Source organism: Anopheles nili, chromosome 3 (assembly GCF_943737925.1).
Source record: "Anopheles nili chromosome 3, idAnoNiliSN_F5_01, whole genome shotgun sequence".
Taxonomy (NCBI): domain Eukaryota; kingdom Metazoa; phylum Arthropoda; class Insecta; order Diptera; family Culicidae; genus Anopheles; species Anopheles nili.
This window is the reverse complement of record NC_071292.1, coordinates 28381628-28450755: the sequence shown is the minus strand read 5'-3', so window position 1 is coordinate 28450755 and position 69128 is coordinate 28381628. Positions and strand designations below refer to the sequence as shown.

Here is a 69128-nt window from a genome sequence, read left to right as displayed (position 1 = left end):
CTGGGTCGGCTAAAGACCGTCACTCCAATCGTGGGCTACATGGTCAGTAACAACCCACGTGTGCATCGAACGACAGCGATGGCGCTGCAAAAGCTGTCGGAAGACCCACAGAATTGCATCACAATGCACCAGGTAAGCAGGAACAAAACCGAGGGAAAACGAAGAGAAAGTTCTCACGCTGGTGCTGTCCATTGGGTTCTTTTGCAGAGTGGCGTCGTACCGTTCCTGCTGGAAACGGTTGGTTCGAAAGACCGCGAGCTTCAGGAAGCTTCCGCCGGGTGCTTACAGAACATCCGCAAGCTTGCGTTGCGAGCGGAAGAGCTCGAGCTTTGCGGCGAATGAAGCGCTTTTTTTTCGGGAGAAAATTTCCCACCGGAAGCTCATTTTCCGGGTTCAAACCGCACGTGTTTTCAAAATGTTTGGTATTTTCTTTTCATTTCGGCATAGTTTCAACGACACAAGTGAATGAAGTTCAACACGACGTTTGTTTTGGTATCGACTTTATTTCTCCTCATCATACGGATACATTCGTTTTGGGCGGGAGTTTTTCTCTCCTTCACACCGTTCGTGTTGCGGCTGGTTTGGCATTACGTTAAAAAAATAGTCCTTTAGCTACTACCCTAGCGTCCGAAAAATACCTAGAATACCTGTCTTTGGTGGCGCTGCGCGAAGGCATCAGTTCAGCGGGTGTGCACGGTTGTCGTCACTAACGCGAAAGTACAAAAGTAAACGGAATCACAATGGCGCGTCCGTGCCTTAAAGCATACGCGGGATCGTTCAGGATCGTCGCAGGACCTCCGATGTTCGATGCTCAGTAGCTGGCGTTGCTGCCTCGCATCGAGATGCTCATGCGGCGTTCGACACGGCCCACGTGCGGCATCAGCGAACCCGGGGGTGCGAATCGCCATCGTCGCGGTCTAGAGAGCAGCGTGCCATCGGTTGAGGCCCGTCCGCGGAATGGTTCATCGATGTCGGACTTTTGTGACGAGCAGCAGCTCGATTCGGACTCATCCGTCTCGTCTGGTTCCTCCTCCGTCCACGGATGCCGACCTGCGAAAGTGGTGACGGACGGACGTCAGTTTGTGTTATTTATTGCGCCTCTCGTGACGATGGCGAGTTGATTTGCCGGCAAGCGGACTCGAGCTAATCGGACGGATTTCGAGACGGCTGCTTGGGTTGTAAATTAGAGCAACATGACATTGATTTCTTGGAGTGCGTGCATGGGAAGCAAATTAATACACCAATCTTGTCGGCGCCGCCCGTTCCGGTATCTGATTTGTGTGGGCGCTTTGTTAATGATCTGATGACGTTTTGGAAGTGGAAAAAAGAGATTTTCCTCTGTCGCACGATTTCGTGTATCGGTTGTAATAAATGTAAGTAATAGAAACTATTGAAAAGATGTTTCGTGGAAAAATCGGAAATCATGGATAAAAACGTGGGCATCGTGATAAATCAACGTGATAAATTATGACCAAACGGATGGGATTTTTCCCGCCACTTAACAAGCTGTACTAAAGGTGTTAATGCTTGATCATGTAATATTACGAGTGCGATTTCAAACCATGACCGCGTATTGAAGCCGAAAAATGTTTTCAGAATCTGCATTCCCTGAAAGTCTTGGGTGCTTGGAAGTTTGTCACGAATCGCACGTAACAGGACGATATTGACCCATCGCACAGTCACACGGTTTCGTCATTCGAGGAGCGAAAACTCGTAGTAAAATTAACTGGAAAACGTTTGAACAGCGGTCTTCTAGGAAAGCAAATATCCCAGGAACTCAGCCCTGGGAAAACATACAACACTACCCAGTGCGCTGAAGGAGATTAATGCCAGCTTGGTGTCGGCTTATGACTTTGTGCAAACCCACCAAGTTGCTACAAATTTTCCGCGGACTCTCCAAGCTGCGACTCTCCGAAAGCATTAGTTTGTGGTTGGATGGAAGCAAAATAAGCACCATTCGTCCAATGAACGCCGCTAATGATTAGCTCAATTTGGTGTGCGATACTTCGAATCGCCGTCTTACTTCAAGTGGTCGTTCGTCGTCGAGTAAGAAGGCACTCGACGGGTTTTGCAACATCACGGAAATGAAGCTGAGACTTTTCCATTTCCCAACCACACGATCCCTTGAGGCAACATTTCGAAAGTGCGCCATTAAACGCAAAACAACACCACCCGCAAAAGCCGCGACGAAACAATCACGTAGCAATCGAATTCTCCACCACAAATTACAAGCACAAACTTTAAAGTTTCTCGCCAAGAAATTAGGAAACGGATACCAGAGTGGGTGGATATAATTGCTCAACCACCCGGAAAGTGGGTCACTTTACGTTGGAGAAACCTCAAGAGCACGTCTTCGGTCACAAGCCACAGTTTAGCTCGCTAACCGCAGCAAGCTCCTGTCGCGTAGGACCTTTCTCAGGACACGCTCATTTATTATTCCACGAAAACGCACCACCCATTCTGGAAGCTGAGGCGGATACGCCGTTCCGCACACCGGCGTGCGACCTTTCGACCTTTTTTTTTGCAGTGCGGCTTACCGAGTATAACGATGGACTGGCGCTTCTCGTGGCTGAGATCACAGTTGCAGAACGGGTGCACGCTGTCCGGGCTGAGGATGAGCTCGACTTCCGAGTGAAGATCGTGCACGTCGCTGGTGGAACGTTTGAGCTTTGGGTAGCGCGAAAGGACACGCCAGAAGCGGCACGCGTCCCGAAACACGCCATTCACCTGTTCGATGCTTTCACGCACCGATACCTCGTGGAAGCAGGCGCAGGAGATCTCTTTTGCGCGCCGTTGGCCATCCTCGGTGCTGACCATTCGGTCGCCTGTTTGGTCGATCTTGTTGCCCACCAGGATGACTGGCACGTCCAGCAGGGGGTCCTGTGAAATGTAGAATGTAAGAATTAACAGAGCGGCATTAATTTCTCATGCACTGGTAAAATTTTGCTGTGGAAAACCGGTGCTGGAAATGTGTAATTAATAGCAAAAATTCGTGGAATTTATCATTCTTCAACTGCAATACATATTTGAGGGAAATTTCCCACACGAATAATGAACATTACTTCCTTTCATTCTGGTCCGTTGCGTTACTGTGAGATATTCTTATGAGTATTCCGAAGAACCAAGTTAACAGTAATGAAATGTCGAAAGCTTTTTTGGCAGGATGTGGAAATGAATTACAAATGAGAGAGAAAGTTAGACAGAAGAAGGTACTTAAAAATGGAATTGAATTTTCAGCGTACGACACTGCATTATTTAACAATAACTCCTCGAATTTATGCGCTTTTGTTCAGCGGTCTCAATTTACTCGTAAGCTGTTTCAGTTCAACTTGCAATACACAACCGGTGATAAGGTTATTTTGTCGTTTTGTAAAACATTCCACAGAATGATTTTTTTTCACCTAGCGGCATTGCGATAGCGCTGAAAGTTCTGGTGAAAACAACGAACCAAGATTCCATCGAAAAACATAACACCATATTGTGCCAGCGCGAAACGTTGTCTGAGCCGAGATCTTGCTATTTGCTTCGAGCTTCAACAGATCAGGTGCATATGATCCCCGGAGGGCACCAGCCCGTTGTGGGAATAATCCACTCGATTGCGTATCCTCCATCCAAACGTAAACTCCCTCGTTCACTCTCTCTGATACTGTTCACCATTGCCTCCGGTCCAATGGCTAACGAAAAAACGGTGTGCGCTTGCCGTGGGTTCGCTCGTGTGTTTATTTCGCATAATAATTGGAAAATCTGCAGCACGTGCCGGTGCTGGTTTCGAAATCAATAAATTAAATGCCGTTTCCCTTCTCGGTGTGCGCCGTGTCCCAGATGACAGCGGTGCGCCAATAACAAATTACGTTCAGCAGGCAGCATCCGGATGCATCGAATGGTATTGGCCCAACACGTTGTTCGACGACTCCGGAACGTATGCAACAGACAACATTCTTGCGAGCTGCCACACGCCAAGCGGGCTTCGGTTTAATTGACTGCCGGAATGCCATCGATCTGGTTTTGTTCCCGGCTGGGGCTTGGCTGGGGCGAGAAGATAAATCGCGTTTGCCTCTGTCATGGTGACATCCTTGCGAGGAATCCTTGCGCCACTGCGAATCGGCTTCGGTTTGTCTCGCTTCGAGCGGTGGAGAGATTTGCGAAAGCCAACCCAGAGAAACACCTTTAGCCGTGCCGACTCTCGGTGGTCTGTTATTTTCACTTTCAATATTCCGTTTGTTTCGAGCGCCGTCCAAAAATGGACGGTATTATGCCGGCATTGCAGATATTTCCGTCCCGAAACGCGCACACCGAAATTGCCAATCAAAATCAAATAAAGCAAACATTTGAAGAACGCAACCGGTACCGGTACCGGTTGTACTATCGAGGGTCAGGCTGGACTGGGCTGGAAAAAAGAACGAGTGGCATTTGACCTGCAAAAGCGGAGCCACCGTGAATGAGCACATTTTCACCCGAACGGAACGGAAGCGTACGAAACGCAGAAAATTAATCGAAACCTTTCGCTGGTGGGTTTTTGGGGTTATTTTGAAGGAGAACGGACCCACGGAAAGTGGGAAAACGAACCTGTCAGTGAAACAAAAACGATTCCTCCAAAGAAGTCGATGAAAGCAACAAACACGGAAAAAAAACCAGGCAAAACCGATAATGAAAGCGAATGTCCAGCATAATTGGTCCTAAACAGTGGGCGGCTTCGAAAGATCAAAGAGCTGAAGCGTACGTACCTTGTTATAGGAACCCAGCCGACGGCGCCGTTTGTTGTAGTTGATGAGGAACTTGAGCCGGTTGCACTCGTCGAAGCTGCACTTGTCCGCGACCGAGTACATGAGGATGAACGCCTCCGCCCAGCGGATGTTGGCCTCCAGCGTCAAGCAGTCTGCCTCCTGTCCGAGAGAGAATGAAATAATGAGAAAAAGATCATCGTTAGATTTAGGTTTCTGCGATTCGAAATCCCCTAGACAGGATGCTTACGTTTGGCTGACCAGCGGCGTCCAGTATCTCGAACAGGACGAACTCGTTGTCGATCAGGGTGTTGAAGGTGTACACTTTCTCCAGGTTCGGATCGTACTCGCCGATAAAGCGCTTCGTAATAAACCGAACCACCATCGCTGGGGGAGCGAAAAAAAAGGAATGCGTCAGCAATGGAGAAACGGAAGCGGAGCGTAAAATATTGCCAGAAATTAAATTTCAATTCCTTCCAGTCTGAAACTAATGCGCAATTGTGCCATTTCCTGCTGCGGGAACAATCCGAAACCGGGGGAGAGGGTCGCTTGAAACAAAACAAAAAGGTCCAAAAAGGTTGCTTTCGAACGGATCGTTCTCGAGAAGCGCGGATGCGAGCTGCCCGTACACAGGAACACGGTCCAGCTTTTACTACCGAGAGGGGGAATTTTTGCGAATGACCTGCGCGAGAAAAAGCAACCAGAAAACGCGCGGACGCACGGGAAAGCGCTCTTGATAGGTATTGCGTCGCAATCGAGGTCGGAATGCGGAACGATCGCATGGTAGGCACGTTAATCAGCCGGCATTTTCCGGTCCCTTTTCAGCAAAACTTTGCAAAAATTCAGTATTTAATTCATGATTTTCTCTTCCACTGAAAAGCTTTCCATTCGTTTTGTCAAGCCACAGTGGGGCTAATCCGGGAGACGATGGTAAAGGCCATTGGCATTTTCCTGCTCCAATGGTTCGGCTTCGGAAAACCGTTAATCTGTGCGCATGAATCGGAATGAACCGACACGTGAAGCTAATAGGCAAATTTACGGTAAGAAAAAGTAAAAAAAAAACCAGCTCCATTCGAGGAACTTTTTGTGTTCTTTTCTTCTACGAACGCCTCCAAACAGCTCATTCACGAGTTTGGCTCGAGGTAAGGAAGCGAACCAGATTCAACAGGTGTTTGCACGGGGAGGGTTTTCGTATTTCGCGTCGGGTGCGATTTGATGACGTTAACGGCGAGACCACCTACCGTTGAACGCATATTCTCTTCCCCGGTACGAAGGAAAGATAAGGAACACCGACACGGTTCCGATGAACGCTGCGAGCGCGTGCTCGCGGAACGATGCCCCATTTTTCCAACAAATTGCTACAGATGCTTGTTATTTCCCACCGGACAGGCAGGCAGGTATTGGGAAATGCTGGTGCAGAACCCCAGGGACTGGCAAGAAATGAAAGCGATCTTTACGTCGTGGGCTCACCTGGGGCTCGATTTGTTTTTAGATAGTAAAACAATGTACGCTATTTATTGGTTGAAGTTTTTTTACGTATGTACAATCAAATAAATGCAAACCGTGGATGAAATGATGCATTATGTACTGGAGCTCAGTTCCCGAGGTGGTGACGACGTCTCAGCGCCAATTGCGCCTCGCATGTGTGTTGCCAACGGAAACTGAGTTGTCGTAAAAGCGATGGAAAAATTAGGAAAGCGTACGCGAAGAAGTCAAAAAAATACTACGCACGCACTCCCTGCATTTCTTTGCCCTAGCATGCTCGCAATTATGAGTCCTGCCATCCCTCTGAAGCACTCCGAATGAGTTTCAATTATTGTTCAGCTGCCATTGGAGACAAGCTGAAAGATTACATTTGGCACGGGTGGTGGCAATTTTCTCCTTCTATGCTTCAACGCTAACATGCATGAAATGCGTAACTTTACGCGCCGTACGAACGAAAAGCTTCAGCACAAATGGTGAAAACTTGTTTAAGTTTATTTAATGTGCCAGTAAATTGTAGACCGCATGATAACGTCATCAGCGACTAGTGGAACCAATTAAACCAAGCCAGCCATCGCTGGCGTCACATGGGAAAATTCCTCGTTTTAATAGGAAAGTTGGCCGATAAACTGTCTTGGCAAGGTTGTGCTTTTATCTACCAATTCAGTCAGCATGCGGAAACGATGGCGATGCTTTTCGGAGAATTATTAAAGACATATACCTTTAAGCTGGAGTTGACGTATGTTTCGTAGCGCGAGTAAGTAATGCTAAAATGGTCCTATCAATTGAATTTTTAGGAACGCCATGTGTTACTTTTTGGGAAAATTAAAGACAGTTATTCAAAAACAAATTTAAACGTACAAAAAAATAATTATAAAGTAGACATTTTGAAGTTCATGCAATGAGTTATTCAAATTTTAATTTAGAATAACGATCTTTACAAGCTTTCAAACCATACCAGACATTTAATTTAAAATGAAACTAACACTGGGATGTTTGGCGAAATCATTGGTTGCTCACTTGTAAGCATTTTAGCCATTAATTGTTTGAATATTCTCCAAGGAAAACATTGCAGAAACAATTTTCTAGCCCCACGACGTATCTCCCTACGACATCAGATGGTTCATTTATCTTAATCACAGGAGCCTGAGCTTTTTCGTGCGACTGGAAACTGAATCCAAAAATCCGAAACCCTCACATCACTGGCTGGTGAGAATGTCAACGCCTACTCTGCTACTGTTCTAGCAACATAGTCTAGTGTTTCTTTTTTCACCCTTCCCAAGATCGCATCTGCTAGATCGATCGCATCATCCCTGCGACGACCCTGCGGTTAGAACATTCGCGCATTACTTGCGGCTTATCGTTCAACGGTTGTCAGTGAATAAATGAGCCTCCGAACAGCCATCGAGAGGCTTAGGAGACGTCCGTTGCAGGAAACGAATGAAATATGATACGAACAAGTGCGGCCTAAAACAGAGCGACCACCACCGTCGAGTGGCACTTGTCAGGGTCGGGGTCTAAGAGAGAGCGTACAAATGTGATTGGAAGAGCTGGCAGCTTCCGCGGCAAATGTGTGCTGTTAAAAACGGCACAATGCAACCGCGAGGCTTGTCGCTCGTGACATTGATGGATGAAATTTCAAACCCAACCCAATGGGGGCGGGAAAAAGACCGATCTATCGATAAGTACCGCGTATCTGTGGGACACGGTTGAGTGATGACACAAGCGAGCACGCCCCATGGGAGCCCCAGATGACGGCATCGATGTGATTAGTAGCTGACTCTAATTCCACAATCAACGTCATCGAGATTTTCGACGCACGCTCATCATCTGATTGACACCGGGCGGCTTTAAGGGTGGTGCCGAATGATCCGATTGACGCTGTCGAAAGGCATCAATACATCGCATTGAGGTGTCTCAAATTTCACGACAGCAGGTTGATAGAACCTATCTATCCGCGGTGAGATACAAGACACGTTGTAGAAGGAGCCAAATGTCAAGGTCAGAGGCAAATGATACCCTACTCCACACAGCTGTAAGACTTCTCCCAGAAACGGGTCAAGGCTGCTAACAGTGCATCGATTCTGAAGAACTCCTATTGACCTAGGTCCGGTAGGCGGTGTTCGATAAGAAGCAGAGATAAGTATCCATTAGTGAGCTAATGTTTGACTCACTTCCTAGCTCGATCCGATAAAAGTAAGCAGATAGTGTAGCACTAAATCCCTGCATTGTAATTTCCATCACGTGCATCTTGCGGTAAAGCGCGGCTTTCTGGCAACTGCATCTGGATTGCATCAAGCGAGCTCGCGCTGCAGAAAAGTGAATGCACGTGAACTTCTGTGGAAATGGTGTGTTTATTTATATGTTTTGAAGGCCCACTCTGGCCCACTTGCAGCTACGCGTGGCAATCATAATTGGTTGTTTTGATTTGACCGAGTATCGGGCGTAATTTTTACTCCACATATAAAATTCTCGTCATTAATACGAATTAATGGTTCTAGAAAGAACTTATAAAAACTCGTTTAGTAAATTTAAGTTGTAATTTAGTTCGTTAAGCATGTACAAAGAATTAACTTTTGAATGTTGAAAGGATTTGAAGAACTGCGATCTTCGGCTGGGAGTTTATTCGTCCCCGATGGAGACGCCCAGTACTTTGTTCAAACTGGAAGTTGGATCGCGCGGGTTTATCAACCTGATGGAGTCACCTAGCGCAATTCCAACAGCAAAAGTAAAACTCTTTTACAGTTCACTTGTTTCACTGCGCACGTAATTGCTCTCTGAGTGGAAAGTTGCCTCTTTCACAGCTAGTCGAAGAACCTTCACCTTTGTCAATTGATGGCTTTTTTTTATGCGTGGTACGAAGTCTGTCGCCATTCCAAGCACACACTCCCGTTGGTGGTGGTGCTACGGTGCGAAAGAAAAACGAATGCAACGACAACACCCCGCATGTTGACTGAACATATTTGATTTTCGCACCCTCTCTTCGACCTCCACACCAAGCCCTCCCAAAGCTAACCTCCCACGATAAACGGCGAGCTGCTGAACTGCGCATTTTCCAGCCAACAAATCCCTGCAAACAAACATGCTCAACCACCCACCCAGGGTGTGGGTGGACCAGCCTTCTCCGGGTGGCTTTGACCCCCTCGCGGGTTGCCTAACTAGCTCACTATTGGATCCGAGATCTTACCAGGCGCACCGTCGCTACCTGCCGTAATTGAGTTCTTTCATCGCGCGCATTGTTGATGTTGATTTGAAGGCAAAGATTTTCCTTTATCGTATCGTCACGACGCCGTCCCCCGTCTGGACGGTTGCTTTCGGTGTGGTTGAGCTATGTTTGCCCTCACGGAGAAGAACGAACAACCGCAAAGGAGCGGCGCAAGTGAAATGTAAATGGCTGCCAAAATGCGCCTTGGCGGAAAATCGACTCAGCTTTAAGCGTTCCGTTCGCTCGCGCCAGCCGGAAAGAGAATCAACTTTGCCGTCGTGACTCACTTCCGGGAAGGATCCGGGGTCGAGAACCCACGCCGGAGCCGGGGCGTACTTTCAAGCCTCGTCGAACACGACCCACGGGCGCTTGGTTGGGATCGGTAATTGAACAAAAGGATTTTGCGCGACATTTAAAACCTCCGTCCCGATCGACATCCGGAACCATGGGCCGCTTTCGTCGGGACATTTTTACAAGGATCCCGAGTCTGGCACGAGGAATCACTTAAGATGACCTAATTTCCGGTCCACCCAGGATCGCTCAAGGCTGCGAGACCGCGCGCAAAGGGATTATATTTTAAACCACTCTCATCAATCTTTCCGCCGTCGGAGTTGGCAATCCGAAGCGCCTGTCACCTTTTTCCACCCTGAAAAGGGATACGGTGTGTGTGTGTGTGGGTGGGTGTGTGGTTTCGGCACTTCTCCATCTCACACCCCGCACGGATCGGCCTCCCATTTTCAAGCCTTTCAGGCCGCAGCGCGTGTGATATCCTTGCGAGGATTATGGCTCCATCCCACCGTTATCCTAACATTTATCACTCTTGCGTATCCGTCCGGCGGTTCGGATCGGTTTCGCTTTCGTTTTTGCGCTACCGAGCTGGGGGGGAGAAAAAAAGGTTTCACTTTCACCGATCACCGCCACAACGGAAACCACGCTAAATGTCAGCCCCAGGGATCTGTCGTGTGCTTAACAATGCACGAGAAGATGCAAAAAAAAAATTGCTTCACGCATTTTTCAGAGGCACTTGCGAGGAGCTTTTCAAATTCACTTGATTTCTGAGAGCAACAGCATATGGCGGATCAAATCGAAATGCGTCACAGCTGGCACAACTAAATATGAATTTATTTATGATCATGTTAAACACGAACAAAAAACCTCTTAACTATCCTCGAACGAGGTTTTAAAGGTCTCTTGTACTAGTACGATAATTGAACTCCTCGCAGAACAGAGAGAGAGAGAGAGAGAGAGAGAGAGACCTTTGAAGGTCAGCGTTCAATACGGCAAGATTGTTGCGGTGGTATGTAACACTCGCCCCTACAGCCATTTGTGGGGGCTATTTTTAGCGCATTATTAATCTAACCCATCCCTCGCTTACTTCCGTGCGATCGCATTTGACTACTTCGATCGTGGTATTTTTGTGTTTCCCACTACACGCGAAATAGATCGATCCGGCACCCCGGCACAGCTTACGGATGGCCGCTAGCTCAATTCTATCGTAGCTCATCTCCCGCCCATTCATAAATCAGCCCGTGGAGAGTGCCTCACTCGAGAAGGGCCACCAGCGCCACCTACTCACCTGTTTTCCCGACACCACTCTGGCCGAGCACCATCACGCGGAATGGTTTCGGCTTCGGGTGCAGACCCAGCTTGGCCAGCGACGATTTCGGCGAGGTAGTGTTCATGCTGGCCACCTGTACCCAGTTACTAGCACTTCTAATTGCACAACGCGACCGTTCGAACTAATGACGCGGCCCGGTGCTCACAATAATCGCACATAATTAGTCGACCGTAGCTGGGCAGCCTCGGGAAGGACAAAGTTCGGCACATTAATTACGTACTCGACCGGGCGACACGGGGCACCCGGGAATTCAGTACGCCCGTCCGTCCCGTGGTGGGCGCAAACATTGCCTGACTGATGGTTCGGCAGCACGCTCGTGCGTATTTCGTTGCCGGGGGGAGAAAAAAAAACAATGCCCCGAGTCGAGAGAAAAACACAACGCTGAACCGAGCTGGACGACGTGTGGAGGTAAATTTCAATTATCACTAAACAATTTTCATCCAATCAAGCGTGTAAACTTTTCCACCCGAGAAGCGGGCGAGGGCGTACCAGTCTATTTGTTCACTCGCACACGGATTCGCTGCTCGCGAAGAAGGTGTTCGAGAGGAGGTGTTCGATTTATTTCCATCCACCCGCAGATCAAACACGACCCACGCTCCCGGTAGATTGTATTTACTTTCACCGATCTGTTTGCCGCACGCTTGATGAAGCGCGGACGGAAGCCGAGCTGCAAAGTTTATGTGCACTACTGTACCACGTGGGAAGTGGTCACAACCTACACGCGATCGACGGCGGCTAACGTGTAGCTGCCGTGATCTCCACAGCCCATGATGAGACAGACAGCATGCAACGGTGCGACTCCACCGAACAACTGGAACACTAAACACACGGTCGCCCAGTCGTATTCGGAGGTTCAGGAGGCACTCGATGCTTTGAGGATGACTACGACACACTACGGAACACAACGGAGGCACAACACTGGACACGCGCTTACGGCAGGAGGTAAATGTTACTCTAGTTGTCCTTGTACATGCGATTTGAATTCAAACACTACAACCGTTTATTTTAAAACATAAAAAGCTATCAAACTTCAAGATTGGGAAAAAAGAAAACTGGCACAGCGACACACAAAACGCGCGCAAACACAACACGCCAGCAACGGAAAATGGTCCACACAAAAGAAAAGCGTGGCTCTAAACTCAGCTAGCGTGGCACATTGTGGCTTCGAATGAAGGGATGCGGGATTGCGCCAAAAGCTAAGGAAATAGACGGAGAGTGAATGGTGTTGGGAAACGGTTACGATGTGTTGCGAATCGCGTTTGCGCGACCTAATGGCTGCTGCGGCGGCCGCCAGTAGTATTTATAATGCTCGCCGAGTGGCCGAGAAACGGTAGCGAAACGATAAAAGTGAGCGCGTCGGTGGTTTCAGATGCTCGAGAGCACTATGGTTTCTGCGGGTGCCAAAGAACGCAGGCAGGCAAATTTTGGTATTTGCTACGGAATTACTGTGATTGATCAATGATTTCAAATGATTTTGTTTTCTATGTTCAGGTAAAAAACTCACGTATTATCTTAACCGAGTTAGTCCGGGATAAGGTTCTCAGTGGCTATTGGGAGGAAATGCCTTTCAGCTCACAAATAATTATACAAATCTAATCCTTAAATAAATAACATAACTAACTCGCGTATTCCATAACTCCGTAGATCAACAGTGGCTCAATTTTATTGGCAAATAAATTAGTAATTTTGATAATAGGCTGACACACATAGACGTAGACTACAAATGTTAGTGGTATTTGGTTGTTCCAAAACTCCGCCCTACATCCCCTAAATAGTCAAATATAGAATTTTAAACATGCCCGTATATGTTTAATTAATTTCTTGGCATTTTAACCAAAAGGAGGATAATTAGGAAGAAGATGAAATACATCACAGCTGTCCCGTCAGAAAGAATCTAAAGAAATTTAATCAGATTCGAAGTAACGATGCTATGAAATTCCTTGGATGAGGTGTATCGTGGTTGTTTGGTGGAAATTTTCATAAACTTGTACGTAATCCTATTTCTCAGTATTAATAAAAAAAAACGACTTCACTATCCAATCTAATCCCCGCACAATCCCATAGTGCTCTCTGTTCGAGATTCGGCTCCCGACCGGAAGTTCTCTCAATTTCTCTGGCCATTCCCAAACCCCAACCAGACACCCGACGTGGGGGATGTTTGGGTGTTTTCTCGCATTCTGTTTTGATCCGGATTTTTCCGACCACCACCCTCCGACGTAACTCTCCGTGCCCGTTCCGCTCTCGAACGATCGATGCTTCGGGGCTTTTTGAATGGCATCGTACGCCGCCTGTTGATATGTGGCGTGTTCTTGCATTCGTGCCTCGCTAAGGATTCGAACGGTTAGGGTTTTTTTTTGTTCCACAGGTGAAGCGAGGTCAGCGGCCCACTCCATCGCACACCGTCGGTCTCCGTTGCGTCGCAGTGAGGCGACAAATTGCAAAGCAAACAGCGCCAACTTTACGCCCGACACCCACCAACCAGGACGAGTTGTAGCTACAGTGCGCCAATTATTCTAAGCACACAATAACACCCATCACCGCCATCGTCCATCGTTGATTGTCGCCATCCCTCACGATCACGAGGCGGGTGTCGATTATTTTACGTCGCAATACGAACTGGCAATGGGAAATGTTTGCGAAAATTACTTCTTTTCTTCGCACTGGGGGGGTGGAAAACGTGTTTGCATTCTGAAGTTGGAGTTTGTTTTTCCCGCGCAAGAGGGCGTTTTCGTCCTTACAAAAGTACAAGCCTTTGACAAACCGCTTCGTGGCGGATAGAAAAGGGCTCGTAAATTTCGTCCGCACATAACTCGCAAAAAGCTTCACGGACATCGGCTTTTCCGCGGACCTATCGTGGAAACGGAAAAGCGACATTAAGCACTCCGCCCTGGAGGGCACTGGACTGGCCTCTGGAATTATTCACCCACTGGCGATCAGCGATAAACGGCGGGCCATCCCCCAAGAGGCCATTATCACGACCGAGCCTCGCGCAGCCATTCCACCCAGGGCCGGAGTTGATCGCAAATATTTATAGCTCGCCCTAATCGGCGGTGCAAACAACATCGGAAAGCTATCAACTTTCTAATTAATCGGTTTCGTGCCACTGAAAGCCACGCTCCGCAGGCATCTGTCCTATGGCGACGCGGCGAATCAGCGTTCGCAAACGGATGCGAACGATAAAAATATTTCCACGCATTCGAACGCATCCGTCGGATTACGTTCCACGTTTCCGGAAAAACGACCCATCCAAGGACCCGTCGGGACGTCTTCCGCCCTTCCGACTTTAGCAGCTGTCCGGGCGCGTTACCAACGTGCCACGCGAATAACCGTGCAATTAATAACCGCAACGCCAACCCGAAGGTCTGGCCACGGTGCTTCTTCGACCCACGGCCCAGCGTTAGATAAAATGGCACCGAACGACGCCCGCACCTGACGTGTGAACATTATGTAAATTGATCTCACAATGGCTGCGTTCGCGGCCACACGGCGCACGACAGGCATTCGGGTTCGTTTTGTGGCGCCAAATCAAGCGCAACTAATCGCGACCACGCAGGGATTAGTTGGAGGCTGCCCTGGGTTTCGCGTATTGAGGTTATCTGATGGCGGGCGGGCGGACATCGCATGGAACGCGAACTGGAACCGGAGACGCATCCTTCGCACACGCGCACGCTCGCCACTGAAATCTCATCCGCGAGTTGCTTCCCCGGGTGAGCCTGATTAATGCGGTAGCGGGTTAGCAACACGCACGTGGAACCCGGTTCTACCCACGGGTGCGATTCGCCATCGCGCGTGATTTATGGATGCAATGAAGTACGCCGAAAAGCGCAACCTCCACGCGTCGTTATCCTGGTTGAAGCACTTGACGGTGGTTTCATTATTATTATCGGCAGATCGGTAGATAGGCAGATAAACGGGTGGAGAGAGAGAGAAAAGAAAAAAACCCCTCAGCCCGTTCACTTCTAACCATTCGCCAGGTCGCATCGGTTCATATTTGAAGGTCACGGAAATCTCACCCCAAAACTCGGTTATCGGCTGCAAGGGGTGTGATCGATTATGGCTTCTCGTACGGCTGGGTGGGATTGATTTGACGGGAACGGTGAAGGAGAAAACACTCCTTACGGCTCGTGGGAAAACGACATCGGGAAAACGGATGGGTCAAAAATAGCCCGTACGGGGTTAAACATATGGCGCAGGAAAATCGTCCTCGCTGGAAACGGTTTACTGTGTTCCTCCCGAAGCATTGTGAGTGCCGGTTGTGTCAGGCTTCTAAGCGAAACCGGTTAGATAGCGTTTTGCAGGTGGCTGTTTAATTCACCTGTGTGTTTGTGTGTCCCCGTGAAATGGTCGTGTGAAAATGCGCTGCGTTTCCACACGTTTCCTGATAATACAATGGCATTACATGGCCTACAATGGCGTCTATATTTGGAACTCTAACAAAATGAGCATGAATGAAGTTACAAGAATCCGAGGCTGAAAATAGGATATGTTGAAATAAATTTCCTGAAATGCATACACCCAAATATCGTATAGAATAACTGTATGTCATGTAGTTAATGCGTGATGGTGTAGCTCTTTTCCACGTTTTCCCTCTTGTGCAGGAAAAATCAAAAGAGATCGCGTTAATACGATCCTGTAATCGATTGCTTCAGTCATAAACGCTACATGTACACGATCCATTAAAACAGAAGGATTTTCCGCGGCATCATTCCAGCTATTTTTAATTTGTTTACGCGATCGCACTAACCCCGCAAGGGAGCTCATAACCTACATTTGGCCCTGGCCAGCCGGTGGCGATAATAGCAAAAACACCGAATCTAGCCCTGCCCTGTCGTCCACGCGACTCCAAGTGCTTCAAGCCGGCTAGAGCCAAACCTAGATAGGTAAGCTATGTACAAACGATCACTCTCCGCTCCGTTATCTACGTGACGTGTCGAAGGAAGGACGACAAGAAGAAAACCGACTGACGTCGGTTGCTTTTCTCGCCTAGAGCTAGAAGCTGCAAAAGATGGAGGAACTAGAACGAAACAAACGTGAGCTAAAAGAGCATAGGATGAAATTTGATAGAGCAGTTTCACGAACGTGGTCCGCAAACAAGGAAACACCGATCGAGCTGCAATCAATTCGGGACCTTAGTCGCGTGCAGTTGCAACCAGTGACCAGCGAGCAAACGAAACGTGTGAGAAGAACGTAGCCTCTGTAATCGATCGGTGATAATCATCACCGTAGACATCACATTGACGACTTACGAAACGGTCGAGACGAACGCCAACGCTTGGTAGCGCCACTAGCCCCCATTACCAACACTGTGGCAGTCGTGGACGCAGAAATAGAATGGCCCGAAGCGCGCTGTTGGCGGTGCTTTCTTGTCTAATATTCCTTAACTGCTCTAGGCCATTGATAAGCTGGCCGGCGGACGACGAAGACGCGTTGAACATGTCGCAGCTCGATTTTGATCAGTATCTTGGCGAGTACGTTTTCCCGGGCACCGGTGGATCTAAGCTAGGGGCGACGATCTAATCCGTTTTTTGTGCTTTTTTTGTAGCTACCTCAAGCCTGGTGATAAGTTTGCGCTCCTACTGGATTACGATGGAACGTTGGCCGAGCTAACTTCGCACCCAAACCTCACACAGATGAGCGATGAGATGCGAGAAGCCCTACGGAATATCGCCTCCAGTGGCAAGGCTTTCGTGGCGGTCATTTCCGGGCGCGACGTTGACGGAGTGAAGGAAAAGATCGGTATAAACGACATAATCTACTCGGGCAACCATGGACTGGAGGTATTGTATCCGAACGGGACACGCCACAACCAGGGAATACCCAAAGAAGTAGAGGATAATTTTCAAAAAATGATTGACCATTTGGAGCGAGAGGTAAGGCACGGTTCAACACATTAAGTGCACGCTTAAAACGATTTGAATCTTCAACAGGTGGTGCATCACGGATCGTGGGTTGAGAACAAACGTGTGTCGATAACATTCCACTTTCGGGAAATTACCGACCAGAAGTATGTCCCGGAAATGGCAGCGCGCGCCAAGGAGATCATTGAATCGTACGGTTACCGGGCGAATCCGGCACACGCCTCGGTTGAGGGTAAACCTCCGATTCAGTGGAACAAGGGACTGGCGGCAGAGTACATCCTGGGCACCAGCTTCGACCCTAACTGGCGTCAACGGAAAGTTTTGTTTGCTGGGGACGATACGACCGATGAGGATGTGATGAAGATGATCAAGGGCACGGGAAGGTCGTTCCGGGTGACGAAAGATAAGGACTTAGTGACGAGTGCTGACCATAAAATACCGTCGGTGCAATCCGTTTATCACCTGCTAAAGTGGATCGAAGCAAGAGCCAGAGCATGAGGCCGGTGAGTTTTCTGCATCAATAAAAATCGCGCTTATATTTATATTGGCAGTGAAGACGTTGTTTTCGTGACAATCATATGGTGTTTGTAAACAAACTGCTTCTTATCTCCTAACGCTCTTCTTATCATCTAACTTGCTCTTGGAATGCATTTGCATTGACATAAATGCAACTCGAAGATGTTTACCATCTTCTGTTCATTTTCTGTGCAGAAAGCTATGAAATACATGCATGTGTTCAACGTTATTTATTACACAGCCATGAGAACAGTTCAAAATGCCTCTCGTTTTAACTTCTGTATCTGTTTTACAATGCTAATAAAAACTCGATTAAAAAAAACCCAGAATCTTATTTTTTGTCAATTATTTATATATGATATATGTTATCGTACAAATAAGTTAATATAACATAAATTTTGTATATGTTTTCGCTGTTTAAAAAAAACATATGCACGTGTAATCGTAGCCAACTGCTCGAATATACTCCATATATTTGAATCTGATTTTGAAATTTTTGTTATTTTACCTGTGAAATGAAAGCTTCATTTCAAGACAGTAAAGATGAAAAATTGATGAGCTTTAAGCTTGAATAACTAAAAAAGCTATTCAATGATGTTTTTAATCTATTTAAAACCACAATTTACCCGGTAATGTCATGACAATCTTTTGATTGTTGACAAATAAGGCATTCGAGCAGTCGTCATCGATTGTCGGTGTGTCACAATAAACAGCTGTCAAACAAGCTAAAGAAAAACAAAATCCGAAAAAATAGTGCGGTAGTGTAGATTTCATGTTAATTATTTATACTAGTACCATTCCTCTCGAATTAAACTATGTCGTCTCCAGAAGCAAGGCTAGATGTGGGTGTTTCGGATGCAGGATATGTTCGATTAGATTTATTCTAATTTCCTATTCATTGATTTCTGCTCAGCTCTACGATGAAGGTCTGGAATCGCCCTCCGAATTAATGGACGGGGAAATGACCGTTTCTGTTATACAGCGAAACACGACAAATCCTGGCGCACCGAATTTCAATACCCTCGATGAACCGATCAGAGACACAATCGTAAGGCACCGTGTAGTGTTTCCAGTAGATCGGAACATTCTCATGAATTGACTTGATTCATCGTTTTTCCAGATGCGTGACGTAAAAGCTGTCGGTGTCAAATTCTACCACGTCCTCATACCAAGAGAGAAAAACACGCTTCTAAAAGAATGGGATCTCTGGGGACCGCTTGTACTGTGCACTTTTATGGCCACAATCCTTCAAGGAACTTCCGACAGTATGGAGGATGGAGGACCGGAATTTGCACAAGTATTTGTTATTGTGTGGATCGGTGCCATGATTGTAACGCTTAACTCAAAGTTGTTGGGAGGAAATATGTATGTGTCCTCTGTTTTCAACATTGTTGTCTATTTGTATGATATGAATTTACTTTATATTCGGTTTATTTCAGATCGTTCTTCCAGTCAGTTTGTGTCCTGGGTTACTGTCTGACACCGTGCGCGTTAGCTCTGTTATTCTGCCGGATAGTGCTACTTGCCAACCAAACAACGTTCCTTTTCTTCGTTCGTTTTCTGTTAGCAGGAGCCGGTTTCGCCTGGGCTACTTATGGTAAAGCTTTAAGACTAAAAAATATCAAACTTCACGGAGTAATCATTGTTACATATCTTGCAGCTTCTATAATTTTCCTGGGCGACAGTCAACCACCGAATCGGAAAGCTCTGGCCGTGTACCCCATATTTTTATTCTATTTTATTATATCTTGGCTAGTAATTGCGCATAGTAACGTGTAATGCGTCTTGAAGCTGTGCTATGATTTCCTATGTGATGGACGCAGATAGCAAACCATGAGCAGTGACTGAAACAAGGACAAACGATGTCCAAAGTGTACTTTCTGATCGACTGTTTCGCGCCAGTGCGTACTGTACGGCACTACGAGTAGTCTAGCGGAATGTACAGCTGACATCACGGCCAGCACAGTTGCAGGTTAAAATTAACGAACAAGTGGGAAAAAATTAATAATCCACTTAGACTAATTGCTACTGTACGAATGCTTGAATCACCTTTTGTATTATACAACTTTCCACAGACTAGTGTAATAAAATGATGAATTCGTACCATGGATTCAGATAATGTAATAAAATTTTTTCTCTCGTTTCTCTATGCCAAATAATTTTAAATAGCATGATCCGTTTTCGAATATAAATTAGTAACTGTTTGCTGTTAGTTTATGAGAAAATCTTTCTATGAACGGAAAATACTATTATTCGTTTTGAAAAACAACACTGTTGCAGTTCGACTAGCTTACATTTTGTAAAAAAAAGCCGGAAAGAATTCTCTATTTAGCAGACAATAAACTAAGGAAAGATGAAATAAGAAAAAATGGAACGTTTACGCTGACTAGAATTTTGAATAGTTAGCTGATAACAGCGATCATAACCTTATCGTAACAGGAACGGGAAGTGTATTGACATGGCACATGTGAAGAAAAACATAAGATTACCTTGCTGCTAGTAGTGGCCAATGCTACTAGTATTAAAAAAGAATACAAATGTCCATTGAAACACTTTACCTTTACTTCACTCGGTTGTCTCGGTTTATCTCTTATTGCATCGATTGACAATAAGGTCATAAATATGCCTCAGTTTCGGTGTCGTGCGACGGTTTTACAACTGCGCAATCAACAAGCGTGCATTGGTACTTCAACCAATAGATGCCCTTGATTTGTGATAATCTTCTTTCAAAGAAAAGGTTTCACGCTGAATGATCAGTTGTTTTTGCATCCAACAATACCTCTGTTGGATTGGAAATTTTTGGTGGCTGCCAACACAACCAATTTATTCGTTTTGCTTAATAACCACTAGGAATTTATTTCACTAACCTAACCCTACAAGCACGGTGTACGAATATCATTGATGTTCCTGAAACAAAATGTTCATTGTTTTCCTCAGCTCTCACATCATCGCTGCTACGCAATCGTAAAACTTAGACGCTAATTCACATGAAACAATTTAGCATGCTTCCAACAGACAGAAAGTTTGAATTGTTTTTTAGCAAACAAACAAAGCAACAACTTAAGAAACAAATGTTAACGATACTTTTGGAAGCAGAAATAACTAGAGCAGATTGTCACTGCGGATAACAACGGGAACTAAGGCCGGTGGTGCAAATCTTGCCACTTCTAGAGTACCCAAGAGGACAGCGATTAGTCGCGCTCATCGGAACTACTGGCGGCACTGTTAGCGGCGCTGGTATTCGGCACCAAATCGAAAGCCATCTGCATCTTTACGCAGTCCTTCTTCTTGCCACGATACGTCAAGCTGTTGGCACGTGGCTTACGACGCATGAAATGCCGCTCAACCCACTTCAGCATGGTCAGCACGGAATCGGTCGAGGGCAGACGCCGTTCGGCGGAGGTTTTGATGATCTGCGAGTTCGTAACGCGGAACGTGGCCGCCATACCCTTGAGAGCCTGTCGAAAGGACACAGGAAAAAGACGAATGGTGAGTTGTTGGAGGCTGAATGTAGGAGCGGTTTTTTGGGAATAGATAATGTACCATCATGGCGTCCTCATCGGTCATGTCGTCACCAGCGTAAATGATCTTAATACGCTCACTCCAGTCCACACCGAACGCCGTTCGCAGGATGTATATCGATGCACGTCCCTTGTTCCACTGTACCGGTGGTTTTGCCTCAATCGCACAGTGCGCTTCGGCCGCACGGAACCCAAACTGAATGATTAACTGACGTGCTTTTTCCACCATAGCAGGACGCAACTCGGCCGGAGTTTCACGGTAATGGTACGTCAGAAGAGGTCCCTTATTTTCCACCCAAGCACCGTCACCGCATACCTACCGAGCAGAGAACCAAAAATTAATGTCCTCCGCTTATCTAAAGCACCCATCGGTTCATCCTTAGCTTACCGAATCCTGCAACGATTTCAGCAAACCGCTGACCTTATCCTCGTACTCGATTGGCATGGGATGCACGAACTTGCTGCCATCCGGATGCAGTATCTCCAGCCCGTGGTTACCGGCGTAAGTAATGCCCTCGATTCCGACCATCTGCTTCACGTTCTCCACGTTACGCCCCGAGATGATGGCGATGTACACGTCCGAGTGGTTCGACAATCGCTGCAGGACGTTCTTCGTTTCCGGCGGAAGCGTTGCCAGGTCCGGATGAGGCGCGATCGGAGCCAACGTTCCGTCGTAATCGAGCAAAAGCGCGAGCTTATGATTATACCCGATGTAGCTGTGGAAGAAAATTGAACGATCAGTTATTTCACGATCATTAACGAGTTGAGGAAGATGTCTCGTACTTCAACAAGTAATCATCGAAGTCATCCACAGTCACCGGCTGCATCGTGGTAGTACCGATGTCATCCTCTTCCAGCGATCCCATCGCCTTAAGGAACTGTCTCATCCAACTGTTCACATCATTCTGCATCTCGCGACGACGCATACGAGACATCCGCAACGTGCGTTCGTCTTCCGGCATTGTGAGAGCACGGTGTATCACCTCAGCAGCGGCATCCAACTCGTACGGATTGCAAAGCAACGCTTCGTGCATGGTTTCACCGGCACCAGCAAACGGGGACACAATCAGCACACCAGGTGGTTCGTTGATTTGACAGGCTACAAACTCCTTCGCTACTAGGTTCATTCCATCACGTAACGGCGTCACCAGACACACGGACGCCTCCCGGTAAAAGGCGGCAAGCTCTTCCTGACCGACACAACCGTAGATGTAGCGTATCGGGGACCAGTTGGCCGTCGTAAAACGTCCATTTATGCGTCCCACAAGCTGATCCATCTCCTCCTTCAGTTCCTGGTACTCCTTCACGTCCGTGCGGGATGGGACCGAGATCTGAAGCAGACTCACGTTCTCCCGGTGTTCCGGATGCTTCTCAAGGAGCACTTCGAACGCTTTCAGCCTGTTCACAAGCCCCTTCGTGTAGTCCAACCGGTCCACACCGAGAATGATCTTCTGGTTGGTGTTGATCACCTTACGCGCCGAATGCGCCAGTTCGACGAACCTATCGAACGGGATGCCAATCGGAAGTGGACGAACACGCACCGAACGTCCACCATGCTCAACCAGCAGGTTCTTCCGGTCCACACGGCATCCCAAATTTCGCTGACAGCAATCCACGAAGTTGAGACAGTAATCGCGAATGTGGAACCCAATCATATCACACGCCAGCATGCCCTGAAGGATCTCGTCCGACCACGGGTACAACCGGAAGATATCCCACGGTGGGAACGGGATATGCAGGAAGAACGCAATCTGATACGGAAGGTTCCGTTCGTCAGCAGCCTCACGGATCCAATTCGCGGCCAACATCAGGTGATAATCGTGAATCCAGATCAATGGCACACCCTGATGGGTGTTCTTGCTGACAGCCTTCTCGAGAGCCTCGATCGTCCTGGCAGCGAACTCCTTGTTCACATCGTAGTACGATCGCCAGTGATCAGCACAGAACGTGGCCCTTCCCGGCATCGAGTGGAACAGCGGCCAGAACGTCCCATTACAACACCCATTGTAGTAGCTATCAAACAGCTTTGGTTCTACGTTCACCGAAACGACCTGATCCGAAAGCAACCCGGCAGTGGGCGTATTGTCCGATGGGTCCGACTCCGGGATCGGTTCGTTCTCATCCGTCAGCGTTATGCCGGACCAACCAACCCACAGTCCCTTGCCCTTGATCACGACCGGCGCGACCGCGGTGACTAATCCTCCGGCACTGAAATAGAAGAACGTGTAGGAAGATGATTGTAAAGATAGACGACTCCGTGTGTGTGTGTAAATGGTGTAAACATTGGACAGGGAAAATGATAATATTTCTCAACACGCGCGCCTATCGCTATCACTCGCCAGTAGAATGACAATCGTCTACTAGGGCCCGAGAGTGGGTTAGCCTTTTAGCTAATCCCCGGTAGTAACGCCTTAAGTGCGACGACAAACAAGAAAACCCCCCGTTTGACCGATTCCGGAACCGCATCGTGAAAGTCACTCCGAATACCGTAACCCTGAACCCCAAGTACAAGGGGACAGTGCAGTGGTCCAGATGCGGAAGAGATTTTCACTACCGAGGCGTAACTTTCCTCGATTCCCCACACTAAACAGGCGTGTGAAGCACTATGGTGGCAGCCAAACGAATGTCGTTGGCTGTTCGTGCTCGTGCTGATAAGGCTTAGAGAGGAGGATGCCATGTTTATTGGGCCGTTTGCTGGCCGGTTCTCGAATCAACCGGTAACGCTCGAATCGGTCCGATCACGTGAAGAAGGGCTGTCCGCGGGGGTTGAACGTAATTCCGCCGTAAAATCGAATCCATTCGATAATGGCATTCCTAGGGGCCAAATTCAGGCAGTTGTAAGGTTGCTATGGCAATCAGGCTAACTTGAACGGTTTGCATCCTCGGTACATTATAACCGCAGACATGTCCGGAGGGCAATATCTTTGTAACCTTACTCTCCGTTACGATGGGGGGGCCCTATTCCCTAGGGGGTTGTGGTGTTAGCACCATTCATCCTGTGCCATGATAAGCGGTATCAATATCGGAACAATCAGCAAACCTTTGGGAAGGCCTTAGAAACCCCAGGATTGCTTCGTACCGCTGATAGGTGACAGCTGTTGATCACCCGGTGATAATTGAAGTGAGCTTAAATTAATCGTATTGCTGTCTTACTTCTGCCAATAAAAAATCCATGATAAGCGAGTGCGTTTTGTTCTCCTCCCGGCGATATCTTATCGTTGGATTAAAAGTAAATTACCCACAAATTCATGACCCGTCAAGTAGATTGACGGATTGGGTCGTTGAGCATCGGAGCCGACGAATTACCTAGTGCAATGATCTCCTTATTTTTTAGGTGTTTTAAGGAGCTATCCAATTGAACGTGCCATTTTGAAAAATATACTCTCATTTTCCAGCTGTTCCAGCATAATTTATGCTGCTTAGTCGTTTGGGCCAATGAGAAAAGAGCACTTCATTCGCTGTCTACTATTTCCCGGTTACTTTGTTTACATTCTCACTCGTCTGTTCCCTGGTTGACCTTTCGCCCCATCTCCCGGATGACGTTGCGACTACCGTGTCAAAGGTTAGTCAACATTGACACACATTTGATTACCCAGCATCAACGATTGGAAATGATTTGACGAAAGAACAGCACCGAACGGCCAAAAAAAAAAATAGTCGAAATAGACACACTGAACAAAAACGAAAAGCATCCTCCGTAAACATCCTCCGGGAGGTCATTTGCGCAAGCAAACGCGCCAAATTGTCTTAATCACGCTCGGTGCGTAATCAGAATAAAGCCTCGCTGGGTGGTTTCGTGATTTTTGGCTGCGGCCACAGTACATTCGCTTATCACAACATTCCGTAGCCTGTGTTTCGTGCAAACCGTTTTCGTTGGCCAATGGTGAGGATGAAAATTTGAGCCCTCCTACCTTGCATGACGACTCAGCTGGCCCGTTTTGGAGTCACGCTTCAACACAAACGGCAACCTGTTCGAGACCACGATCAGGCTGCTTTTCGTGTGCGCCTCCTGCGGTCCGGTGATGGTGATCTCACAGTTCGTAGCCATCCTGCACGGGGGATGATCTGATCGCAAAACACTCGTACACTCGCGGCCACTATCACTCTGGAGCGGATGTCCTTTTGTCCGATGCGGGCTCCACCAGTCCGTTTCACTTATGCCTTGCCTTCGCAGCTCCTATTCGGGTCCGTTCGACTTATTCTTCAGCTTCATAGCACGCTGTTCACACGATTTCTGTTCACGCTTTCCGCGCGTTTGTTTGATCGCTTGAGAAGCACTGCTGTTTCGCTTGAATCCTTCCGCGGAATCCGCTGGATCCCATTCGCGGGGCACTGGGGCGCAAACAAACAAACAAACACACCAAAAAATCCTTCCACCGGTAGTCGACAAAACGAGCGCTGCAAAAAAAAGGGGGAACGGAGTAGAACTGGCCTGTTCACCGTGCAGTTGAGATTCAACTGATCCGGCAGCGCTGGGTGCCGCCAGCTGATAAAGGACACTTTAAAGCTCGCACCAGCTGCTGCCGGTTTCGCCGAGCCCGTGGGGCCACCGGGTGGCACGTAATCGTCGTCGTGGAAGATGGCGGCCGTTTTGAACAACAACACCGTCGGGTTGATCCGATCGACACCAATACACTACCACCGGACCACAGATCAGTCGGTGTCGAACACACGGGGCACTACGCCGGTACGAAACCTTGCCGGGGGTTTGTTTGAACACAACCGATCGGTGTGGTTTTTGTTTAGTTTATTGCCCAAATTACCTACGCACGAGGGGATTCAGACCATACCCCGATTTGGGGTCGGTCGCTATCGACGCCCATCGTGGTTTCTTCCTGCGACGTGTGGCAGCCGAGTTTCGTGTAGTATCCCCTGTATCGCTTATCAACTGTGGCCTGATAGGAAGCGCAACGGATTGGATGTTGTTGTTTATTTCATGGCCGTACCGGGGAGTATGCGCGTATCGCGTGCACTTTTGCGCGTGTACGTGCCACTGGCACACCAGAACCCTGTGGGCTTTCTCCCACGAGGACGTGCATGTGGTGACGATGCCGTCACAGAAGTTTAGGAATATTTCCATTCAATGATCGTCATCTCCGGTCGGTGAGTAAAAGGTCCACTTTTGCAACGTGCAATAAACGATTTTAACGCACTATAAAAAAAGCACCATCGATCGGATTTCGCGCATCCGCACGATAAGCTCACCAGCCCACCAGACGCGCACTTTGTCCCGGTCAATCGCCGCATTCTCAGCCAGCTAGAACCGGCCAGTGGAAAGAAATGACGTACTACGGTGGATTGCAAGCAGCTCGAATGTGGCACAAAGCGGGGTGTGGTTTTGGTACGCAATGCCTTCTTTCATCGGCGCAAGGAACTTTACACAGTCGCGGTTCGGTTCGGTGCAGGTTATCGGTGTTCGAGGAGTTCGAGCCTCAAACTAGGGCGGTTTGGAAAACGGACCAATCCGGCGGCTACTACGACACGATGCCAGCCTCCCAGGCTATCAGCTTGCGTGATGACGATGCGATCGTGATCGGTCGATGTACACTTTGGTGTAGTTTTTCGTCTTACGTCTTTCAGCATAGAGCCCTCAGAGGTGGCCTTCAACCGGTCTCAGGTCCATCGCATTGCTCGACCGTGATCCAGGAGGTTCACCGGTGCAAGGTTGCGTGGTGTGGTTGATTAAAGCGATGGTGTGTGGCGTACAAAAAGGATCATTTCCAGTTCCCAAAACGTGTACCAGCCAGTCAAGTGCGCTTCTAATCTGGTTGTCTGGTGCTTATTTTGTCTGGGTCAGTGCAGGCAGTACAGACACGAGCTGCAAATTCGCTAATTATTGGCACCGATGAAGGAAGCTAATGGATGCAAAACTACCCCCCCCTCCCTCCCTCACCCCAGCCCCAGCCCGTAACCCTTGCTGATGAACCCGGAATGATCGCAATCCACCAGGAATCGCGTGAAATGTTTTGCACTTTTCTTCCAAAACATTGCAGCGACTGTGCGATGCACTTCCCCGATAAGGACGAACATGCGATCGAACCTGCTACAATGGGGTCCTTTCAGCAGCGATTACGTGCTGATTTTTTGTTTTGCCCTTCTGTGTAGACGGCGGCAGACGACGTTCCGGGTTGTTGATGTAACGTCGTGATCGATGAAGCAGATCGGATTGAAAGCCCCAGCTCGTGGGATCGGATGTAATAAGCTTGGGACAGCCAGTGCGAGGTGTTAGTTTAGCGCCATTGTATGTTTGTTTTTTTTTTTGTTTTTGGTTTCTTTTCCCCTTTATTGGATCATCTCAATTTCCGTCAATTCAATGTTCTCTAAAATACGTTTCGATTCGTGTAGCCCTGTCGCCAATCGTCTAATAATCTCGATGATTTAAAACCATTCCTAATAGCACTTTCTCATGCAGCTAAACAAAAAAAAAACCCCATTCGTCCAGCTTCCAGCTGTAAATAGCACTCTAATACTTGCCAGGTACTCGGTACCGGCAAAACTGGCAAAACACAATCTAGCGATCTGCGTGATTATCTCGCTCTCCCGAGGTTGTTCGATCGCTCCGTTTTTTCCTCCAAATTCCTAGCTTGGGCAACGGTTCGCGTTAAAACTGTCAATATTTCGTCCGTGCTCTGATCTAGCCTCTGGTGACTACCTTTTGCGGTTGGCTATCGGGATCCTTTGCAACTGTGTCCCTGCCTTGGCAACGTTTTTTTTTCTTTGTTTTGGATTCGATTCATGACTGTCCCCTAGAACCATCATCCGTCGGCGGCTATAATATATGGCTTTGGTTGAGTAATTTAGCTCTACTATCGGTTATCAAAAAACGTGTTTTTTTCCTTCTACTTGGTTTATTATTGGTTCTACTGCTACAACAGCTGATCGTACACCCGACTGTCTTGCAATAACTGTTACTTTTTTTTTCGCTTATTAGCTGTGGTTCGAAATACTTTCATTGACGTCCTGTTTTTCTTTCTGACGCCGGTATGACATTAGTTTAAACATGTTTCCAAAAAATGGGGGTCTGTTCGTGTTTCACTGATCAATGGAATCTGTTCAAGATAAAAGTAACGTCCCGTACCGTTCAAGCTCTTCAACCGTCGCCAGTTTGTTAGCATGTCTTAATGAAACGATTTGATCGAAGTTCTTGCTGATAGCTTTCCATCCTTGCACTACCTTTGTTGCTGACTATTACTCGTGGCGATTGGCTTCGAGACACATTAAAGAACTCTCATAAATGACCTTCCTATGTGGTTCCAGCTGGTTCGTTCTGGTATGTTTGTATTTCCCTGGATCGAGTTGGTTTTATTCCGCTTTCCATTGATTGATTTGATTATTCGATTTGTCCTGATTTACTTTCAAAATGAACGTACCACACATTTTCTACATATTTCCTGACCGTAAGTAAATGAAATCATAGTGTTGTGTTCGTTAACGTTTATGTTTATAAAAGTATATCTGTTTTTTTTTCTTCTACTAGTTTTCAAATAAATAACTTTTGCTGATGCATACACAGTAAAATGGTAACAGTTGCAGTAAGGTGTAATTGAAAAGTGTTGATTTGCTGGGATGTGAGCGATGGTGCTGTGCGCACAAAACAATAAAACGATCATGTAACGGCTAAAGTTAACGCCATTCGTGTAAAAGGTGCACCGTGAAGACGGCTCGATGAACATGGACGTGATCGTGATCGAAACCATGACGCGCCCTTGATGTACCATTCAAAAAAGCCCTTCGACACACAGGAATGGATCTCTTTGGGTGGGTTGCTGCTGGCATGCCGCGCACAATATAATCCCATCTGTTTCAACCTCTTGTTTTTTCAACCACAATCACAATAATCCCTTCCCACTAGCTGCCTTCCGTTCGAACAAGAAGAACCTACTCTAGAGTCCTTAAGGTACAAATGGCCTACATCTCTCTCGCTCTCTCACTCTCTCTCTCTCTTCATAGGGCGGCTTTCCTTCGGAAGCGGTTCCTTGAGCGTACCATCCTTTTGTGTGTTTATGTGAAAGTGTGTGAGTGCTGTACTAGACTGATTTATGGTGGCCCTATGCAGATGAGCATTCAAAAGCGTGATTGATGATAAGAGATTAGAGCTCGCGTTGACAACGATGCCGGGAGCGTTTCGTTACAGTTGTTTCTCTGTTGTTTTTTTTTTGTTTTTTAATATTTTACTGTTTCCTGTTCAGCGCAACCACTTTCTTCCTCCTGTTCACGCGCGTTTGCCGTAAATGTTTGCGAGTTAATGTAATCGGCATCTATCATCGGCATTATTTCTTTCTGAAGCGCTGGCCACACTCGAGTCAATAGTATAGCCGGTCGCGCTTCAGCTCGTTGTCGAGATCGGCCAACTGCTGCAGGAAGCCCTCGTTCGGCCGTATGTCCCGATGCATCCTGACGGTACGGATCGCCTCCGCGGCCGACATCTTGCGGGCGATCATCAGATACGCCAGCACACACGTGGCCGATCGCGACATGCCCATCATGCAGTGCACCAACACCTTACCTGTGGGGGAAAAATGCCAGAAAATGACCGTGAGAGAAAGGACATTTGTTTTTTGGGACACAAAAGCCGATCACCTACCACCACTGTTGATGCCGTTCTCGATGAACTTCGAGGCGATGTAGAAGTACCGGCTGATGTCCGTCGTCGGCTGGTCGATCATCGGAAAGCCCATGTACCTGAAAGTGCACCTTGCGCATTGAGTGATAGTAGAAATCATGCGCACCCTTGCACACTACAAGCCAGCGGTTGTTGGTAAATATCAATTAAAGTCCCCTGCCGTGTTGGAGGAGTCCAACGTCCCTAGGCAGGACCTACCAACCGGACCAGGGGACGAGTTACCGAGGTGAGTGCGAGAGTTTTTAGGTGGTGCTAATTTTGCCTATCATCGTAGCGAGATCGCAGTGTGTGGTTCGCTGATTGTTCGATCCTTCAACTTACCTGATACCGGACATGTCCCGATAGTAACTGTGGCCCGTATCTACCTGCCCAAAGCGAGTTCCTTCCGCCGTGTTGAGGACGTGCGTCACACCGATCAGGCGCAAATACTGTTTGTTTTTGGCTGAATTGCTGTGGAAAATATGAACACGACGCTTTAGGTGGGATGGATCCTTGCGCGGGATGTACTTACGCATCGCCGATGTACAGCCGGGGGTAAACTTCATCACAGTCAACGTCGTATAATGCACATTCGGATCGTCGAAGGCCAAGCATCGGTCGGCACGGTGTGACGGAATAGTGCAGGATCCGCTGCAGCTGCCTGCCGGTCGTCTGTTCCGCCATTTTGTCGTTGTTGCGGTAGTGTGTCAGATACTACGTGGGTTCAGACGCAGGAGACAAAAAGAAAGTGAAAACCGCAAAAATTAGTACTTCCCCCAAAACGAAAGAATGAATAATTATCGATACAGGAAGCTCTTATTAGATATCATAAAAAAAAACCCATCTCATCCAAGCAAACTATGATTGCGTGACGTTGCCGGTCGCCGCCCGAACAGTTCCGTAAGTCGCACCCATCGAGTGGCTCTGGCACGCCCGGGATCCGTGATCCCACACACAATCCCGCGGACGTTCGACAACACTTCTTCAAGTGAGTCATCACAGCGGCCAAATGGCCGGAGGACAAAGATTTTACTCGCGCGATAAGCCACACCAGGGCACGCGTTCGAACATCGCCGAAGGGAGTGATTATCGATTAGTGCCGTTCCCGGGTCGCAATTCCCGAGCCCCCCTTCCCGAGGGCGTGTGGCCATTGTTGTATATTTTTTTTTTCGTTGTTGCTCGGCTCGAGTGCTCCAGGAAGCGCCATCTCACCACCGCCGGTGTGGGTTTTGTGTATTGGCACTTCATAAATCGCTGATAAAGCGGCTGAATTATGTATGGTATAGTTTTATTTTTTATTTACAGCACACTGTCTATGCTGGCGTTTAAAAAGGCACGTGTTCGAAGCTCATGTGACCAGGGTACTTGAAGTGTGGCGCGAACGTTCCAGTGGAACTAATCCACTGCCACTACAGGCGGACGGCGATGGGGTTCGATTGTTCTCCGCCGATTCACATCGATAAACATGACAAAACTAATTCATTACCATGATGGATACAGATCCTTTTTTTTGTTTGGGGTGTATGGACGGGTGTGGTGTGTGCGTTTTTTTGGAGCTTGAATATCAATGAAGGAATCACGTGAAGGCCACGAAACAAGGATCCGCTGTATCGTTACGGGGGTTTCAGGGAAGGATGGCACTCGCCCACGCGCTCGGAATGCATTGTCTCACTCGTTGTCTGGGCGATGGCTGCGGGATGTTTTTTTTTTTCATATTTTATAGATAAAATATGCAAATCGCAGGACATCGATTCTGATTGATAATCGAAAAATGATCGCATCCAGCAGACACCAAAATGTCCTGCTTTGTAGTCTGCTCGGATTGGAACAATGGAAACGCACACGAGAAAAGATTCACGCCGTTTCGTGACTAATTTCGCTTGAGGATGTAACTTTTCTTAAAGTAGTAAAAAGTAGTAAAATATTTTGGAAAGATTCCCAATGAATATTCTACAGCCAGCTATACAAAAAAGTTCGAATAAAGTTCGTTCACCTTTTTTATGGTTTTAGCCATTTTGAATTTGAATAGCAACTCGCGATAGTCGATAGTCAAGTTTTGCCGATCGCAATAAAGCAGCGATAGTTTGCTTTATGAGGTTAGTTTCCACTTCACGGGTTCTTCTTCCACGCAAGCGAAGCACCAAAAAAAACGGCAGGGGCGCAAGCACAGTAAAAACCTATTTCTGATCAAATTTCTTATCGTTTTGCGATATTCGCTATCGCTTTTCGTTTTCGTAAACGTTCCACTGGTTTTGCGAAGCAATCGACCGGGGTTTTTTTTTGCGCACGCAGTTAGCAACGGCAACTGATGGGAAAAATTCGACGTAGTAATCCGTAACGGACCCACTGCGGTTTCACGACAAGTCGCACCGAAGTCACCAAACAGAATGACTGGCCATCGCCGCGAAGGTGAGGTCCTTCCCGACAGGTAGCGAAACGCGATTCGTATTCAAATGGCGGTTCGGTTTGATCGCCCCCGCGTTCTGTTTCCGCTTGCGTGTTTCTCCCCCCGGAGACAACGGACGGAAATTGACGGACGAGCTTTCCCTTCCCTACCAGACAATGTCCTATGTATGTGTGACCCGGGGCCCGTTTGTTGGTGTGCAATCGGTGTGCGAGAATGGGCATGCCAACATTCGTGTGTTGCCGAGGACAGCTAATGAATAATACAAACGAATCGACGGTCGCGTGGTCGTACGGAAACCTTCCCCAGCCGACACGGGTGAGCTTTTCCTGGCATCCGTACGAGCATGATGACACCCCCACTGTGGGGTCCGTGTGGGGTCGGCATTTATCACGCGGGGTGGATATCCTCTCCTCCATTGTGCGAGTCCCTTTTTCACACGTACAGGATGCCTGATTGGAGGTCGACGTACGCGACCGTAGCAACTGATAACCCACACGGCCATTATGTTCGGCCAATGTTGCCTACGGTGACGACTTTTCCACGCTTTTTCCACGCCACCTATCTACGCCACAACGTACCTACACAAACAAGTGGTAGCTTTCTGCGCCTCGAATATATTCGATTTCACGACGCTTTTCAATTTGCGTTTATAATTCAGGATTCCGGAAATCCCGCTTCCTTACGCTCTCCGATACAGCCCACTACGGGCGGCGGTATTGAACGGCTTTGCCAATTTCTGGCAGCCTCCGGCAGCACCCAGATAGTGCTTCTTATCGTGAAGTATTCAAATGATGGAAATGGCGGGAAATTCGGAACCCATCGTCCGGTCGTGTTCCACCCGAAGGATGATTGAATTAAGCATCCAGCTTGGCGCTATTCGCTCCCCTTTTCCACGGCTGTTCAACGGTTCATTTTTCTGGATCGGTGCCAAATGGGTCTTTCGAGCCAACGGGCGTGCTGGGAAACGCTGGCAACGAACGTATTTAGGCATGTAGATTTGTGCATATGAATTTAGCCTCCGCCGGTTGTCGACGTTCGGTGATTTGGTTGGGCCGGGAAAACTGAGTTGAGTCGCTGGCAGGAGGTCTTGCATCTCGTTTCCGGCAAAGTTGCTTCAGAAGGTACGCCAACGGGTCAAGTGATGGAGATGTTGTCACGTTTTCGCTCACGCTTCCCAATCGGATCGGGCGTCCTCTAGTTTCGCCACTTCTAATGGAGTATGAACGGTTGGGCACTTGTTTCGTAAGTCCTATTTTCGGTCGGATTTGAGGACGCTAGATTGATTGCAATGTCGCCAAGCGCGATTTGGCGCACGGATGGGACCCGTATTGCATAATTTTGCCATAAGCTTGCGGGCACCCAAAACGGAAACGCTAAACGCGGTAAGAAGCAAAAATGGTGAACATTAATGGGTGGCGCCAACTTGACATGGAGCCATCGCGGGAGTACGTGAGGCCTATTCGTCAGCGGGAATGAAAACTCATTTTCCGGTGCTCGACGACGCGACGTGACTCGTGACGCGAGAGTGACGCCGATGCCGATGAGAAGGCTATAGGCAGCGAAAGCATAATTTATTCCGATTGTGGTGTTTTGCAAGCTTGGTGAGAGCGGGTTTCCTTTTTCCCGAAGGCCCCGACCTTTTTGCACTGATTCGTGCTGGCGAATGAACGTGTCCTGAAACCCTTTCTGTAAGGGACGTGGCGATTGTCGAACCCACCCCAAAAACGTTGCCAGGTCATCGATCGGAAGTGTGAAGCCATTCGACAATTGTACGTAAAGCACTTGATTTACTTTTATTACGTGCCTTCGGGGATAATCCTCAGCACAAGGTCACTACCAATTGCGAAGAGTGAGTGGCATTGCCGCAAACAAAAGGCATGGCAAGGGCAAGGCCAACAGGCAATGTGATGTGAGGAGGCTAATAATTATACAAAGCGCCAGCGTTACTTTGTATGATTGCTTTTGTGGTACCAGTGAAAGGATGAGACAAAGTATTCCTTTAATTGATAAAATGTGTTGAGTTATTTAAAACATTTTATTGTGTTTAAAGAGCATAAGCATAGGGATATTTAAGATGTAAAGTTACTGACGAATGTTTATGGCAATTTGTAATGAATCCAAAATAATTGCTCCAATCAAAATTAACTATAACTACTAACTATACTATACTAACTATACTAACTAACATTGTAGCCCCCCTTTATAGCCTTGAATTTTTTTTAAACCTTTCAACCATCAAATGGACTGATAGATTATAACGTTGTTCAGACAACAAAGAAAAGAATGAAAAATAGACCATCATTGAGTAGCATAATGGTTTTGCTAACAATGAATACCTGCACAAAGATTTCAATTGTTTGCAAATGAACTACACACAGCTTTTGGGTTTGGTCTCATATTCACAGGACGCTAGAAAAAAAAGCAGACAGAACGAAACTTTAGTCCTGCCAATTTATCTGCTAATTGGTGTAAAAGGGTACCCGTGAATGACGGTTTTATTCGATACCATTTTGAGGTTCCGGCTGCGGTTGGGCTCATGCTACGCAAATAAAAGCTCTCACTGTTGGCAAAACTTCCAATCAACGCTTGCTGCTTGGTGGTCGAAGAGCAAACATGAAAACCGGTCCGGTCTATTTGTTTGCTTTTACACCGCCCTGATTTTGGGCTAGCGCCCTTCCAAACCACCGATGTGATGAGGGAAAGGATAAAAGGTACCAATAAAACAGGCCACCGGCCGGTCGAAGCCGTTGCTTCTTTATCGTAGTAATTTCCCTCACGAGCCCAACAACAATTACAGTGAGGCGTGCCCAACGAGAGAACGGCACGGAAGAAGGTTGTGTAAAGAGTTTTGCATGCGATGGCCTCGTTGCTCGCCGAGCAAACACTTTTCCATTGGAGTTTTCCACCCTTACGGCAGTAGCGTGGCGCGAGCAAGGATGGGCGGCAGCACGCTAGAAGGTCTCTTAACTCATCATTCGCCGTTTGTTCCCGTTGGAATTGGGCCGTTGTTTTTCGTCCTTCACCCCGGTCCGGGGGACACGCCAAAAGAGGGGAACACGCGGCCAGGATGGTAGCGAGTGCTCAAGGGTTCAGCAAGAAATGAGAAATTATTGGGACAAGGCCACAAGGAAGTCGACTCCGTCGGGTCGATGGCGAGGGCAAGCGATCGGTCTGGTCGCAGGTCGCTTGCCGCAAGGGTCTCGTACGTGTGCATATTGACGCCAATGACGGTTGGTGACGCCGTTGGACGATTGAAGCACGCGATTTGTTTGTTTCATTTCACGGCACGGCGAGGCCGCGATTCAACGCGTAACGTAGCAACCGTTCTACGAACGATGCGCTGTGTAACGCTTCGTAACGCATGCCAGCGATACACCTAGTGCAAACAGCGCGTGTACACTTGAAAGGGATGTCTTTTTTCTGTTCAAACTTCACTCAGCTAAAGTAGCTTTTCCGCATTAATAAATCATCATGGGTTAGCGAAATAGTTTGTTTCAACTTTATTCTAAGTAATAAAATTTAAAAAAAAATGCATCTAAGCTCCTCCTAACTGCGACGAACAGCACCGATTTCGTGCGGGTATTTACGCCCATAATGGAACCGCACGCAAAAGGGTTGACAAATATTATTCCCCTGAAATCCACCCACGGAAATGCACGGCAGCTCGCTTAAGTACTTATTTTCCACGCTTCCCGCCCTCACATATGTGCCCTTCCGTGACGATGGCCCAGTCAACCATTTTTGCCCCACCGGGACTGGGAGGATGCAAATAACAAATACCATTTGCGCAAACCGAAACCTCCACGCGGTGGCGGAATGCACATGCACCCGGCACTGAAATTGACTGTCCGAACGATGCGAGGCGGAGATTGAACCATCGCGAATATGGAAATCAACCAACGGCAACGGCGTAATCGATCGATAAACCCCACCGAGATAAGCGTGAAGTGCATGTTTACTTTAGCGCCCCGTGGGTGACGTGTGGCCATGCGAGCCATGCGACACCAGATTCGGAAAGTATAACGTTCGATACGCCCGATTCGTGTGGTCCCACGTCACCGGTTAAGGTAATAAATATTTGCAAGCCATCGCGAGCGAGGACTAATTAGAGCGCACTGGCGTGGCGAGGAAACCACCATCGATTGCAACCGAACCGACCGCCTACATTCCCCGGGTTGGTTCGCCATAATTGGATTATAATTGATTACGGGTCGCCGTGCAACCGACCGAGGGCGCATGGGACGTGCGATCGTGAGTGGATCATGTAATTATTGATGTACCGGAGGTTTATTATGCTGTCTGGCTGCACAACGAGACGCGCCAGAGGCGAACGCGTTTATCGCGTTGTCGCTAGCTGATGGGAAAATGCACCCGACCGTGTGACAACTTGTGAGCCACCGACCGTGACGGGAAGACCGCATGCGGTGGAGCTGATTGGATATTATTTCGATTCCAAGCGCAACTGGAATGCGGCCGCCAGAGTTCTCCTCTCGTTGTGTGGCTATTTTTGGATTAGAACGGGAGCGCTCGCTTTTACGAGCATCCGGTGGGTCAGCACGCTTCGTAAAGTTGATCTTTCGCCGGGCACATTGTGCCCCTTGACGGGCAATGTCATGGAAGTCAATCAATACGGAAAAATGGGAAATAAAAATCGACCCCCTGTGCGAGCGCAAGCGATCGTTTTATTTAGGTAATTTCGTGTAACGATACCCACGTGGCACGTGATGCGAGCTTCGAAGTGAACGATAGAGCGTTCGCACTAACGACGACAAACCGCAAACTCATCGCCCGAAAAGGCGAACAAGCAAGCGTGAAAGATAAACCGTACATCCAGCGCACATCATAAATGTGGAAAATCGTAAAAACCACTCAATTCTACAAAAAAAAAACCACTCGCCAAGGCTAATGCTATAAACTACCCGAGCTAATCTACTGCGGACTTGTGTGCGCGGTGCTGCCACGAAACCTGCTTCCATCCAGCATTCCAATGTCATGATCGTGTTTTTCTCGACCCACATCTCTCATCTGGCGGGGTGGTGGTTCTCGTTTCACTTTTTAGGACGCTTCAAAAAACCGTGCGCCCGCGTGAAGCGCATTCCCAAGGGCTGGGTGCGTGGTCTCGTGCTTGCGGAGATGTAAAAATAGTTTTCGCCCCTCCTCGGCGGGCGACGGAATCGTGTAAATGCGCCAAAACTTCACGCTTATGGCGGGTGTCGGGCTGCTTGAATGTCATCCTAAATGGAGCGCAACGGATGGGACCAATGGTGCAAAGGGAGCTTGCTCCTTGCGCCACTAAATCATGTCTCCGTTTTTTGTTTCGTTCCATCACATGGATTATAATTAACTTTAGCTGGGGAGCGGGAGAAAATAGCGAGCACAATTCTGCGATGTTCAAGTGGCTGCTAGTGTGGGGGACTAGCAGGGACACTTTTAACAATAAAAAACTTATCCAATTTTTTTTTCGGTTGCTCTCAGTTGAGTGCCATTTCATTCACTTCTTTCACGCGTATTCAGCATTTACCACGGTCTCGTAGTTGAGCGCTGGTTTCATTAAAGAGATAGCGAAAAGGCAAGCACCAACTAATTGGATATGATTGCAAAAGTATCTGAACGTAATTGGCGCAGGAAAAAGAAACACACCCAGAAACCACCAGCGAAAGTTTCACCACGCTCTGGGCAAGTTCGCGACATTTTCCAGAGCTCGCGTTCTCCCGTCGGGAATACTTACAAGCCATTAGCCAATGCTTCCATTCGAACACGTCCGAGATTAGTCGCTAGGAAACCGATGGGTTCCTTCCCGTACAGGTGGCATTTTCCATCGCCCGAAGCCGTTAAAGAATAGTCACGATTTGTTCGGTGTATTCGTTTTATTGCATCTTCACTCGTTCGCTCTCGGCTGGCAAGAATGGAGAAATTTTCTTCCCCATTTTTCGCGATGGTGGCATATTTTACGGATCTAGCGTCAGGAAGTGGTGCAGAGAAATATTGATCCGCTTCGCCGAGCAGTTTCGTCAGGCAATTGGAACCACTCTCAAGGCACGCTCTGTCCATCGGTGTGCGATGTGCATGGAGCGGGAAAAAAGGACGCGCGCGTCGTGGGAAATTAATGGATTTCAGGAAAATTAAACAACGACGATAAATCCAATCACGGCTCCCTGAGGTGGGTGCATTTGGAGGGCATGAACCGTGTGCATGATTTGTCACATTCCGGTGGGTGAAATCGTACCCGGATGCTCGTTCGAAAGCATATTTCATTTTAACGGCTTTCCATGGAGGCGCCCAGTCGCTGTCGTAAATGGACGCGCGCAGCTAATGCGAGGCGGTTAAGGCGTATAAATAACTTTAAAATAACCTTTATCACACGCAAACAGCGAACCATCACTGCACCGTTACTTGCTTCGATTGCTCCCATTGTAATGCCAAAGAAAAAAAAAGAACGCATCCATTTTGTCTTATTTTTGTCCCTTCTCTACCTGTGTGATGCATTTTTAATTCAACGTGAGTGGCCATTAAAATGCCGTTGCCCCATTTGCAATCGGGTAACAAGTGTTTATTTTAATTCTGACAAGTGCTTCCACTCCTCTGCGAACGAGATGACACACTTCTGCAATCTTCATTGCTTTTGTGCTGGTCGCGAGCTTGGCATCATCCCAACCACCTTTCCCATAATCATTCTCGGTTCTCATCGCCATCATCATCGAATCGAAACTGATACCAAAGCTTTGTGTCATCGGGAGCTTGGGGTCACAGCGGTGGTTATTTAATACAAACAGCACTAACCGCAATAACAATTTTCCCTTCTCCCAAAACACCGTCAATCGGTGGCCACACGTGGAAGCATGGGAAACACACCGTGAAGACAACCATTCCGGCTCCGTAATTTCACCCTGCTCGCCTCGCGATGAGCGGACACTCAAGGAACAAGGCGTGCTATTTTTGTGACACCCAAACAATAGCACGCCGAGTGTATCGTAAATACGATCGTTGCCGTTGTTAATATTTATGTTCTCGTTCGGAGGTAGCAAAGGATACGGCTTTGGTCACCCGAGCCGTGGTAGCGATGGTACGCGAGGGTAATCCTCCCATTCGAGGGTGGTCCCATACTTCGTGAGTAATATGTGCAAAAATATATGTTAGTCGAATATCTCCGTACCGTGGTGGGAGGTGTACCACAATCCACCGTAAGCATTAGCGGTTTCGTGCGCTAGCGGCAAAGCAATTTATGGACAAAGTTCGAGCGAATGCGAAGCAGCGTATGTGCAAAGGAAAGAGATTTTGAGTCTGCGGGAATCCGCAACAGCTGATGCCAAACGTTAACGGTGTGATCCATGTTGAGCTTTTGCAGCTGGAGATGCCCAAATTAACGATCACGCAGCTAGCTGAAGGAGCGTCTCGTGCACCAAATTTATTATTTAAATCCGTTCCCTGGGCGTGATTTATTCGTACGCCTTGCGGGGAAAAACTTCACAGCCATAACAAGTTGATATTAATTTACCGGCGCTCGTAACGGAAAAGCAAAAAGGTGCCGCTGTAAGTGAAAAGTCGCGCGAAACGATTTAAATAGCAACACCACAAAGAAACTTCTTCAGGTCGTATCTTTGATAGGGCAGTACGAAACTCGAAATAGAACATTGTGCAGTTGAAGCTAATTTTGATGCATTATTTAACGGTGCCGGGCGCTTCAGCGGCAAGTACGAATGCACCTGCTGAGAACAAACAATCAAAAAAAAAAACGTATGAACAACTCACTCCTACCAAAACTCCTAGAATAGAACCACACCCGCACCGTAGTTCCGCATCCTGTTCGGCATGCTTTACGAGTGCCTCCATCCGGCACCAAGATTGCAATCCTCAGTTCCTCCCCCCCAGTTGGAAGGTGCATTTTCCTCGGTCGCTACAAAGTTCAACCCCATTTTGGTGCCGGTTCTGGTGGCCTGCTTTCGACCTCGGCTAGGGCCGCGTGCATTTGCATTCGAGCTGCACTCATGAGACATCCGTGCCCGGTCCCGTGGCCCGGTGTACGTTCACATTTTTCGCTCACCGGGCGTGCATAGTACGGCTGCAAAGTTCAAACGCGTAAACGCGGTGCGCGTCGAAAAACTAACTGCAACTCGCCCACCCCACCTTTTGCGGTCGATTCCGCGGTCACGGTGATGGTGTACGCGTGGCGTCTAAAAATGGCTTCGCGTAGCGCGTTTGCATACAATTTTTTTTGCTCTCTCGCTTTTCTTTTGTTGCTGTTTCACGTGCGAAAACCCGTTCTCGCGGTCAACGGTGCGTTGGAATCGCACGAACCAGGACAGGTTCATCCGGAACTTGACGGGTTTGTCCAGCTGTTGACCAGCGGATTCGGTTGACGACGATCAATCGACACACTTGTCACCGGCTGTGGGATTCCACCCTTCCAGGAAAGCGACCCGGGTCGGTGGGTGATAATGGTTATAATTAGCTGTTGTTTGCGAGCTCGACCAAAAAAGGACCTCGCGGTCAAGAATGGAGTGGATCGCAGCGTTTCCATTAGCTGGAATCCGGCACTGGAGGCGACATTGAGCTGTGACCTTTCGAGAATCTGCCGTTTGAAAGGTGAAATGGTATAGCTGTTTATAGATTTACTTTATTAGCAGTGTTTGTAAAGCAATGAGCGGATGGTAAAAATACAAAAACAATGTGCCGTTTAAAAGACTACAAAATTGAAGAAAAAATAATAAAAATAATCTGTAGATAATGCGCAAACGAGAAAATAAGTTGCAAATGCATTCTCGTTTAAAAAAACCCCTTTTAGATGATGCACATCTCAAACCGATCTAAATATGTTCTCTCTCTCTCTTTGTTTAAGCAACATCGTCACAGCGTGATGAATCAACAATTCGCATCACCATCGACGTACCTACTAACCACATAAACCCAACAGCACCCACGTTCGCATCCAATCGCCATCTCAAATCAACACAACAGACCGGCGACGAGATGACAAATAATTCCACCCAAACCGAAGTGCTCTTCTGCGACATTGTCATCGATAGCGCGGGATGATCTATTTCCGGTGCATCTTCACCCTGCGCTGGGAAACCCGCCAAACAGATCGGTTGCATTCTCGTTCGAGTCGACGTTAAGCGCACATAGTCAAGTTGCCCCATGCCAAAGCACGCGGAAAACAATGACAATGGTGTGCGGAAATGCTTCCATCCTCGTGGTTCCACCCAGTGCGAAGTACGACGCCATTTGACCGGAGGCGACATAACCGGGATAAATTGTATGCTAGAGCGGGGCCAACTCAGGTCGCCCGTGAATCAGACAATCAACCCGATGGGTACCGATGGGCGTAACGATGAGCACGACTTTGTGACACTAAATCAATTGGGCCATTAATGGGGAACAGGGTGCGGCTGGGTCTGTCGACGCGGGATAAATGATGCGATTAGACGGGGGCAACGGTGCGAACGTTGGATGCGCTTTTTAGATGCATGGGAATGCACAAAGGCACACCCCGTGCGAGACACGGGCAAATAATTATCGCTTAAATTATGTGGCTTTTTTGTTTAGTCATGCTTTAAATTGGATTCAGATGTAATTTATATTCATAAATAACATGCGTTTAAAATGAACCTGGGGCAGCAATTTTGAACTTATTTCGTAGCCAATGAGTAATGAGATTTTTTCTAATGGAATAGGCACAATGCACAACGTGGTGATTTAAAACCATGAAATTTACGAGCTATAAGAAACGCTTATCAATCCATCTGAATAGGTAAAAGTGAGCTCATTTCCTTCGACATTTCTCAACGCGATCGTGAGAATTTTGTGGCGAGTGGAAAGTTCACTCCTTTAACCCGTCCCGTTCCAGCCCAATCCCGTCCCCCGGACATACCGCGTATCTCCAGGACATTGTGGTCGTGGTGGCTGTTGTTTAATCGATGCCCGAAATCGCCGAACGCTGATGGTTTCCGTTTGATAAAACCCCTTTCGAACCGGGCTTTCTGGTGCGCTCAAGAAGGTGTTTTTGTGTTCGCTCTTTCTCGCTGTCTCTCGCTCTCTCTCTCTCTCTCTCTCTCTCTCGCTTTTTCGCCCTTTTTTTTGCGCACGCTTTTCTGCTGCTTTGCCAAACGGTAGTTTTTGTTGCACTTCGCTTTCGGCGAAAGGGATAATTATGCTATTTTATCGAAATAGACCCTTGGCAGCTGGCAGAGATTTTTGAGGTTTGTTTAACCTTTCCGACCGATGAAAGGTTTTCCGAAAGGTTTTCCTAACCTCGCACCACGTGAGAACCACTCGCGGAGGGCCGCACAAAACTCCAAAATCAGGACCCAATTCGCTACGTGACACAATTAATGCACACACACACACAAACACATACAGACGAAGTCACGCGGTTCGGTTGTTTTTCGGTGGAATTTTTCCCAAATCTCCTCCCGGCGTGAGCGCTTTTTTGGAAGAGCGGGGTTCTGTTTTTCCGCTGCAGAATGAACCGGCTATTTTAAAAAGATAATTTTCCACCCACACTCTTCCCGGGAATGGCAAGCAAGCGAATGTTCCGGTGGCGGCGTTTCTAATTCGTGTGCGCGAAAAACGAACGAACCAAAAAAATAGACGGAACCGTTGCCAGAAACACGTGCTGCAACAGTCGCGGCTTGAGCTCGACTAAACGCCGCTCGGCAAGCGAAGGAACCGTCCCACGGCTAATGGCACCGAAAAGCACCTCCCACCCGGCCGCCATTTGCCGGATGCATCCGTCCGTCCATCCGTGGGATGGCACCCATCCCCCACCACGGAATGACGCCGGTTTTGCAGCGTCGATTTTGTGTACACTAGGCTCCGTGTCTTTCGATTTTCCTCACCACACGCTGGTACGAGTGAGGGCTTTTTCTCACTTTGCGTGAGTGAGTGAGAGTGAAAATTCGCTGCCTGGTGAGAGAGAGAGCGAGCGAGCGTGAGGAAAAGCGGAAAAGTGAAACAGGAAGCGTGTGTGTGGGTGTGGGGTGGTTATGCGTCAGCGTCGGGTGTCGACGACCACATTGCTCGAGCGGTAACGAAAACAAACCCAGTCTGGTACGGTGCGTGGCAATGATTTTCCACACCTGCCGCCAGGCGGGGAAGGCTTTTGGTTTGGGGTGGAGATGATTTTTCATTTACCGTGCCGCTGGGAAACGCTTCTCGACGCGCGACGAGCGATAGGTGAGATGGAATAAAAATAAACTCGCGCTCACGAACGTGAATCGCAGCGTTGGTGTTTTGTGCACCTTTTGGACGCCCACCCGATGAGTTGAGTCACACACCGTTCGTGATGAGATGGTGTTTGCTTGCCACTGACACGGTAGTAGAACATGGGGGGATCCGCTTCGGATCGAAGCCATTCCAGATTGCATCATGCATCGTCATTAATCGTGCTCTCTTCTGCGGAGACACCAATTTGGAGACGGATCTTTGAAATCTGTTCAGGGTTGGTATGCGGTTGGAAAATGTTCAGCTCTAACACTTGCAGGAAAACCCTTGCTCATTTATTATAACAGAAACGGGAAGGAAATTAACCTTTCTTTTTAATTACAATTAGAATCATGTAGTTTAAACAGTAAATACCAAACTAATCAAGGAAACATATGAAAATCAAATCAAATTTACTCATAATTGAATTATTTCAATACACGTGTACCACATCATCTTGGAGCTGTATAAATGGGTTTGAAACTGCCTGCATTGCATTTTATTTAAAAGTGTAACTTGAAGCGTAACATGCTAACAAAAACATTCTAGCGTAGAACGTAATAACATCGAATACTGTTGCATTTATTGTGTCACAGCAGCATGAATCATTGCAAGCATCGATCGAATTATCGTACGCAGCGTAACGGAAACAGCTACATCATTATATATGTTTGTGGATATATATTGCCTTATGAAACTTTAGGAAATGCTAGCTGGCTAAACAGTCTTCCATTCATGCAGGCGACATAAACAATTTCAAAAACAAATAGATTTCCAAGGCTATTTGCTTCACCAAAAAATACACGTTCGTATAAACAGTTTGATCATTAGATTAAGTAAACAATGCTGCGTACAAATGTGATATGAATGCATAAAACAGCACAGCTCACACACTTATTCAGCCGAAATTCCAAAGAGGAAAGATGATGATTCAAGGCATCTTAAGTTATAATCAAGGCTAGATTTTTACAGATTGTCTGAAAAGAAATCAACATGGAGTTTTTTTTTCGTATGCTCTCATTCAAGATGTGCTTACGTGTACGAAGCTGTGTTGTTTCAATGGCCAACCCGTCGTCGATCTCTTATGAGCATTGGTTTGTCATTTAATAATTGATAATCTATATTCCTGCACTAAGAGAAAGCAAGTCTGTTTAAAGAAAACTTCTATATGTCGATGTTGCGTCTATTGAAGTTACAAGTAGTTGAAACGAATAGTTTAGTTTATTGTTTCTAGACATAATTCAACAATATTTTTCAATTAAATGCATCCAATTATACATAAAATGTTGTCTTTAATAAATTATTTAATGATTATTGAATTGTATCGCTTAAGTATCGTCTCGTTATTTTAATACACCCTGCGCTCAAATATATCACACAGCTAGCGACAATTAGCGAAGAACAATAAAAAAAATCCAAAGAACAAAAATAAAACAATGAATGATTTTTCCTACGATTCCCGAATCGAAGATAAAAAAGGTTCCTCTTTTCTTTACCACAACAATACTCATGTAACTCTGGAACAAAGCCTTGATTTCTGTTCCCAACGTCACTCCTTTTTCCTGCGTTTTCCGAAGCTTTGGGAAATTCTTTTCCCCAACGCTGCGCACTCTCGATATGTACATCGTTCAAGAAGGAGGAAAAAAAAACCACATAACAAATGCGTGCTTGGGTTGTCAGGCGAAGAAAAAAGGGGGACATCGACCCTACGCCACCATCGCCAGCCACAACCAAACCGTCCACGAGCCCAACGGTAGAAAGAAAATCCCCAACCCAACCAACCGTTTTCCTTGGCGCTCGTTTTCCCTTTTTCCCTTCTGTGCATCCCGCTGATAATGATGATATTGTCACGCTTCATTTGATAAAACTGCTCATCTGCCCCCGAGGCAAATCGGAAATGTCGTCTCCGGCGGAATGGAAGGAACAAAAGCAGGACTTTGTTGGTGAAGAAAAAACCCATGCCAGCATAAAATGCGCCCGGCGATGGTTCGACATTGACGCTCATTAGAACCGATGAGGCTTTTGCCTTCCCTAGACGCCGGAGGGAAAGCTTTCGCTACTGCTGCTGCTGCTGCTGCTCCTGCTGCTGCTGGTGCTGCTCGGAAATTGGATTTCCACCGTACGGACCCGACAACGAGCTCTCGCGAATCGAAGACAAAACGAAGGCGTTCAATTTACGTGCCGGAGTGGAAAACCTAGCTTCGTCGTTGGGTAATATTGTTTTTTTTCTACAGCGGTTCGAACCCAGTTCTGCTGAAAGTTGCATAAATAAAATTGCGTGAATGCCTTTTTCCCCCCACTGATGCCAGGCATGGAAAAAAGAGTCCCTTTAGGGCCGATGGGACGCGGCTCGGTTTTTCATTTCATCATACCAAAGTAATCGTGCCTCCGCGGAAGGTAACGCGCACCCTAAATGAATGGGGACACATTCCAGCCACCAAAGGTTACAAATTAGTGCGAAACGCCGGGAAAAGCGGATGACAACATTCATACCCTTCCGAGGGCGCGAGGATGTTTTTTTTTTCAACCGACACTCGGTACGTCGGTTTTCTAGGGCGATTTTTCCGCACGCTCGTCTCATTATCGCTCGGGAGGTGGCAGAGCAAAGCAAAGCGAAAAACGAAAGAAGTGCCTCCAATGACGGCCGTACTAGAGCTGCTTTGGAGCAGCGTTAAAATGGGGTGTCCTTCTTTATTTTTTTGTTCGCATCATTTCCCATCCTCCCGGAGGCGTTTAGGTCGCGTAAATACTACATAAAAACAAACCGGGATGGGAAGGTTGGGCAAAACAAATGAAAGGAAAACTATCGCGAAGGTGAAGGTGGACGCCTCGATTTCATTCAATTCCACAATGAGGGTCGGGTTTTAGCGAGCTTTCCTTTCTCCGTGGCGCGTTTATTAAATATTTACTCCACATCTCAAGGGCGTACGGTGGAATCACCGGGAACACCCCACCGGGGCGGTGTAGTTTTGTACCATGCAGCATGGAGCGGGCATTCTTTGGCGCTGTTTTATCGGTGTGTTTCTTTCCGTTCTTTAGTGCTGATTGGTGCCGGCATGGAAATTGCGCTGGCGTTTTCTTTCACTTCCATATTTTCCCGCGTCCAATGGAATGGGCGTTGTAATGCCGGCGGGAAGCGGATTGCCAGCAAAACGCGCCTCATGTTTCAAGCCACGCCGATCATGAATAAACGATTTTGCATTCCATCATTAGTGAGACGGGGTTTGAGCGTGTGTTTGCGAGTAGATGTATTCAATATTAAAGCCATGTTCGCGAGGGCGGCCTAATGCTGAAGCAATTTGGGCAATATGCTGCGGCGCAAGGGCCGCCTATGTTGCGTAGTGGATCAATTTGTTTTCCTCTAGCTTTCCTTCCATTATGGTTTATGTTTTATTCCACGCTAACTCTTATTATGCATGGTGCTCTACAAGCATCCCAAGCTATGCTAATGAGAGCTAAATCATGTTTTCGGAGCTCTATAGTAAGGCATGTGGCGTAGCGGCAAGATTACTAGAACTACTAAGTCCTTTCCCTCATTTATTTTGCTTGCGCTAGGGGTTGAAAATATGAGAACATGTTCTGCTTGCACAAGTGAATGAAACCAAGCAAACATTCGCTCGCCCGTCGAGGAATCATAAAAACATTTACCATTTTAAGCCGCATGCGACGGTTTGGTCGGAACCATTTTTACTTGTCATCTCGCGAGACGCGGCGCAGTAAAATTGGGCGGATGAAAATAAAAACACAACCACGCAAGCAACGCAACAGCACCGGTTTTTCAGCCATCGAAAACCCTCGTCACGACAGCCGGCGAGAGATTCGCGGGAAAGCTTGCTCCATGCCAGAAGGAAAACATAAACACATCACCGGCTTTTGTGTGGATCCCGACCAGAGACCCGACCACCTCGTCAGCCAACCGTCGTGGGCGAATCGGCCGATCTTAATCCCAGCACTCTCGAATGCTTTACGATAAGCTTATTTTGCCATCCCTTTAGCACGTGATGCCCCGCATCTTTTTTTTGTTGCGTTTCATTTTCATCCCACTCGCCAGACGAAAACAGACGATGGTGGTTCGAATTTCCTGCCGGAAAAATAGCCCTCCCCATTAATCATCCATTTTTCCAAAGGATTCCCTGTCCACCGCAACGGCTCGGCGCCCTTTTGCTTCTCCACTGGCCGGCGGACATTGGCTTTTCCGGAGCCCGGATCCTTTTCACTCTCCCTTTCGCTCGCGCGCTCTTTCGCGCACCGCGACGCCAGTACTGTCTCCCTCGTTTCACGCAGCGCTAGCGATCCCGGCACGTATCTGCTCACGTGAGCCAGCAGCCACTTCTCATCGACGGTCTGATTCGCTTCATCGATTGTGAGAAAAACCCAGGACCCTGCCTCCGAACCAATTTGATGAATACCCTGTTTGACCGTGAACTTTTACTGCGTCTCAGTCGTTAGTCGTTTCGTACCAAAGCGGTTGGATATGGCGCGCGATGTTTACCCCACAAACGGTGGATGAATTCCGTGGTCCACTGGAATTACGCCGCACCCTGATCGGCCACGATGGGAGTCAGCAAAACTCCCTTCCCACGACGACCGCGATAAAAGAATACTATCAAAAGCACACGCGAAAAAATTCAACACCAACGCGAGCGTGATTCCGAGGTACCGGTGGATATAAATATAGATACCATTGGGTGTACTTACCGAGCGTCGTCAGCTCGGCGAAACCGGAGAGGAGATGCACCCGATGCACCGCTGCAAGTTCCGTCCCTTCGTCGACTGCAGTTCTTGCTCAACGTGATGCAACAATCGCACCGCACGCGCCACGCTTACGAAACGCCCGCGAATCTAGCTTGTTTGCGATGATAAATGATGAGTTATTCACCGGCGGCTGGTGTCGCAGTAGGTTCAGCACACGAGTCAAACCCGAGGGCGATGGGACGTCACTGGGACTTAATTAATTTAGCTCATCGACGCGTCGTGGTACCGCGGGACCGCCTCCACCAACGCCACCGATCAAACGCGAATGTTTTTACCTCTTTTTTTTTTCTCCGCAAGCGGCACGTAGAAACACTACTCAGTGTGGGGTCGAACACGCGGTGATGCCGTCGACACACCAGGGAAAGAGGTTGATAGTTCGCTTTTCCAGCCGGTACGATTCCGCGCCGTGGTGAGGAGTTTTCACGCGCGCATGATGCAGGATGGGAATGAACGAAAAATAAACGGAAAGAAACCGAATGCCCTACTCGGGCATGTTGGCTTGAGAGCCTCCAGTCGCTAACACGCAATACGTCGCGTGTGGTGGAAAACAACACTCAGTTCCAGTCTCGAGACGCTGATTCGTCGAGCCTTGCTATGAGATAAAGAGTGCTGGAGACCGCGTTTGGGGTTGTCGAAGGGTGTTGACTTTTGCCGATGGCGTCGAGGTTTCTTTGGCGAGGATAACAATAACAAAAGGCCTACGAACGACCGCACAGGATATATATACACACACTCGATGCACACACTTCTCACGGGTTGCCAGGCGTTTGGGTGCTGTGGCTGCAAGGAAACGGAACGAGCGTTCGCGTCTTTTCGCGGCAGCAAGAGAACTTCGAATGACGTAGACGCGCGGGATGTTCTCGCTGGTGTCTCTCTGTTGACACCCGGGAGCCGAACGGCAAACACACCAGCGTGCCGGCACAATTCACGATTCATGAGCAGCAACCGCCACACGATGAGGCGAAAGGTCGCCGATTGTGGTTCAGTTCTGTAGGGATAAAAAAGTGTTACAAATCGTCGATTTTATTCAGTAAAATCCTGAGCTACAAATCCTGTGCAAGTCGAGCCGTAAATGTACACTTTTGCTGGATGTCGGCCAAATATTATCCTGCCAAGTTCGTCCTTTCTATTTGATTTTTCTTGTTATGTATTACCCGAAACTTTCGATTCATCCTGAGCTTTCCGCGTGAAATGAATGCAAATGAACACCTGGGTTTGGTGTGAAAGCTGCATGATGATTTTCTCGGGCCCATTCGGTTCGGAAAATCTCTGAATGGGAATGACGTAGTACAAAAGGGAATCGACCGGGAGCATTCGTGGAGTTTCACACAGATTTGGCGCATGCATAGTAGAGCGTACGTTAAACGAAACAGTTCATTGTACTACAGAGATTTTTTTGTTGTGTGTAGCGAAGAGTAAAACATTTTCTTTCAATTTTTGGTACGGTAAGGGTTTGTTAGGGATGAAACCAGATATTTTATTCGAATCTGGTATGATTTTATAACCATCTAAAAAGTTGGCTGAGTTAGTAAATAGCTGAAAATTTCTAGTAAAAATTTTGATGGAAAATCAAATATTTCATCGCATTCTCGCGCCTCTCTGGCAAGCGTTTTTCATGAAGCGTTTTTCGTATTGACAGCGATTTGTTATTGTTTTAATAGCTATGCCAGTGTACAAGGACCTTTATGTTGATAAGTATCCAAAATAAACGTGAAAACGTAGTCTATAAAAGATTCAGCCAATGCGTTCATGGTGTAACTAGTTTGTTTTATTGCTTATTTAATCTATGGTATTTAAAACATCATTTAAAATAATTATTTTCGTTGAGTTTTTCATGTCCGATCGACAAAAACTGTCATGTGTGACGTTGACTAAGGTGTGTGCGTGCGTATGCAGAGATTGTTTTGGTCCGGCATTGTTGATAGTGAAGAAATTTGTGTAATTCTATTACAAAATCTATATTTTTACGCTTCAGGCGTTAGTTACATAGTGCCAAATAACATAATAGAGACGTATTTTTACTATGTCCTTGAGAGACATTAATATTTTTGCATTATAAAGAGCGGTCTTTCCCCACAACACGCGTTCGGCTAGTAGGTGATAATATCGACATCATAATCCAAAATGCTTAAGGAACAGGTCGTTTTTTGTGACTAATTTTAGTCGCATTCGTAGTTCAAAGCATTAAGCTAGTTGAAGGATCGCATAGAGTTTTTTTTGCATAAGCCTGTACCATTATTGAAACACCTTTTTTGTGCTCGCTGCTTGTAGTGCTTGCTGGTGCCAAATAAAAATGATGTTCCGTTTGCGAGTCAAGATTTTCTACGTTTACATCATAATTTCATTCGTGTTCAGTATCTATCTGTTTTATTTGATCTCCAAGTATTCGTTCGAAAAGTTCATCAACTATCATCGGCATGTCAGGTTAGACAAAAAGAAACCTATCACCAAATTTCTCAACATTTTCTGCATTCTGAAGATTGATATTATTTATGCATCCTTTTTTTTAGGGGTAGCAAATTTCCCGATCGTCCACGGATACCGCAAATCGTGGGTCATTACGTTGGCGTGGGTACTGTGGGGAATTTATCGAAGGATTTCATGAACACCAACAACTTCGATCCGATGCCGGGAGTGGGAGAAAACGGCGATCCAGTGGTGATACAAGCGAAGGATCTGCTAAAGATGCAACAGCTATTTCAAATCAACCGATACAACCTGCTGGCCAGTGATCGAATCGCACTGAACCGCAGTCTTCCGGACGTACGGAAACCGAAGTGCGTTTCGAAACAGTATCCTGCCAAACTACCGACGACTTCGATTATTATCGTCTTCCACAACGAAGCGTGGTCCGTGCTGTTACGCACAGTATGGAGCGTAATCAACCGCTCACCGAAGGGACTTGTTCGTGAAATACTGCTCGTGGACGATGCCAGCGACAGGCGTTTTCTGAAGCACGAACTCGACAACTACGTTCAGAAGCTACCAATCTCGGTGACCATTCTCCGGCTCAATCAACGAGAAGGCTTGGTCGCGGCTCGGTTGCTTGGCGCTCGAATGGCCACGGGCGATACACTAACGTTTCTGGACGCTCATTGCGAATGCTCACCGGGATGGTTGGAGCCATTGCTCGCCCGGGTGATGGAGAATCCGAAGAAGGTGGTCTGTCCCGTCATCGACATCATTTCGGATGATAACTTTTCGTACATCAAGAGCTTCGAGTTTCACTGGGGAGCGTTCAATTGGCCGCTGCATTTCCGTTGGTACACGCTGAGCGACGAGGAGCTGGCCGAGCGTAGAAAGGACACGACCACTCCGTTTCGCACACCCGCCATGGCCGGGGGATTGTTCACGATCGATCGGAAGTACTTCTTCGACATCGGTGCGTACGATGAGCGGCTAAAGATATGGGGTGGCGATAATTTAGAGATGTCCTTCCGGGTGTGGCAATGTGGAGGCGAAATTGAGATTGCTCCTTGCTCGCACGTGGGTCATCTGTTTAGAAAAAGCTCGCCGTATACCTTCCCAGGAGGAGTGAGTGGTGTAAGTTTGAGGGAAAATTAGACAAAGCGAATCCGGAACAATGAACTGACGATATCGTTTTGATTGCAGATTCTGAACGAAAATCTCGCCCGAGTGGCACTGGTATGGATGGATGATTGGGCAAAGTTTTTCTTCAAATTTAACAAGGGCACGGAGGAATTTAAAAGCTTGGTAAGATCATCAATTTTCACGCTCTCTGTTCCTGTTGCTCAATTAACCTCGCTGCACTTTCAGAATGTATCCAACAGGGTGGCGCTGAAGCGTTCGTTGAAGTGCAAATCATTCGACTGGTATCTACGGCGGGTTTGGCCCCAAAATTTCTTCCCAGCGCCGAACAAATTCTTCGGCCGCATACAACCGATCGACCTCACGACGACGTTCGACTACCAGGAGTACCTCACGCTGATGAAAAAGATCAACCTCATCATCAAGAACCTTAGTCCGGAGCTGAAGTGGAAGTTTCTCATCAAGTACCTCACGGAGAATGTGAAGCGCATCGGCGACTCGATGAAAGCCGCCAAGCACAGCCCGTACTGCCTTCACAAGCCGAAAACCAACACGGCCATTAACCAGCCGTACGGTCAGTCGTACCTGCAGAAGTGTTCGTTGTTGATCAACGTGTTGGACGAGCAGTTTGTCATCGACGATTACGGGCGGGTGATGACGGACGAAGGCATCTGTCTGGACTCGTATCGCAAGACCAGCATCGATGGGGAAGAGATCGTCGAGGGCATCCGAAAGATTAAGATGGTGACATGCGGAAGCCAGAAGCCCAATCAACGGTGGATCTACGAAACGGACACGTATCATCTGAAGAATATTGGCGACGGAGCGGAATGTCTCGAGCGTGGCTCGACGTTAGTCCGCGATGACGGAGAAGACAAATACGAGCTGTTCCTGGGACCATGTGACGTTCGGAACGAGCTGCAGAAGTGGATGCTTTTCCCGGTCGCCTGGAAGTAGGAACCCCTACGGCTCGATGACTGTTTAATCTGACTTGTACTAGTCCTGGTCAATATGACATTCCCGGGATTCTATCTCTCATCCTATCTCTCTCTATCTCTATCGTCCAAGTTTAGCTGAGTAACCAGGGATTTCAATTCGTAAGATAAGCAAGCAGCTAGTTTATTTTCTTCTCCACTAGTTAACAAGAGCAATTTAACGTTAAGAAAGAGTAACACAAAACTGTACTTGTAAACACATCCCGCGAGGAGAACGCAGTGCCAAAAGCACAGGCAATGCACCATTTGTTGCATCATAGCACCTTGGGATGCAGCTCGGGATCAACTAGTCTCCCGGGTGGCAATCTTTGAGCTAGTTTTCTAGGTAGTTAATAAGGCAACGTAACGGTATTTCATACAGTAAGATATACGTATCTCAACTTTTTTATATTCGATCTAGGTAATACGGTAACGGTCTCACGTATTGGGTGTTTTTCGGTGTGTTAGATTTTGATTGTTTTTCAGACAGGGCGAGCCCGCAGACTTACATTCGCAATTGTTTACTCAAAAGACTCAGTGTAGCTAGTTTGTATGCGTCTCCTTTTCCTGTTAGAAGTATATGATTTCAATCTGTGATATTACAAATGTTAGCCAGTGAAGTATGGATGACCACAAACCGGTCGTACCGTGAGAAACGAATGAGATACTCACTTAGCGGAAGCAACATTGCGATCAAATAAAAATTCTTCATTTCTAATACAAACCTTCATGCTGCTGTCGTGTGTCCTTATATTTCCCACCCGAAATTGAACAATCAATTCGTTTCGCTTTCATCTATCGTGCGTGGAATTTATTTTCACTGGATTTCGCTTTTCTACATACAGTAACACAATAGCTCTAAATACATGTACAGAACATATCTTACGCCTAGGGTGTGTGGTTGGGTGTATGATGGTGATTGTTTTTGAGTGTTTTTTTATCTTAAGTGTTTTAAAACAAAGTAGTCATAGTAGTTATAATAGCAGTAATGGTTGCGGTAGTACTACCGGAGAAGCATTATTGAGTATAAGATTGAGTAAAAAAAAACAAACAAACAACTAACTATCGATGCAACAGAGACACGTATGCAACTGTTCGAGATACGCATCGATAGGTGGTTAGGCCTGAGCCTACCCTAAGGAGAGGACACTAAAGAAGAAAAGATGGCATAATACTCTCTATCGTTCGCGAACGGTTTCCATTATTAGTGCTGATAGTTGCTGCTCTATTCGGTAGCGTTTTGTGTGGCTTTCGCACAGCGCACTTCCGCGTAGGGCAGGATGCGCGTGTGCATGTGCGATTGTTTAACTATGATTAGTGCTATTTAGTTGCGCTATGTTATCCTACATTATCAAGATGAATCGCCGTGTGCTCGTGCATCTCGCTAGCGGTCTCGTGTCGTCCGCGTTTGCCGCAGTACTTGTGCGTGTGTGTTTATTTGTATATTTGGACTAATAAAACGTACAAAAATGGGGTAAAACAGATAAAATCATCTCAAAACAATAAAACAAACATTACATTACAAACAAAATTTCTCCTACACACAAAAATAAAAGGAAGACGGAGCTCTGGAAGACGACGGTTACACGCGCTTGTTTTTCACCTCCATTTTGCTACACGGCGTGCGGTTTTGCTAGGTATTCGCTATTTGTTTATTGCATCACGCGTGTTTTTTTGTTGTTGTATATTAGCCTGCGGGTTGCTTTCTTATCTATGCTATTTCGCGATACTTAGGGCTACTGTCATTAAACCTCCACGCTCCAGCGTGTTCGCTTTCGCCTCCCTATTGGTAACTAATTTGTAACAGCTGCGTGTTTGCGTAGTGGCGTTGTAGGATTGCTTTAATTGTAGGTAAGCGCTCATGCGCTCGATCGCGGGCCTCCTGTGTGGCGATGTATCTGCGAAAGGAATCTTCCGCAACACCGGGCAGACAGGTCCTCGAATTCGCTCCTCGAAATGTGCTGCCCTTCGGCTTTGTATTCCGAGGGCCCATTGAATCACGTAAAATGGAGCTTTTTTTTCTCGGCTCCTTTATCTCTCACTCTCTCTGTCTCTCTCACACACATGCGAACCCTTGTTGACGGCCTTCCCAGGGGTGGAAACTTCCGACGATCATCCGCCTTATCAGGACGCCGTATCGCGGCCTTTAACAGGGGGTTGACTTTTGTGCAAAAACCGACCACTGCACCTGGGCCAAAACGGGTCACTAGACGACGCGCGTTTCCCGCCGGCGTTTACGATCGCGTTCCGATCTTCCCCTCCCGGTTATCTGCAGGCGGGCAATCTCTGCCAACCATCGGAACGGCATCGGAGATCAGACGACGCGTGTTTTATGCGCGGGTTGTGTGAGCGTTTTCTTCTTCTTCTTCTTCTTCTTCTTCATGTGCCTTCGCCTTTTCCTCGCCTGCTTTAGTGCCACAAAAGTGCCCGTTTTATGGCCGGGTTTTGTGTGTGTTTTCGTATTCCGTCCGGTTTTTCGCACTAGCGATCACACATAGTCAAGGTAACGCGCGCGAGTCACGGAGCTATCGGCTGCTCGTCCTATGGAGGAGCCGCTTTACCGTGCGTGTTCGAACTTAATTAGAACAACTGTTCACACCGTCACCGTCGACCCAGAGCCGGCGTGCCAGTTGAAGGGGAGTGCTTTCCCGGAAGCGCTTCGAACGTTTAACGTAACTAATTAACAAAACGACATCTATCGTACGTGCTAGCTCGGTTCGCTACTTCTTAACTAACCAACTCGCTACCTACTAGAAGAACTAAAACTCAACAATACTTTAACATTTCACAATCATTTGTTCCGTAGTGGTGAACCAGCGGAGAAGACACGGCAGCTTCCAGCCAAGGGTTGGGGTCATACACCTGCCCAGCCACACACACCCACACTCCTTGCCCTCCCTGGTTCCGGTACCGTGTGTCATTGCGGTTCCCCTTCAGGCGAGCAGATTTTATTTGGCTTTGGTTGAACGATTCCTTTTTTGTTTTGTTTTGTTTTGTTTTTTTTTAGAGTACCACCTGTGCTGCCTAATGCAAGGCCTAATGCGCTTGCATATTCGTATAAAAAAAAAGAACGAAAAATAACAACTATCCGAGTTCGAGGAGCAAATAAGTAAGCAATATGGCAAGTAGAAAGCACACAAGCGGAGCATTTTTCATCGCGGAAAATCCTTCGTCTCCGCTTCGCGTACACCTGCTCGAAGGATCGTGCACTGTTCTGCCAAACACGAGCTCGACGCTTTTCTCTCGACCTTCGACCTTGGGTAACGGTGTGCTGCATCAATCAGCGAGCATCCTTAGCGAGTCCTTAAACGCGTAAAACGTACCGAACACACGCGGTTTGCGCGATCGGTGAGCGCGGGTGTGATCTTGTGCTCTTAACATAACATTTAGGATCGGTTGTACCTTGCGGTTGTTTCAGTTTCTAGTAGTGTTGTCGATGTCGATGAAATACTGTCGGAAGGAACCATCTGGACGGCGTCAGGTATCGTCCTCGGACACCCGTCAGGTGACCTGTAACGGTTCATCACCGTCCTCGTTGTTGTTCGTCTCCATCTTGATGTCCTGCGGGCTACCGATGCTGCCCGCCGGGGACACCGGTTCATCGTCCGAGGGTGTCGAGCTGCGGGACGAGTGTGTGTCCGCGTCTGCCTGCTGGGTGTGACGTCTCCTTCCAAAACCACCCCCATCTAGGCCGGTGTTTCCCTGCGCCGAAGCTGTCTGTTGTTGTTGCTGCTGCTGCTGCTGCTGCAATCGTAGCGGAATCGGTAATTGCGTCACTTTGCCCATGAACGAGCGGATCTCCTCGAAGTACGAGTCCTCCGGGATTCCACGGCTGTTCCGTCGAGCCGCTCGCAGCCGTTCGTCCAACCCCAACCCAAGTCCAGCCGCGTCCGCTTCGTGCTTTTTCAGATGCCGGTCGAGATTCGTCTGCTGCCCGAAACAGCGCTCGCACAAGGCGCACTTAAACGGGCGCTCCTTGTTGTGGATGTTGCGCACGTGCCGCTGCAGGTTGCTCGAGATGCTGAAGGAACGCTCGCAGTACCGGCACTTGTACGGTTGTTCGCCCGTGTGTGTGCGCAGATGCCGTGTTAGGTTGGCTGAGCGCGGGAAAACTTTTCCACAGAATTTGCACGCGTACCGATCCTTGTTTTTGCCGTGTGAACCGGGCGCACCCGCCGGCAGGTTGTGGTTGATGATGTTCGCGTTGTTGTTGTTGTGGACATTTGCCCCTCCACCACCACCTCCACCACCACCACCACCGCCGCTATTAGTGGTGCCTTGGTGGCGAAGCTGCGAAAGGCTTACGGCAAGCGCCTCGCGCTCCTTTAGCCGCTGCAGATCGTACGAGGCGGGCGATCGCGGTGGTAGGAAGGATCCGCGGTATGGGAGGGGTAAGCCCGCCTTCGCGATCGCCTCCAGCATCAGGGGATTCAACCCGGGTGGACCGGAAAACAACCCACTTGGGCTGTGCCCCGCCAGATTCGATATTCGGAACTCGTCCTTGATGCTGATGTGGTTGTTGTTCGCGTACTTGGAGCTGTTGTTGTTGTTGTTGTTGTTGTGGTGGTGGTGGTGGTTGTTGTTGTGAGAGTGATTGTGGTGGTTGTGGTGGTGGTTGTTGTTGTTGTTGTTTGTGGGACTCGGACTCTTGTCGCTATCGGACGGTTTGCTGTGGTTGTTGTTCAAATTGTTCGAGTTGTTGTTGTTATCGTTAAAGAATATCACATTGCTGCCCGGCTTGCTGTCGGTGGAGCTGGCCCGCGGTGGATCGGTTTCATCATCCGACGAGGTGGAAGTGGACGCACCTCCACCCGTGCCACCTCCACCTCCACCACCACCACCACCACCGGGGCAGGACTTCTTGCGCTCGACCCGCAGATCGAGCGGTTGCTCAGCGAGGCTCTGGTGTTGCTGTTGCTGCTGATGCAGCAGGTTCGAGGACGACGATCGGTTGACGAGCGAGAGATCGAACGGGGCCGGCAGGGTGGATCCGAGACCGAGCAGCGGATAAACCGCACCTTGCTTTGGACTGGGCAGCATCTTGCGCGGTGAGTGGTCCTTCTCGCGCATCTTGCGCCTCACTGCATTCGCGCAGCTCACGGTTGCGGCCGTCGTTGTTGCTGCCGTTTTATGTTTTCTATCTCTGTGTTGCTTCAGCGATGGGTTTTTTTTTTATCCGGGAGGGCGATGGATTTGTCTGCCGGACGGGGTGGGGAAAAAGAAAAGAAAAATACAATGAGCACAATGCGGGAATGGTTCGTGGGGAACAAAACAACACAACAGCGACAAAAAAAAAGAGGAAGGAAAAGCGGAAAAACATGAAGAAAAGAACAGCAACCGAGTGATGGAGTTGCCTACCGGCCTAGCAGCCTAATTGAGCCATTCATTTCCGTGCGTCACCCGACCGGGGAGGTGTTTGCCTTTAAAGAAGCCTCCGAAGCAAGGGCTCGGCCCACAACAATGGCACCTATTCGTGGCCCGGACCTGGCATGAAATGAAGCGCTCGAGCGGGCGCGCGCGGATCAAACGCGACCCAGTTCCAACGAGTGGCTTCGGACTGTCGCCGGACAAATATTGGACTTGCTATCGTCTTTTGATATTGTCTAGTGGCGTGGCCGTGCGGTTGCGGCGTGCCTGCAGGACCTCAAGGGCCCCACGTTTGTCCACTTGGAATGTTAATCAAAAAAGGCCGCCCTACCTGGCGTCTTCTCCAGTCTCTTCCGAACGATGCCCGATGACGCGGCGGTTGCACCCTGGCGGAAATGGCACCCCTTAAGACAAAGACGAACCACAACCGCACGATGCACGAAGCGCAGGGTCACTCTCTCGAGGGGATGTTGGCACGCCCGCCAGTTCGCGGTTGCGAATTTTCTTCCTCCTCTCTCTCGCGCTCCAGATTTCCTTTTATGAAAACCCATTATTTGCTCGCGCTCGACAGGTCGGGCTGAAGTGTGGCGCACGACCCCCACCGAATGGCACGTGGGTGCTGCCGTTGCTGCGTCAGGATCCGGCACTTTCCAGGTCCCGTCGCGTCGCGGTTCGCTTTCAAAAACCCGTTGATCGCGTGTCTGCCCGGGACGCGCGTGTTTGCCGACCACTCGTTCGGGGGGAAGGCTACTGCGGCCTCCGGATGTAGGGCGAAACGTTGGCTTCGGCTTTGGGTAACTTTCTTTCAAGCCTCAGCCAGCTCTTCCAGCCCAACACCTCACGCCTTATCAGCGAATGGAGCTGACCGAGGGAAGGTTGGCCAGTGAAAATATAAAGCGCGATCGTTCTTATGTCCATCGGAATTCGTCACGGAGCCGTATGTTTGCTTAGTGGCACCATCGTTGTGATATGGCATGCCGCGAGGTTAAGACAGGTCGATGGATCATCGCGGTCAATCGCCCGGCACGAGCGGCCCTCCGGTGGGTGGGTGGGGGAAATGGAAATTGAAAACCGAAAATGGCCGTCGGGAAGGGAAACGGAAACGGTGCGACCCGATCGCGCGAACCGTCATGCGAAAATGGGAATCGTGATACGCGATCATTATCTCGCGCGGTGCTACGGAGTGCATGGGTTGAGCGAGATGGAGATGGGGTGACTAACGTTCGCGTTTTGGGTGAAATGATTTGTACCGATTTTAGTGATTGGTGGATAATGATGTTCAAATTGCTTCACGGCTTCTTGGTTTTGTTTTGCGAGGTTCGTTAGCGTTAGTCGGTGCCTTGCGGTGGGGCGCAATTGATGGAAGTACATTTCCTGGCAAGAAAGCGTACATTAGCTTAAATGTAATGGAGATGTACGAACTAGCAGACTTAACTTGGCTTAATGGATGTTACTGAGTGACCGATGGGTCATATTTCTCTCATGAAAATGCGATCTTCTTTCCACTCGTGGAAGTTGGAAGTAATCCGCTCCTGATGCCGGGTTTAAACCCACCCAGAGTCATATTAATTTTGTCAATCCGCTGCACAAACGGTATCAAATTGCTCTATCCCCAGCGGATGGTTCGTACCTTCATCTCAGCCCCGTGTTGCGCAACCGGTTTCGCGAGGCACACTCTCGCGCACATTGGCGTTTGGCTCGTTAGGCACCACGGCCCAGGTGCCTAATAGTGCTAATAAATAGCCAAAGCGTGTTGGATTTGCCTCCCTGTGATCCCGCAGTCGCGGGGAGGCAAACGAATGGGCAGAAATTGATATAAATTTGATTTGAAAATAATAAATAACACCCGAGCGGAAGCGGGGCGCGATCGAGCACGAGAAGGTTTGGAATGTGCCCTGAGGGGGTGGTTTGAAACAATGCACAAATGAAATGCACACCCAAACGCGGAGAAAGGAAATCAACCCGGCTGGCTGGAGGGAAAATAAAACAAACTCCGAATGCCGGTTATTATCGAATGCTTTGTTTCTACGAGCGTACATCACCGTACCGTAGGAGGATCGTGGAAAGGATGTTGCGGGAAAGCGCCTCCGACGACGATGAGGATGCAGTTAATCGCGAGCACGAGCCGTTGTTCGTTTGCGATCACAAAATGGTCGCCCGCCGGCGCTTTGGCTCTGTCATGACGATGGAGAGGAGTAGAGGCTTTGATGGTGAAGCTGTTTGTTTTTTGCATCGATTCTAAGGCGGCACATGGCGACGGATCGCTGGTTCGCTGTCTTTTTTCGGCACAAGGCGCTGAGTGAGGTGAGCACGTGCGAGCACGAAGGGTGAGATCGAGTACGGCGAGTTCCATTATGAATAAATATAAATAATCATATACGAGTCATGCGCGAGTGACAGCGATCCTGCACTGGAACTGATGCTTCCAGCGTCACAGAGTCGGTGCCCACCCGCGTTCAAGGAACATTGCATCAGGGCTCTGGGATTATAGTTCGAATAGACGATCGAATACGGAGGATTTGTAGATCATTTGTGACTGACAACGGGATTCAACAACTGACGGCAGAGCGCTTCAACAGCAAGAGTCTTTGATTTGTAGAATTTGAATCGCTAGCAATGGGCAAGATGTAGTGCAAGAATCTAAACTTGCCTTCCCTTGGAACGTTAGTAGCAGAGATCATTTTCCGTACCCGTCGATGCATTCTAAATGACCACAGCTTGAGGCGATCGTCCGCACGATATCGTCGTCGCGAAGAACCAATGATTGATCACCCAACAACAGCCACCCAGCTGCCTAAAACCTTCCATTTATGCGCCTTAAAAAATTCTCGGCGTATTTTCCATGTTCCATTGAGCTTCCTAATCGGATTTCGGACCGGATTCCATCGACGTACGGCAGCAGCTTTAGTAACAAATATTCCCCACAACAGCAACAAAAAAAAATGAAACCCCGTACATCTCAGTTAATATTCGTAGCGCCTCGCAAGCGTATGGTAACCACAAAAGAGGAACAAAAACGAGCTATATATTCGAGCCCATTGGCATTGTGCTCGAGGAAGTATGATACGTTTGGTTATTTTCGTGTGCTCCCCCTTATTTTTTTTTTGCGCAAACCCCAAACTAATCCATCGCCAGCTCATCCGTCCGTGTCTAGCTTTGGGTTCATATCCCGAGACCACGAAATTCATCTCTGAATATTCGATTACCGCCAGTGGGTCGAAATTCCACTCCCGTTTAACCGAGGCAAACAAGGCGCCCAGGGTTTGCCGATCGGTTGGGCGGTACAACCGGCTCGTCTTCATCATCATTAGCCCGGTCAGGCTTCCAGGGTATCGTCGCAATCCTCGGCTTTCGAAGACGCTCGCTGACCGCGGTGTCTTGTGGCGAACCGAGCACCAACAGGGCCAGTACGGAGACCGATACGCCTGGCGATGAGATCGTTTCATCAGCATACTCGCCCATACAAGGAGCAGTCGGCGGCACGTTCACCGTTTCGAGCGGCTTCCTTCTGCTTTTCGTTTGATTGAGTGATGGACATTTTCTGGTTAAAAAGTGTATCTAATTTCTACAATCAAATTAAATTGAAAGTTCCATTCCCCCATCTTCGAGGCTTCGTTCGGTTTCAGCCGCGCGGGAGGAAAATACCACAGTGGCACAGTGTGACACACAGTGGTGTTCATTTACATGTCTTCTCCGGGTCTTCGGGCGGGGAAGAATTTTGGTGGGGCCACGGGGCAAGGGGGTTGCTGGAGAAGGCCTGACAGCATCCCTCCGGTCCGGGATTGGCTTGTTATGGAGGCTGTCGTGGAGATGGGGAAAAAAAAAACGGGAACCCAGAAAGGATGGACGGACGGATCGGAGATTGACATTTCAAGCGGCCAGGTCGCTCACAAACTAGTGCAACTGGCGGAAGCGAGTGGTGATGCGCATTTCCCACCCACCCCACCCCCCTCCCGACGGATCAACTGTCCATCGTTCCTTCCGCCCCCCTGCCTAGAAGGTGCGTGAGGAATTATGAATTTAAGCTCCAAAGGGAGGGTTGAATGTGGCTAAAACAGAAGCATTTCTTGGATCACGCGCGGCTCAATTCAGGAGCGGCACGAAATAGGGAGAGGTGAACAGCGAAAAAAAGCGAAAAAAGCGAAATGAAAAACGGGATGGAAAACGCTATCGCACCCCCGGGGAGCCCCCGTGGTGCGCGAGACACGGAAACCCTTCGCGATCATCGCAGTGGGGCACGCGCGACCGCGAGATCGAGTTCGTCGCCTAGCAGTCTTTCGTTTCGTGGTGACGTTTTAATGCCCGTTTGGGGCGCATTTCGAGGTGGCATTGGTTGGTGGCTTGTTTTTTTTCTGGCTTTATTTATCTTTTTCCGTTGGCCTAGGGAGGACCCCATCTCGGGCCGGTATCACCATTATGCCGCGTTAAGATGGATTTCTGCCTCAACATCCCGCAACATGACGCACCTCGGGCCGGGGCCTGCATCGTGCGCGTGATGGATTTCTCGTTCGCCGCTTGTGTCGTTGATCGATGCCATGCCGGTGAGAATTTGATACATTTTTGGGCTTCCGTGCGTCTACTTTTAACCGGACCCTTTGTGACGAAACCGGCCCCGGACGCAGGTCGTTTTGGGGTTTGAGCGAGCGGTGGGACTAAAAATGACCGTTACAACGACGCCGGGCCGTGTCTTCTCTCACGTGGTCGAAAGAAAGCAACGAAGCGTACGAAGTGGCTCACAAAACACTCCGGACCCCAAAAGCCTCCGTCAGTGATCGATTGGCGGCGTTAGTGGCACCGGGGAAACATACAAAAAAAAAACAGGTAACCGGATCCTGGGAACCGCAACGCCGTGCGGCGACACCGTGACGATGCCTTTCATCTTGTCCCGAACACGGGCGTCGTGAGGACGACACGAGGACGACCGCCGGGGGTCGGAAAAATGCGAATAAAACCAACACCAAGCGGCGAGTAAGATATCAGCACAACGAACGCCCGAACGGAGTTTGTGGCGTGGGGACAATAAATCAACTAAACCGATTCGATGCGCCGGAAATAAGACACGCAACGATCGGGGTGGGCTTCGTTACGCGTGGCTTTGGGGGCGCGCGATTTTCCTTTCTTCGGTGGAGTTGGAAAACGTTTGCTCGCCAATGCGACCGAACTAACTTTCTACTGACCGATCGAGTGAGGCGCACGAGAGCAGTTTTGCCGTTTGGTAGAAACTGGAGCAGAAGTGCATCGGTGGCGTCGTCACTTTCCTATCAGATCGCGATCCGTCTTCTTCGCCGGTGGTAGGACTTACGGAACCGTGGACGGGCAGATCGCGGGCAATCGATAGTGCGGTCCCGGTTCGTCTGCTCGTTGGCGTTCGCTTTGCCATCAAACCCGCGCGGACCCGTGTCACAACAGCCCGTAGGTCTTAATTGAGACGTTATAAATTCACGACTTCACTCTGTGGTGCTCGCGTTGGTTGTGCTTGGGGTCCCTTTTTTTCCGTGTCCCTTCGCGAGATGACATCCATTGCGATGGCCTCGTGCCCTGGTCGAATGCAGGCACCGTTGAGGAGAGTTTTTTACATTAATTGAACCATTAATTTCCATGCGATCGAAAGCATTAAAACTTAAAATCCCATCCACCGAGGTTCGTGGTCCAAAAGCACCGCCAGCGCCATCAATTAAATCCCCCATTCCTGTGTGCTGCCTTCGAGCTGCAGGTGAAAACGCCGGGTTTTCTCGACGTTCGGCATTCACCAATCGCGAGGCCATCGCAGGGAGTCAACCTGTTGACAACTGCCGCGGAACTGTTCGAACTGCCGCTGTGCAATCAACGCTTAACGCTAAAAGCACAGGAATTCGTCTCCACCCGATCGCATCAAGGTGGACCCTTCGTAGACCCGCGTTCGCCAGATCCTCATCCATTTCCACTCGAGCGCTTGACAGCTCGAAACCAGCTCCGTGGTATGACAGCTCCCTCGGGACGCTGAACCGTGGCGTGGGCCAGCAGCGTAATTGGAGAAGCGCGCCAGCGGAAAACGATCGTTAGAAAGGTATCTATTTTCGTGACAGTTGAATTGAAGCTCGATCCAGCGCATGCCGACTGTCGCGGTAGCTCCTTCGGACGGAGGATCCACGGGCGTCACGTTTGTGTTTGGAATTGCCCTGATTAGTGGTTTGGCTGATGAGCAGCCGGAGCTGAAGTGACAAGCCGTTTCACTTTCTCAATTTCTCAAACGCATCAAACGCATCGTGTTGCGGGTTTAAAGATAGTGCTTTAGGTGTTTAACCTAATGAGCTTCCGGTTTGCAGAGACTTGATCGAAGTACCTTCTAAAATCTGCCCTACCTGCAAAGGAGTCTCCAACTCGATCGCCACCGAGAACATTCGCCAAAGCAAAACACACTCAACCAGCAACATTGCCCAAGTGGAAGGACACCGTGACGAAAAGTGGATTCGTCAAATTCCAGCACGGTCTCGAGCGCCCGTTGCCCGAGCCGTTGAAAGCGAAACAAACAAAAACGAAAATTGAACAAAGCACCGAATTGAAACATCTCAAGGATGCGATTCGGGTGCTGGTAAAACGCAAAGGCCGCGCCGTCTCCAGCCGACTACCGGACTTAACCACCGGACCAACCGAAATGGGAACAAACTGGGCCGTGGAATTAGCCCAGTTTCGATTAGCCACTTGGGGTTTGCCGGCTTCTTCAGGGTGCCTGCTCACCAGAATGAGCGCACCGGAGCGTGATGAATGGAGGCGCACGGATCCTGCACGTACCGTACGCGCCACGTATCATGTTTCACCATCTCCCGGGGGTCCATTAGACTGGCCCGCAAAGAGAACCATCGAGCGGACACCCATCGGACTCCATCCCGACAGGGGTTTGTGACCGCGTTCTGCACGCGTGGCCAAACCCGAAGAACCGAACCGCACGCGGGGGCCCCCAGCGGGAAGCTTTCGCAAGCTCGCGTGATCTAGGAGAACCAATTAATTTCGAGGTGATCATGGGCTTCATGAATATTGATCGGTTTTACGTTCGTTCACCGGCCGAGGGCTGTGGCTTGCCTTTCACCTTGAGCATTTGCACGCCTCGTCGTCCGTCCGCGAGCGTGCGAGCTGTGCGCATTTTCAAGGGGTTTGATCGGTGGTTGTCGCATATCGTGGTGGTGGGAGGGGGTGACGTCCTGGGTGACGCCCTTCGCTCGAAGTATTCCACCCCATCGGCGAGTGGTAGCGTGAAGGCAAGCGTACCGATAATCGCGCCACGTAATGACCGGTTCATCGATTAGACCATCGCGCTTGCGGTTGGCTCTGCGATGGCGTTCTAGTTCGGGCCCCCTTTCGGGCGAGCGGGCGCAATCATTCTAATGATTACACATTAATCGGTTGCATTCGCGAATTGCGCGTCCTTTCGCGTGCACCGTCCTCCTGGAAACCGGTTTTTCAGTGCGAGGCGTACCGGAAGCGCAACAGGGCCGTTGTGTCGATTGATGATTTAGCATTCGACGACGATCTGTCATTCGGGTGGGTTGGTTGGTAAGGCGCCTTTTTTGGGCTCCAGCTCATGAAGCCGTAAGCCTGGTGGGACGATTTGGTGAATTTTGTGGCCAAAGGCGTTTCGATCGGCCACGTTTGGGTTAATTAATTACGCGGCTCGCGAGACCTGGGGGCCAGATTTAGATCAAAGATTGATCGCTGCTCTTTAGCGGGCCAAGGGAGCTTGGAGCGCGAAACTATTGGCATCATAAAATCAGATAAACATTAAAGGAATTTAAATATGCCATCGCACCGGCACGCGGGAGTGCGATAAATTATTTCCGATTGGTATCGCGCGATAAGGTCACGTTAATGATTTGTCGGAGATTATTCGACGGGCTTATCGCGCGGGAAACCTAATCCAAGTGGCGTGGCGTTTGCATTTCTCTCGCTTTGGTGGCATTTTTTTTTGTTTTCGGGCGCTGCTCGAAAACCCCTCCAGGCGTCGTAGTAAGCGAGCTAGCCAACGCCTCTCAGCCCATCTCAAGGTGGCAGCCTTTACAGCGAGTGTTTGCCCGTGGGCTAGTGAAAAAGCTCGAGCTTTTGATCAATTTTGGTTCGATTTCACAACAGCCTCGGAAAAGCGGGATGCTCTCGCGTTGCGCACGTTTGCAAACACTTCCATTTTATTGCATTTGCACTTTTTAACGGGCTCATGTCGCGTGCACCAGCTCTCGGACGATCCGATCGGACAGCAAATGGGGGTGAAAGTGTTGAAAGCGGATCGCAATCTGGAGCGAAATATCGACCAGACCTCAACGAGCAACAGTTGAAGCCCCACATATGTGAGGCTCGTCCCTGAAATAAACACCGAGACACAACCACAGCGCCACAGTGGCCACATTCCGGTGGCCAAAGAACGGCCAATAAAACACTAGCCGATCGCAACAACAAAGCCGACCTGACGGTGCGATGGCGGAACACCCCCCAGTAACTTTCACGGATGAAACTGCAAATCAGCCCGGCAACGATAAGCCTTATTATTAGACCGCATAAGTTCCATTGATTGACGCTCGGATCCGTCCTGCTCGCCGGAACTCGCCAGGTGATGATGGTGTTCGCTAACGGCAGGACGCACTCGACGCCTTTGCGGTATCGCCGATCAGGCAGCGAGCCGTGAAGATACAAAGAAGCTCCCAGATGCTTGAGGTAACGTGCATTAGGGCGTTGGGTTTCGCGTGGTCCTCGCAAAAGGCTCCAGCTCGCGATCGTCACTATCGTGACCGGGCAGAAAAAGCGAAACAACGCGGGCGCGATCGAGAATTCTTTCCTAATGCCTCATAATCACACTGACCTAGAAAACGGGCGGCGCTTGATGACCCATCATCAGACCCGCGGAAGGCCTATTTGATTCAATTCTCATCACAACCTGATCGTCGACGAGTTTTGGGACGAGTTTCGGACTGAAGCGTTAAAGTGCCTCTTCTGTGGAGGCTTTTAGCGCGAAAACGATGACCCAATGATGGGCTCTAATGGGAACCTTCTTCGTTTATGAGAGATATCTCTCTCTCTTTCTCTCGCTTTAGCCTCATCTGACTCGTGGGTGCCATTTTTCTGCACAACCCATGCGGCAACACCATCGGTCGTCCATTTAGCGTATCTCGCACCCTGACACACAGCCAAAACAATGGAAAAACCGGCTCAAAGTACGCAATGAATGTCTCCAGCATCATCGCGTCACTTTGTCCGTGATATGATTTAATTACGCAAATGACTCGCAACTCGTGACACCTCGAAGATGCCACCGCGCGCGTGGTCAACGACGGCAGTTGACAAGAAGCCGCGTTGCAAAAGGGCCGGAACGATAATTCATTCAAGTTCGCCCGGCCCGACTGATGCCCCGTGCACGATTGCGTCAGATTACGATGCGATCGAAGTGACGACGATGATGATGATGGTGCTGACGATGGGTTGGAGTGTTATTTTTCCCTTCGAAAGCCATCTTCAGCGACATTGTAATACTTTTGCGCGATGCTAACCTCGGGGGTCCACCTGAAGCTGAATAGGTCCCGGTCTCCGGTCGGTCCGAGCCTCCCTGGGGTTCGCTTTCGGATGTGTCGTCCTTCTCGTCGGCGGCTACGAGCGGGATGCGCGTTTTGTCCGGCATGACGGCGAATTGTGATTGATGATGTGGCTTGCCGCTTGCTGCCGGTTCTGTTACAGCTTGCTTGGGCGGAAAGTTCAATCGACTGGCAACAGCAAAAGGGCTGTGGTGGATAAAAAGCGAAGCCTCGCAAGCGTAATGTCATGTAGGCGATGGGGCAGCTGATCATCATTGATCAAAGGATCCTCACGGTACTTATCACCGTTGCTGGCAGGCAGATGCCTAAAGCGCTCCTGAATAGAGCCTGCTTTATGTTCACGCAGCAAAGTAAGAAAACAACCCGCGTGTGAAGTTGCGTAGGTTCCCGCGTGTAAGCCGAAGCTGCGTCCGGCTTCCGGAATATCACTTCGCCATCCAAATAGGGGTGTATTTTCGTTAACAGAACCCGCTCGTTTACATTGCGCGCGTCGAAGCGCCACTCGCGAGTCATAAACATGTCCAGAAGTTACAACGATCGGCGCTTCCTGCTAGCGATTCTGCCGGCATCGCACTGGCGTAACATCGACTGACGATCGATCGAGGGCTGTGGGTTTTCCCTTTTCTTCGCGTTCACTTTCAACCCCCGGCTACCGACAATTCTCACGCGTCAAAGTGTCCACCCATTATTGGTGCGGAACCTCGAGCGGAACCAGGGGGTTACTGCGGCCTCCTGAACACGTTTACTGCACTCCGGTTTGGAACAATCGGCTCCACCGGACAGAAATGGAAGGAAGCGAAGTGCGCGCGCGCGCGCAAAAAAAAACATGAAACCCCGGCCAAATGAAAACTACCCTTAAAAAAAAAGAAGCGTGGCATGGCCAACTGCGCCACGCAAAAAGGGGGCATACTTTTATGATTGACAGCCGCTGGCCCACCGCGGGGTGGAACTTTTCCATTCTGGGCCTGCCAAACGGCCTCTTTTCGTGGGGCTTCTTGCGCGGTCCGATAGCTGTCAATCCAGTTTCGGGCACACAACCTTGCTACCGGCCATCCGGCTGCGGCTGCCGTTGCATCATGAATGGCTGGCTTCGGTCGGATCGAAAGCGAGAGTGAAACACAGGCGATGTGTGAGGCGCCCGTACGGGATTCCCTTTTCGGTGGTGTGTGACGCGTCGCAGGTCGCACGTCGGTTTCGAGTTCTTTGGAATTTGCGAGAGCCAATGCAACCAGGAAGCGATGCTGGATGGGCAAACCGGTGACGTGGCTGCCTCCGCAAAGCGCCAACAACGAGCGAGTTGTCAAAGTCGCCAAGCACCTTCCTGGTGTGTGTGCGTTGGCATAGCGTTGGCGTCTCGAATGCAGTTGCGTTTGGGAACTTGCCGTACAACGAAGTGCATCCTTGCGTGGGCCAATCGAGAAACTGGCTGCATCCTGAAGCACACGTTGTGACCGCGAAAATGACGCCGACACGTACGCAACCAGCGACACACGTGATGTAGATCACAAAAGGTTTCCTTCCACGAGCGGCCTTCGATACGGTTGGGGCGTGAAAAATCAACCCCCTGTTGGAAAAGAAAAAAAACCCCTGCCCGAGTTTGAGCCATTCAACCGACACCCACCCCACGATTGGTCTCGCTGGAATTGGGGGTGATTTTACGCCTCGCGAAGATCCATTGATCGATCGTGCACCCTGCGAGAAGGCAGCCTCGCGTGATCCACTCACAACCGACGTGTCAGAGGCTCAGAGAAGGCCTACCGTTTTGGTGGACGCTTCTCCAGAAGCCCGATTAGAGCCGCTTCC

The 69128-nt window shown here is 48.7% G+C and overlaps 8 protein-coding genes across 8 annotated transcripts in view; 4 read left to right on the top strand and 4 right to left on the bottom strand.

Moving 5' to 3' along the window:
- LOC128725105 (armadillo repeat-containing protein gudu) overlaps positions 1 to 342 on the top strand; it is a 2410-nt gene extending 2068 nt beyond the window's left edge. The window contains exons 4-5 of the mRNA XM_053818825.1: positions 1 to 132; positions 208 to 342. The exon at positions 1 to 132 is cut by the window's left edge and continues 264 nt beyond it. Of these exons, the coding sequence (XP_053674800.1) occupies positions 1 to 132; positions 208 to 342 (267 nt within the window). The remainder of the gene's footprint in view (positions 133 to 207) is intronic.
- Positions 343 to 525: 183 nt separating this feature from the next.
- LOC128725777 (ras-related protein Rap-1b) lies at positions 526 to 11090 on the bottom strand. The gene is made up of 5 exons (XM_053819548.1): positions 10985 to 11090; positions 4972 to 5108; positions 4725 to 4883; positions 2506 to 2880; positions 526 to 1030 (listed from the first exon to the last, which is right to left on the bottom strand). Exons 1-5 carry the CDS (start codon positions 11088 to 11090, stop codon positions 812 to 814), a joined length of 996 nt encoding a protein of 331 aa, XP_053675523.1. The 3' UTR covers positions 526 to 811.
- Positions 11091 to 16357: 5267 nt separating this feature from the next.
- Positions 16358 to 17428, top strand: LOC128723208 (uncharacterized). The gene is made up of 3 exons (XM_053816927.1): positions 16358 to 16494; positions 16569 to 16896; positions 16954 to 17428. The coding sequence occupies exons 1-3, from the start codon at positions 16358 to 16360 to the stop codon at positions 17380 to 17382; spliced, it is 894 nt and encodes a 297-aa protein (XP_053672902.1). The 3' UTR covers positions 17383 to 17428.
- A 715-nt stretch (positions 17429 to 18143) lies between these two features.
- LOC128725397 (protein YIPF6) lies at positions 18144 to 19467 on the top strand. Its single transcript, XM_053819139.1, has 5 exons — positions 18144 to 18242; positions 18314 to 18448; positions 18521 to 18765; positions 18840 to 18997; positions 19061 to 19467. The coding sequence occupies exons 1-5, from the start codon at positions 18216 to 18218 to the stop codon at positions 19177 to 19179; spliced, it is 684 nt and encodes a 227-aa protein (XP_053675114.1). The 5' UTR covers positions 18144 to 18215; the 3' UTR covers positions 19180 to 19467.
- Positions 19468 to 20159: 692 nt separating this feature from the next.
- Positions 20160 to 24969, bottom strand: LOC128725538 (uncharacterized). Its single transcript, XM_053819291.1, has 5 exons — positions 24833 to 24969; positions 21705 to 23129; positions 21310 to 21637; positions 20944 to 21237; positions 20160 to 20858 (listed from the first exon to the last, which is right to left on the bottom strand). The coding sequence occupies exons 1-5, from the start codon at positions 24967 to 24969 to the stop codon at positions 20592 to 20594; spliced, it is 2451 nt and encodes an 816-aa protein (XP_053675266.1). The 3' UTR covers positions 20160 to 20591.
- A 2013-nt stretch (positions 24970 to 26982) lies between these two features.
- Positions 26983 to 42167, bottom strand: LOC128727233 (dual specificity protein phosphatase 3). The gene is made up of 5 exons (XM_053821121.1): positions 41799 to 42167; positions 30056 to 30237; positions 29866 to 29994; positions 29506 to 29603; positions 26983 to 29427 (listed from the first exon to the last, which is right to left on the bottom strand). Exons 1-5 carry the CDS (start codon positions 41814 to 41816, stop codon positions 29225 to 29227), a joined length of 630 nt encoding a protein of 209 aa, XP_053677096.1. The 5' UTR covers positions 41817 to 42167; the 3' UTR covers positions 26983 to 29224.
- Positions 42168 to 50177: 8010 nt separating this feature from the next.
- On the top strand, positions 50178 to 52390 carry LOC128725491 (polypeptide N-acetylgalactosaminyltransferase 3). The gene is made up of 4 exons (XM_053819243.1): positions 50178 to 50308; positions 50395 to 51427; positions 51497 to 51598; positions 51662 to 52390. Exons 1-4 carry the CDS (start codon positions 50178 to 50180, stop codon positions 52388 to 52390), a joined length of 1995 nt encoding a protein of 664 aa, XP_053675218.1.
- A 3518-nt stretch (positions 52391 to 55908) lies between these two features.
- On the bottom strand, positions 55909 to 57477 carry LOC128726671 (protein glass-like). The gene has a single exon (XM_053820492.1). It carries the CDS (start codon positions 57475 to 57477, stop codon positions 55909 to 55911), a length of 1569 nt encoding a protein of 522 aa, XP_053676467.1.
- Between the last annotated feature and the right edge of the window lie 11651 nt (positions 57478 to 69128).

Bases quoted from the DNA above. Each gene is read 5' to 3' on its own strand.
- LOC128723208 (XM_053816927.1), top strand. From the start codon at position 16,358: ATGGCCCGAAGCGCGCTGTTGGCGGTGCTTTCTTGTCTAATATTCCTT. The intron at 16,495-16,568 runs GTACGTTTTCCC...CTTTTTTTGTAG, and splicing joins TTTGATCAGTATCTTGGCGA to CTACCTCAAGCCTGGTGATA. The intron at 16,897-16,953 runs GTAAGGCACGGT...AATCTTCAACAG, and splicing joins TTGACCATTTGGAGCGAGAG to GTGGTGCATCACGGATCGTG.
- LOC128725538 (XM_053819291.1), bottom strand. From the start codon at position 24,969: ATGGCTACGAACTGTGAGATCACCATCACCGGACCGCAGGAGGCGCAC. The intron at 23,130-24,832 runs GTAGGAGGGCTC...CTTCTATTTCAG, and splicing joins CAGCTGAGTCGTCATGCAAG to TGCCGGAGGATTAGTCACCG. The intron at 21,238-21,309 runs GTAAGCTAAGGA...TCTGCTCGGTAG, and splicing joins TGAAATCGTTGCAGGATTCG to GTATGCGGTGACGGTGCTTG.
- LOC128727233 (XM_053821121.1), bottom strand. The intron at 29,995-30,055 runs GTAAGTACATCC...TATTTTCCACAG, and splicing joins CGGCTGTACATCGGCGATGC to CAATTCAGCCAAAAACAAAC. The intron at 29,428-29,505 runs GTAGGTGATCGG...TTTCCCCCACAG, and splicing joins GAACGGCATCAACAGTGGTG to GTAAGGTGTTGGTGCACTGC.
- LOC128725397 (XM_053819139.1), top strand. From the start codon at position 18,216: ATGTCGTCTCCAGAAGCAAGGCTAGAT. The intron at 18,243-18,313 runs GTGGGTGTTTCG...ATTTCTGCTCAG, and splicing joins CTCCAGAAGCAAGGCTAGAT to CTCTACGATGAAGGTCTGGA. The intron at 18,449-18,520 runs GTAAGGCACCGT...TCGTTTTTCCAG, and splicing joins AACCGATCAGAGACACAATC to ATGCGTGACGTAAAAGCTGT.
- LOC128726671 (XM_053820492.1), bottom strand. From the start codon at position 57,477: ATGCGCGAGAAGGACCACTCACCGCGCAAGATGCTGCCCAGTCCAAAG.
- LOC128725491 (XM_053819243.1), top strand. From the start codon at position 50,178: ATGATGTTCCGTTTGCGAGTCAAGATTTTCTACGTTTACATCATAATT. The intron at 50,309-50,394 runs GTTAGACAAAAA...CCTTTTTTTTAG, and splicing joins AACTATCATCGGCATGTCAG to GGGTAGCAAATTTCCCGATC. The intron at 51,599-51,661 runs GTAAGATCATCA...CTGCACTTTCAG, and splicing joins CGGAGGAATTTAAAAGCTTG to AATGTATCCAACAGGGTGGC.
- LOC128725777 (XM_053819548.1), bottom strand. From the start codon at position 11,090: ATGAACACTACCTCGCCGAAATCGTCGCTGGCCAAGCTGGGTCTGCAC. The intron at 4,884-4,971 runs GTAAGCATCCTG...TCTCTCGGACAG, and splicing joins ACGCCGCTGGTCAGCCAAAC to GAGGCAGACTGCTTGACGCT. The intron at 1,031-2,505 runs GTCGCACGCCGG...CCGTGGACGGAG, and splicing joins GCAAAAAAAAAGGTCGAAAG to GAGGAACCAGACGAGACGGA.